The following is a 60948-nucleotide window of genomic DNA, read 5'->3' on the forward strand; positions in this document are numbered from 1 at the left end:
TTTAAAGGCAACGGAACTCAAAAATTAATATTCTGACCGACTTTCTCCCAAGGAACAAAAATAGTTTGTCAAGAACGTTCTTGTGGGGTTTTTTCAATAGAAATGAAAACGAAACAGGATTGGTGCTGTCAAACTCCAAAATTACATAAAGCATAGTAATAGAGATCCACCTGGCTCGTGCACCATACCCAAATCTTCTGAAACCACACAATAAATTTTGTGACAAAAGTCGAAAATTGAGTCATTATTTACTGAAAAATCTTGATATTTACCATAGCTCTACTTGGCCGGTTTATTCATAAGGGAAGTAGCAATAATGTCCATTTTGTAAATGATTTTTTAATGAATCAAAATAATCTTTTAATTAATCTCTTTTGACCCATGTCTTTACTAGTTATTCATGATTTACTGGGTAATAATTAAATATATGATTTAAACATTTTGTACTCGCATTTTCAAATATTTTGGTGTATATATATTTAATATAAGAATGCCCATAGAGTTTCACAACTGAATTAATTTACATAACTTTTCCAGGCCTAGAAATTACACTTTAAAAAAAAGAACTGATTAAAAATGATTTTGTTGTCACTGAGATCAACTCATTGACAGTAAGACTTAAATGTCACTGTTTCTCACTCAGAGCTAATGTGCGTTTCAGATGGTTATAATATATAATGCACAAGTCACATGGACCACATTTATGTTTTTTTTTTTTTGTTGCAGTATTCAAATTTGTCTCCTTTCAGGTTACACAGAAGAAAGCAACATGAGGGCAAGTAAATGATAACTGTATTTTCGCTATTGGCTGAACTAATCCTTTCAGCAATGCTATACTGGTAAAAGTGCAAATCAATTTAACCAAAAGCTAGTGGTCAGGATGCAATCCCCCTGAGGTTAGGAGGTGAGGCAAGTCAGATGAGTGTCATTGATACTTAAGCTCACAGCTAATAGCTTTCTATTGATCTCTCTCCTAAACCATGACTTACTAGATGAACAAAGGAGCATTTCTTGCACAATCCGCAGTGACGCTCGTTTAGAAGTCCATGTTATTAGTGCAGATCCCATCCCACCCTGAGAATCATTTGAAAGCTTATCATACTGTCAATCTCTCAATGACAAGACCACAAAATTAAGGGTTTGAGATGACTTGCTTTCTTCTGCTGTACTAAAAAATGTTTTCTCAGTGTTTTTTGTCCATTTATTAGATGTCGATGGGGTCCAACATTGTTTTTGGACGCTGTTGATTAAATTGGATGGGCGATAACAGTTGAAATAGCTTTTGTGTTCCACCGAAGAAAGAAATGCATACAGAATTGGAACCGTTTGAACAAGGATAAGTAAATGATGACCAATTTTTTTTACCTTTTTGGGTAAACTATCAATTTAAGAGCAGAGAATAAAATAAAATATAAAACGTGTTATTAGTTTTACAAGACTAATTTCTTGATGTCAGGTGTGCTCTAAATGTGTCTGTGGCTTCTCATTCACTGTCAACAAAATCAGTGACGACTCTGTGCAACTGGAAGGCTGCTTTATTGTTAATAAAACGTTTCGTGCTCAAATGACTGACAATCTTTTATATGTTCTTACTAAGAGTTCCAGTGGTTGTGCCATACACACCGTTATATGTCCTCCTACAACACTGTCAAACAAAACAACAGTTTGAAAAGCACTTTTGAAATCTTTTCAGCAAAATGGAAAGCATTTTAATCATGCTAAAAATGGAAGTCCAGTAACTGAATATCGATACAAAAGTGAGTTTCAAAGATGGAAAAAACACAAAAGTCTGAAGGCAAGCTATAGTTTTTTTTTTTTTTTTTACAAGCCAAGTGGATGATACACAAAGTACAGAAAACAGAACATCAGAAGATTTTGTAACATCGAATCTGGAAGAAGTGGGCTTGTTTTCTTGGTTGGTTTCAGTGTTCCTCTGGCAGTACACAGGCGCCTTGTTCATACTATAGTCCCTGATTTGCATTGTGCTCCATTTTGAATTCTCATGTCTTTCCCCCACCATGAACTAAATGTTAAATATGGCACCATCCTCCAAAACTGCAGTGAAATGCAATTCAGAAAATGTAGGAACATGGAGAAAATGCAGAAAAAGGCACACGACAATTAGTGAAGTAGCACTAGAAACAGACCACTGAACACCGAAAACCCGGATACGAAATGCATACAAAACTTGTTCAGGCCCGCAAGTTACTGAAGTGTTCGGGAGGCTTTTAGAGTAAAATAAATGAACTGCTCTGTGACTGTTTTAGACTTTCAGGCTCGGGTGGGTGACCACACAATGTCCATAGGCAGGACGGCGCATATATGTGCATTCACGTGTAAATGTGTGTTTGTATGTGTGTCAATAAAACCTCAAGGTTACAGAGGTGTGCTGGTTAACCCTCTCATCATACAGTATCAGATTTAAATATCCAAGCAGCGCTGATAACAATCGTGCGCGTGTTCAACATTGTTTTGGACATCCACTGGACATGTTGCATATAAATGAAATATTACAGTGCTCATTTGTATATCCTTTCATATATATGTGTGTGTGTATGTATGTATGTATGTGTGTGTATATATATATATATATATATATATATATATATATATACACACACGCATGTATATATTTTTTGTATAATATTATTGATACAGTATATCATTTAATTCCCTTTAATAAAAGTGAAATGTGTTAGAAACAAAACAACAAACATTTTTTTTTTTAAATGTGACAACGGCATCAGCTGGAAGCCATTCTATACCATTGTTATAATTTATTATTAGATTAATAGCAGTAATTCTTTAAAATTCTGTATTTACAAAACCCACAACAAAGCATGCCATTTAAAAGAAAATAATATATTACAATGCTTATAGTTTTCCTCAAAAAGTTCATTCTTTTCAGCAATTGTGCCATGTACATCATAGCCCCCTCCTGTACATTGAATGATACATTAACTTGTCATACAGTCAGTGAGAGTGATTTTTTTCATTTCACATCTGAACTAAAATGGGAGTTAGGGGGGAAAACTACACGGTAGTCTAAGTGTTTCACCAGGCTTCATTGGTTTAAGTCCACAGCACCCACACTGATTTACAGATCTCAGGCAGTAAGCAGACCTACAGGTCTGAGAAGTAGAGGAAGTGGGTTTGTAAACTGGTGTGCTCTCCTGCACTCTGGCTCTCTGGTGGCGTATGTCTGCTGACCCAGTGGTGGAGATGTCCTATGATTTCATAATCCTATACCTATGTATTAGCATTGTATTACGTTATCTGTGGTCCACTGTAACACCTCACACTGGGCTAGCCCACACCAGAATAAGCATTCATCCTTACCAAATAGGAAAGGTAATGAAACATTACTCAAAATACTGTAAACAAAAGAATTACTATTGCAAATCTAAACAATTTCTATTGCACCCAGAGCAAGAAGGGATGGCAGTTTGCTCAAGAGGTAGCAATGAGCCAATTTGTAGTATCACCACCACTGGCTAAAATAAACTGCATGCTATCAGACAACACAAGTACCCATTACTTCATTCTAAAAGTGCCACCTTCCTTGTTTTCCTGCTGTGTAAGGCCAGTTTGCATGTATGATCCAAGCTATACCAAATATACATCAGTCACTTTTTTCATTCAACAGGGAGAAAGCTATTACATGTCTACAGGATGCATTCAAAATGGCTACTCGAGTGCTTTCTTCAACATCTTTAAGACAAAACAAGATGCTAACACAACTGACAACCTCTTTAAATGGTAAACATGAGGATGTGCTGACATGAAGACAAGTACCTCCAGGAAAATCGAAGAGATGACCTCCCACTGAGGCCTGACAAAGCATTGTAAGGGTTTAAATGGCATGGTGGCTGTACCTTTTGAAGATCTATTGAAGGCCCTACCGGAGCCTCAGCTGCACATTGAGGGGCAGTTGAATCATATTGCTGGTGCAAAAAAGCAAATCAAGGTTTATAAAACCAAGATTTGATTCGAGTGAAATCGTTCCTCCAAATTGTCATCCCAAATTCTCTTCAAGTCCAGGGCAGTGAAACACCCCTACGGGTGAGCGAATGTGCAGTTGCCACATTGTATATCCAAATGAAGGACGAAGGAGCTTTGATTGACCACTTTAAAATACGCACATGACACATGGTGTGAGAATCGGTTAATCAGGAAGCAAGCTTTACGAGGGGTAAGTATAAATAAACTTGTCATAGCCAGTAGTTAAATATGTTGCTATTGACCAATCATTTCCCAGCTATATCTATTTAATTTGATAACTAGTGGACAGTATCGAATGTATGGTCAAGCCACTGATGTGGTCTGAGTAGCAGTGTCAAGTGGACTATGATTATACATGCATGATTCCTGATCAAAACATGCCACCATGCAAGTCATTTCTATGCATTGAACGAGCACAATTATTTATTTATTTACCAGGAACTCAGTCTGAGTAAGTCCCTTTCAGCCCAAGTTAAAACCCTGATAAATCCCCCAACCCCATATCGATGTGAAAGCCCATGTATAAAATGTCTTTTTTCTGTAAGTATAACAAAGAAATGATGACGAGATGAATGACATGGGCTGAGCTTTTTTCCCTACTTTTTGTGGGTCAAATAAGGTGAGATATTCATCACAACAACTGAAAACCCTTGCATAATGTTTCTGTTTTGTTTTTTGTTCTTTTTCTTTTTTTACTGCTGACACTCCACATGATTGAGTTAACGTCGTTATTACTGGTTGTCCTATGGTTAAAATGCAACGTCCCAGAATCCTCCTGGGATGAGCGGGAGGTTTCCGTGGGATTTCGGCAGTGTAGTGTTTGAAAGGGATGTCCATAGCAGAGGAATGCTGAACTCCACGCGTGGTGGTGCAAAGGAATGCATCTTATGAGTTTGCTTTGTACTGCTTTGTCCTTTGACAGGTGGTCCCTATCAAACATGTCTGCCAAAGGTCATTATTTTGTTTCTCCTTGTAAGTGCCTTTAGCCTGCAGTTGGAACAGTAAAGTATTGGTCAGTGAGCTCATAGGTTGGTTTGGTCATCATTAAATTTGTAAAAACCAAGCTGCTTTCCTGGTGCATTTGTTGTCTGTAAACAACCTTGTTCCCCAAAGATTTCTGTGTTTTTTGTTGCAAATGATTTTCTATACATTTGTTGGAATAGATAGTTTTAGTTTTGACTCAACAGTTCAGTCTCCATCATTCCTAACACTTGGATTCCTTGACCTCTTTTTGGTTTTTGCCCTTGCTGTCACTCTCCTCTGGGTTCTCCTTCTCGGGTTTGGTCACGCTGTCGTAGGACGGCAGCGAGGCAGTAGAAGGCGTGCCCTCCTTCTTGTCCTGATTGGTCCCGCCATTCTCGAGCCTACTGCTGCTGAGCAAGCGCTTGCAGATGAAGCCTCTCCGAATAAGATAAGCACGGTAAGAACGCTGGATGACTGCGGCAGACATGTGCTCCTGCTTTCGGCGCAGAGTGGTGGTGATGGGCTCAAAAGACACTTTGGAAGGATTGGCAGCAATGAATCGTTCCTCCATCTGTTCCCGCATCATGTCCAGGTCGCCGCTATCACCCAACACGCGTTTGGTGAAGGCAAACAGGATATCTAGGCAGTGAATACGGTCGCCGCTCACCATTGGCAGGTCCATGGCGATCAGCTCGATAGTGTTGGGCTTGGGAACACGCAGCGGGTGCTCCAGAGTGTCAGCGAAGTCACCCAGCTTGGCGAAGGTGATAAACTGGGAAGCAGTGGGGTCAAACTTTTCCCAGATTTCGTAGAAGGACTCAAAGTCATCCTCGCAAAGTGGATCAGCGCTTTCTTCCGTGGCGACACTGAAGTTCTCCAGAATGATGGCGATGTACATGTTAACCACGATAAGGAACGAGACAATGATGTACATGACAAAGAAGAAGATGCCCACTGAAGGGTTTCCGCAGTCACCTTTCACCGAGGTACCTGGATTCTCCTTATTCGGGTCACAATCCGGTGGGTAGTTGAGAATGGGAGCAAGAAGGCCATCCCACCCTGCTGAGGTGGTTATCATGAACAGGCAGATCATGCTATTCCCAAATGTTTCAAAATTATACAAGTCATCTATGCCAGACTCCCGCTTTACGTAGGCAAAGTTTGACATGCCAAAGATAGAAAAGATGAACATGACCAAGAACAGCAGAAGGCCGATATTGAACAGGGCCGGCAGTGACATCATCAGGGCAAACAGTAAAGTCCGAATGCCCTTTGCTCCTTTGATCAGACGCAAGATACGTCCGATTCGAGCCAGACGGATAACCCTGAACAACGTTGGTGACACAAAGTACTTCTCGATCAGGTCAGCCAGGAACATACCTGTAGTTTGGGGAATAGAAAGCAAGGAGAAGAAGAGGACAAATGAGCCAAACATTTGCCCCTATATTTCAAAACCTAAACGAAAAACAAAATGAGAGTTAGTGAAACAATGTTCACTTACCCACGATAGAGAGAATGACCACAACACAGTCAAAGATGTTCCAGCCATTGGTGAAGTAATAATGACGCAGTGCAAAGAGCTTCAGGACAAACTCAGTGGTGAAGGCCACGATGAAGATGAAGTTAACCCAGTACAGAATGTTTTCAGTCTCCTGTGATTGATCGTCTGTCTCAATCATCATGGTGACCATGTTCAAACAGATGAGGATCATGATGGAGATATCAAAGACCTGCTGTGTCACAAAGTCAAACACCATGCCCTGGAGTTTGTTCTAAAGAGGAGAAATTACCATAGATTTGAGATTAGGACTCTATTCAAGTCAATTCAGTGAGCGAAATATCACACTTTTCATCAATGTTATACCTGGGGTCTGGGTATGGGTTTCTGAGGTTTCTTTGAGCCAAGCTTCTTCATAGCATTGTAGTACTTCTTTTGTTCCTCTGTCATGAAGATATCCTGACCTCCAAAGTATAGTCATAAACAATATTTGGTTAAAATCTGCTCTGCTAAAGTCCAATTATGCTGTGAAAATCACTCGTTTAAATGCAAAAGAACAAATAATTTAAAGTGAAGAAAAAAAGTGGAGACTTATCTTTTTCTTCTGCTGGTTGAAGTTATCAATGATGACACCAATGAAGAGGTTGAGTGTGAAGAAAGAGCCAAATATAATGAAGATAACAAAGTAGATATACATGTAGATGTTGTCCTCATACTTTGGTTGGTCTTCCACCTGAGGAGAGAAAGATAGTTTAAACAGGTACTTTGACTCAGGTGGCAGTTAAGATTGCACAAACATCTCACCTTTCGTGAATCAATTGCTGCATACATGATGTCCATCCATCCTTTAAAGGTTGCCTAAGCAGCATAAAGGAAAAGTTAATATCAGTGTTTAACATAATTCTTCAGCTAAAGAACCATTTTACTAGAGGCTAAAAGGTGAACAGGTAGACTTACCACTTGCAGGAGAGCCAAGTAACCAGCACCCACATTGTCAAAGTTGATTTTGACGTTTCTCCAGCGCACCTCAGTGAAGTTCTGCTCTACCAATGCTTGGCACTCTGATTTGTTGTTGACTACATCAGTTTCAAACATTGCCTTTTCAGTCGCATTGTAGCAGTAGTAGTACTTTCCGGCAAACATGTTGACACCCATGATACTGAAAATCAGCCAAAAGATGAGGCAAACCAGCAAGACATTCATAATGGAAGGGATGGCACCCACCAAGGCGTTGACTACCACCTAGAGCAGAGTAGGACAGACAAGGCGGTACAGTGTAAAAGACCTGAAATGGCCCAGCAAATCCTCAAACACTGTCACATTTGTGGCTGCATATTTGCATGGCATATCAAAGAAAGAATGACACTATGAACATTGCTCAGTGTCCAATATTAACAAATTATAAACTATCTTTGATTCATGTTTCAGTCACATGGCCATCCAAGAAAATAGCTTCAAAGCTTATTGTCTACACTGTCTTTAGTTTGTTTCAGCCCTATGTTGAAAATGTTTCCAAGGTTCCTGCTATAATTCTACATTTGACTTTGTTGTTGTTTTTCTGTAGACGGCAGTCTAAGATCAGGGATCTGAGCTAATACTAAAAGTCTTACATTTGGCTGCAAGCAGATTTTCATTGTAATGACGATGTGTTCAGCCTTGTTATACCCAAAGATAGAATTTCTCCCAATTCATTCCAAAGGTATTTTTTCCAAAAAGTATGAATGATGCTTGTCTTCAGTCTAATGTAAAGCAAGATGATGACATCAGTGTACTTTCTGACAAAACTAACAACCAAAGATTATTCATTTGCTCTCTTGCAAATAGTCTCTTTTGGTTGTTCAAGAACTGTCTTATACCTAAAACAGCAGTTCTTATATTACGACTTACAGTGTTGGGGAAAGTTAATTTTAAAAGTAAAACATTACAATATTGCGTTACTCCACAAAAAAGCTACCAATTGCGTTATTTTCTATGGAAAGTAAGGCATTATGTTACTTTTGCATTACTTTTTGTCACCAGGGCTGGGCTTGCTTATTTATTTTTTAATAGCAAGAAACCCAAAAGTTATATTTTTGGCAAATATAAAGGCCCTTTCACACCAAAAATATGCAAATGTGCGTTAATTATTTGAAAAAGTAACTCAGATATTTTGTTGTAAATTAAAAAGTAATACATTGCTTTAGTTACTTGAAAAAGTAACCTGATTATGTAGCTTGTATTACTTGTATTACCCAACGCTCATGACAATTAGAGTACTATTCTGCCTTCAAGTGTGCAAATACTTTGCGTTTCAACTTTAAAGATTTACCTCAAAACTTAAGTGTGAATAGTTGATATTAGTGATATTACCTGTGAGCTATAGAGGAGTAAACTGTCTATCAGATGCGCAATTCAGAATTTTTATTTATTTTTTGCCTAGTGTTTTATGAATACTGTGTATTCAGAAAAGTCCTAAAGTCCTACTCGTCAAATGCACAGTGCTGAGGTCTTCCAGGACTACAGCCCTAAATAGTAGCTCTCTGACTAAGCAGTATGTTTATAAAAATGAATGCAACCCCTTCCATACAAATATGCCACAGACTCACACAACTTCTACATCCCCAAAGCAAAGAGTTGTATCCTTAAAACTACAACCCACCACTCAACTATTTTACATTGCCATGGCAAGCTTGAGTAACTTAAAACCTTTTTTACATCATCCCATCCTCCCCACAACCCATTTGCCTCCACATCCCTCCCCTCCCCCACCGTCCCAGTCAGGACATTGTCCACCAGTGATTAGCGATGAGCAGAGCGTGCCAGGAGACGCTCACTAACTGTGTTAGGCAGCCGAGCCGCAGCTCTCAGGCAGGCAGCTGAGCATGCAGATCTCTCACATACTGAAAAGTGGAGCCATATTCCCCCCTTGAACACACAGAGAGACACAGAGGATGGCAGGATTCTCTCAGCAAGTGCAGGGGACCAGGCTGACTTTAGCGGATGTTTTTGAGTGCTGATTTGCTTTACATTCTCTAAATGAAAAATACAGAAAAACACAGGATGATAGAATAAGTCAAATTCGGAAGAGTGCTGAAGATTGAAAGACCCCCAGGAAGAAGCACTGATCAAGAGAATTACTGTCCATTTTTCAATAGAGACTACATGTTCAAATGTCACATAGACATAACATATCTTTGTGAGAATCGACACAGATATCAAAGTGAGGGAAAATGGCTTTCAAAAGTGCATAATGTGCATTTGCAATTGAACAGGACATGCGTGTTACATGACATCTTTGTGCAATCTCAAGAACCGTTAAAATCAATAAATAAATGGACAGGAGAGGCAGCAGTGTGGAGAGATTTCTGCCGTTTCAAAGCTGGGGTTTGATAAATGATTTGGGGTACAGAAAAACTAGGACAATAATTGAATAAAGTAAATAAAATTTTAGATAACAAAACAATACATCAGTCGAGAATTAATTCCTATACTTAAGTGTGTTTGTATCTGGCCAGAGAATCGGCTATCAAAAATCACAAACATACCATGGTCTAAGCTGGTTTTATCTCTCCACTGTTGCGTCTCCTTATCAAGTCATTTATTCATTTTTAACTCTAATTTCAAACAAAACAGCATATCAGTTGATGAACATTGAAATCGATTATTCACTAGGGTAAGAACTCATTGTTCTCTCTGTACTTATTTGGCTTATATATGCTTCTACAGGTTACATAAAATTGATTTCACACACCTATGAATCATAAGGAAAACACCATTTCGATTCACCCAAAAATGACAGTTTAATCTACGCACAATACTAAAAGTATTAAGTGATAAAAGAAAGACAGAAGACATCAAAATAATTACTAAATCCTATAAAATAAACTGCCATAAAATAGTATAACAGGGCTCCAGAATAAAATAAAAATGACTAGCGAGCCACTGGCTCTTAAAATTAAACATTTAAGAGGCAAATGACTTTGACTATGATCTATAAATTACAAAAAAAAATTGGTAAAATATATTTTTTAATTCATAAGTAACATATCCTGGTTCATTTACAATCGGATCGAAAAATGATCAGTTATTCACCAAGAGACCTCATTGCCTGAACATTTTACTGACTGAGCAAGTCTTATTTAAACAACTAACTCACAAGCACATTCGTTTCTTGAAATATTTACTCAAAGCGGGACAGACATCATGGCTGCCATTATGCTCTTTATGACAACAAGATTATAACCGACAAACTATTTACGGACACAAAGTTGCCCTGACTCCAGTGGTGACTAAATTTTAAATTATTGGTAATTTTTATTTATTTATTTTTTTAATCAAATTTGCAACCATTTTAGTTGAAATCTGGAGCCCTGTTAGCAAATTTATTCATAAGGGCAAACATAACATCAAATATAGCTTTAAATTCGATAACTGAGAAACCTTATCTGTCATTTTTGGGTCCAGGCATACCTTTAGTCATAACAGCAGTGTGAGATCACAGATCTCTTTACTCTGATCCCTTTACGCTTCACTCTGTTTGGAAGTAAAAACTAACACAACTATCACTTCCATGGTCTTGCACATTTCCTAAGCTTCTGTGTTGACTGCTTGTAAACCACTGACTAGTAACTATTATAAATGTCCTAACTAATCAAATCTAAAAGACGTCATCCACTCCACATTGCTAAAGGCTTCAACTGGAAACCAGATGGAAAATACAGAGAGATACAGAAGCTTAGCAAATATCTCCCTCTCACACCCAGTGTTTCTCTTTTTACAGTTCCATGTGCAGATCCTAGACAAGCAAAGAGGGGTGAGGTGAGCCTCCAGCGGCTTGGTTCCTCGACGCTGCTCTGGGCTGGGCAGCGCGGGGCCAAATGGGCTGAAGTGAACAGTGTGAAATGGAGGGAGGGAGGGAGGGAGGGAGGTAGGCAGGGAGGACGCTGCAATGTGCTGCAGATGAGGGGCAAGGAGGTGAGGAGGGGTTGAGAGGACACAGAAGCTCAGGGCAACCAGTCCACTGGTAAGAGAAGAAAGACTGAAAGTGACAACAACCAGGTGCAACTGTTCACAACCATCAAAGGGGTAAAGTACCTATCTTTGCCAAATTTGTTAGGATGGCGACTATGGATGACCTGCATGTGTTCAAACATTCAGCACTGACAGGTGTTTGTTGTTTATAGTGAAACTGTCACATATTTTTGCTCTTTGACTAAAGTAAAATAGCACATTTCTTTCACCTTGACCAATTGACCCTTTGCTAAGCCTTAAAACGTCACTGACCAATTATACTATAGCAATTCATGCTGTATCAAGCTTTGGCTCTTTTGTAATTAAAGTCAATGGTAGATATGCGTCTTTGGATAGTTTTAAGCGGACTTTTAAAGAGATTATACTATTGTTCATAAGTTTGGGGTCGGTAAGATTTTGTAATGTTTTGAGAGAAGTCACTTATTCTCACCAAGGCTGCATTTATCTTGACAACATAAATCAAAAACAGTGATATTGTGAAATATTATTACAATTAAAAAATCTGAATTTTCAGCAACTATTACTCCAGTCTTCAGTGTCACATGCTGATTTGGGGCTTAGGATACATTTCTTATTATTATCAATGCTAAAAACAGTTGCACGAGACTTCTGGTTCATTAGCTGCTGTAGAGAAATAACGAAGAAAAACAAAGTGCAGTAAATGATCAAACTGTTTTCACTACACACCAGTGTGTTCAGAATTAAGATATTACATTAAAATAATATGGTAAGAAAACAGTTTGCAATATCAAGCAGCAAAAAGAGCTAATATAGCACATACAATTTACAAATGGACGCATCCACACACAAGAAATATAAAGTGGATACAAAATGGTCAAATATTTTTGCTATAGGACATACATGCAGTATTTTCCCAATCACAGTATTTGATGTATTTTTGAGCTTTCCTTGATTCAACGTCTCAACAGTTCTCAATTTGAGTATTGCATAATTTAATTTCCTTAAAAAGACAGCATATAAAAGATACTTTTTAATAACACTCACAGAGTGTAACAGTAACCAAGGGGAGTGGAGCTTAGCAAAGTGTCAATTATATTAAATGTGCTCTGAGTCATCAAGAGAATATCTAGTGTGCTGTAGTACTTGTGAAGTGGGGACCTCAGTGGTAAAGTGTTCTGTGCTACTGGTTGTTCTCTGAGAGACAGGATCAGTGTAACAGAGGAGAAATGGAAGGAAGGGGGCTCTCCATCAAAAGCAGAAGTTGAGAATCAGGCCAAATGAACAGCCAATTGCAAATCAAATGCTGTGTGAAATGAGAAGGGATTTGAATGGTGTTGCGTTTGGTTTTGTAAATAATTGTTCATTTTTGTCCTCCAGGGCCAATTGGAAATATTATTTGTAATGAGGCAGCTTTGATACATCTGACAATGACTTAACTAGCAGTCAATCATACACCCGATTTCAGTTAAATCAGGGAAGCTTTTCACATCCTATTTTTCACAGTTATCTCAGCTGCATCATGACTGGATTATTAATGTGGTACAGAAGAGGTGTGCATGAAAAGGTGAGTCCTTTTCATTGGTGGCTGTCTTAAAAAAATCCCCCTGTATGGTTTCGGTGGTCCTTGTTGTTTTTGTTTTTTGTTTTTTGTGATCAGTTCTAGCATGCTGTAACTGCTGAATGGGCATGCAGAGAGATCAGCTCTATAGCTTTGTATCTTACCCTCATCCCTTCAAAACGTGACAATGCTCTGAGGGGTCTCAGGGCCCTTAGTGTCCTGAGTGATTTAATGGGCCCTAGTTCGGAGTAGCCCAGCGCATTAGCTATAAGGCTGACTATAGACACCTACACAGAAACAGAGAAGCAAAAAAGGATCCATACTGTTAGACGGGAGAAAGCTCTTAAGGGAAGAGATGGCCTCTACAGCTGCTGGAACGTTGGTTTACACACATACACAACAGTTCGGATGGGTATATACATATATAACACTGCATTTATACATGTATATATCCCCAAGAAGGAGAGAGAGAGAAAGACTCATTTTTAGTATCGGTTACAGGTACAGATAGGGGGTTTAGAGGCAGAGGATAAACCCAGGATTTTGCACTCTGTTAGTTTTGGGAGGTCACCAACCCTTGTGAGCTTCCTTACACCTGTGGAGAAACTTGTGGTTGAAAGAAAGAGACAGAGAGAAAGAGAAGCATAAGACAGAGAGGCTCACAACACACAGCTGATGAAGTATGTTAGGGGACCTTGGGGATGTGGGGGGTTGAGAAGATAAAGGTGACCCCTGCATATGCATCAAAAAACAACCCAACATACTGCAAGAACCTTACCCTTGCCCTTCTAACATTGTCTCTCCATGTCGCTCTTGGCTGAGGCATTAAATCCCATTTAATTTAAGACAGACAAACTAATGGAACCTGTGAGAAAGAATACAGGTAAACATGTACATGTATGCCAAATTGCAAATTACATTGATTTTACAGTTTAAAGAGCATCACACTGACACAGTGGAGATCGGGGAGATCGGGGAGGGGGGGGGGGAGGGGGGGGGTGCAAATAGTAAATGGACATTAGACAGCACCCAAAGGACAAAAATCACTCTGCGGGAACCCAAGCCATGGTTACTCAAAATGCCATCCACTGTGGAAAAATAAACGCCCTCCATGCTAGCTGGAAGAATAAAGCGAACGTGAGTGTAAAGGGCAGAGAGGTCATATCGGTCAAAATGGCTCTCCAGAGAACCGTATTGATTATATCACATGCATGTCGATGCAAAGGATTGGTGCAAACAAGAACATCAAAAAAGGCTTGTAACTTTTCAGGAAAAAAAACACCAATGGATTGGTGCAATGGCATTGGGACACCAGGCTTGAGCACCCCTATAAAAAGGTATACAACAGACCTGCACACCTCCAACCAACCACTGACGAAGACTTGGTAAAAACACAGCAAAATTTCACAACACCGAAAGCTAACCAACTCACAGAGGGGGTTCTATTAAAGGTGAAAGCTTTATTCTGAATGGCTATCATATTCCTTTACTGAAGAAACCATGCTAGCTAACATTTTAGAAACCACAAGCCAAGAATTATTGGCGGTTTTCAATAGGTATGACCCACAAGGTCACCAGTATTCATCAATAATCTCTGCACAGAAATATACACTGTTAAATTCCCCTGAAATTTTTTTTATTGATTTTGGTGGCATCAATTAAAATGGACTACATTTTTTGTTTCACATATTTAAAAATAATAATAATTAAAAAAAGAACTTTTTCTCTCAAAATAGACAGAATATTACTCTTCACAAAATTAGTACATTTTAGAAGCTACTGTGTAATAAAGCTTTCTCCTTCATCTACAGATCGTGTGATCTTTGGGGGTAATTGTCACCTTTAGCCTCAGTCGGAACCCACAAGCGCCCCTTTATGGAGGGCCCCGGGGCCCCCTGAGCCGGCTGAGATGGCCCCTCAGTGTAAGCTTTCTTCATCTGCCAGCACGCTTGCTCTGCAAGGCAAGGTCAATGAGATGTGTGGCTGTGACCAAATGAAGACAGGAAAATAAAAAAAAAAGTCAACTAAAATAGAATAGATTCAAAACAATCAAAAATGGCTGATGTTTTTCACTCAAACCATTTTGGTTATTAAATGAATTAAGATAATAAAGCATATTCAAATAATATTTTATATATTATTAAATAATTTATTTTGGAATGGATCATAATTCACACACACCCTTAATATAAAAAATAAATAAAAATATGAGCATAGTCAAATAATAGTCTGTATGGCTGATGGCACAGATATATAGCATGACAGACTATAGGAAATAATGGAACATATACAGTACATAAACATACATGAACACACAAACACATGCTAGATATGACGCCGGCCCCTTGTGGAAGCCCTCTGAGGATCACACCCATAAAAGCAAATAACAGTGGAGGAACAAAGCATAGACTAGTCATGAGGACAACTCACCATCTGCTGCACGTCCTCAACATCAACACATCTCAGCAATACCTCACGGAAGGGAAGAGGGAGGAATGAACTTTTGATCCATCTTGGGATATGGAGTTCTTCCCAACTAGCACAAGTGTTAGTCCAGCACCCCGGGAATAGTCAAGAAGGACTATAGCTCCCATCAGCCTCGATTAGGGCTGAGGAGTAGGGGTTGATGGACAGAGGGTGGGTATGGACTGTAGTCAGAGCAAACTCACAAATTTGATTTATTTTTAGCTGTGGGATGACTCCTTAGTCAGTTGCTGGTCAGACTATGTGCTATGCTGCATTCCATTCAAAGTCAGATGTGGAATATTTCTACATGATATCTTAAAATTCCTGAACAAAAACCATTCCATTCCCCGACAGTGAGACGATATATAAATAAGATGTTTGAAAGATTAATTTAGGCATTTGGTAGATGCTTTTATCAAAAGCAACTTGCGTTCAAGGAATGCATTTTATCAGTTTATCAGCATTCCATGTGAATCAAACCCATGACTTTAACATTGCTCGTCATGCTCCAGCATTTGAATCACAGGAACTAACCAAATTGTGGAGGATAAACAATGATACATGTAAAAAATATTAGATACCGAAACAGTACCATGGTTCGTTCTATGTGTAAACAACTTCTACCCTCATTTAATACATCTGACTTATTTATGCATTTAATTTGCTAAAAAATAAAAAATGTAAATTATCATAAACTATTCAAAAGTTTGTGGTGGTTTTTCAATGTTTTCAAATTAAGTGTCTTATGACTATGCATTTATTTGATCAAAAATACAGTATAAACAGTAATATTGTGACATATTATTACAATTTAAATTTCAGTTAACTATTTGTTTTAAATTTTAATATAAATCTAATTGTTAAAGTGATGGCAAAGATGAATTTTCAACAGCCATTACTCCAGTCCTCCAAAAAAAAAAATCCTAATATGCTGATTTGGTGCATAAGAAACATTTCTCAGTATTATCACAGTTGAAAACAGTTGTGCTACTTTATATTTTTGTGGAAATCATGATACATATTTTTTTCCAGGATTCTTTGATGAATACAGAATTTATTTCAAATGGAAATCTTTTGTTACATCACAAATGTCTTTACCGACACTTTTGATCAATTTAATGTGCCTTTGTTGAAAAACAGTATTCATTTATTTAAAAACAAAAATAATAAAAATAATCTTCCTAAAACCAAACTTTTGAACGGTGTTTGCATGCTGTCATACACCAGTATCTCATCAAGGTTCTGCATGGATTCCGAGCTGGAAGTCTGGAAATAAAGTCAAGTGAAGTTCTTTTGAACTTTTTCAGGCAGGAAATTCATAGTTTCAGAGTTGGAATGGAATACAGCATCAGCTATGAAAGAGGGATCAGGCTTTGTGTGTAAATAAATAAATTTGATATTTAATTAATTGTCAATGTATAAAATTTCTCTTTATATAGTGCTAAACAATATATTTCAGAATAAAATTTTGGGGAGCTTTTATATGCTTTTGGATCAGTTTCAGGTGGATAAAACCATAGGTAAAAGGAGATTAACTTCTGATAACATTTAAGGAAATATATAACACGAAAGAACATCAAATAGACTGTATGCATCTAATAATGCCCTACAGCACCTCATTATACAGTATTGGGTGTACGAGTTCTGCTAAAAGGTGGTTAGTTCAGGAACAAGGTCAGAACACACATACAATCAAATTGTATCTTGACATGGTCACTGCAATTGTAACATGTCCTCCACATATCATGAGAAAAGCACATCCACATGACATTCCTCTGAATCCCTTAGTTTGGAGTCCAAGTGTGAGCATTTTAGTCACATAAACAGCTTAACATATTTTCATCATATACTTTGAATCATAATTTAAAACTACATAAGCGTCACTTATTTGTTGTGTAAATACTCTTTGTTTTTGGAACAACTGATTGCAATCATAACTTGTAATGGACTCTAAATGCATTTTACACTTGGTGAGTCTCTCACAATAAGGGCAGGGCAGAAAATAAAACCAGTCAGAGGCCACACATATCTTATTGTTCACACAGTACAGACATCATACACATGTACAAGATTTAGAAACAAGGTTAATTTAGAATGAGATATGCTTGAATATCTTAGATCAATAAGCACTGTTATTGATAGACTTATTCTGGCTAGTAATTTCCATTTCAACACGTAAGCCATATAATGATGGATATGGCTCTGTCATTTTACTTAAGGAAATTGCATACAAAGGGGGAAGACAAAAAAGTACGATTATTTGCACAATATTGGTGATTTTCAAAGCCAGTTTATCATTCTTGATAGCAGATATTCAAGCATCTCAGGGTCACGTAGAAATCTAGCAGTTTAGCACAGCTATGCATGGGTGATAGATCTTAAAGAGATGATGCAATCTTATGAAATAACACAATTTAGACACAAAGAATATATATTACATAAGCATTTATATTCAAGATAAGCACAACGTTTTTCCTTCAAGCGTCACCCCTGCATACCAACACACAGCTTCACTCTTCATGTAAAAGATCACATTTGACTCTTCTTTGCCCAAAATATTAACATCTTGTTGAAACGGGAACCATCCTGTTGTTGGCCTTGACTATCGCATAAAACATCTGCATAGATACAGGACGGCGAGTAGATATTTGTCTTTTAATCTCCTCTGCTACACCATTTTCCTTTTTAACTGACAGCTCAAAGAAACTGCTCCACCCGTTTTCAGCTATTTTTAAGTCATCTTCAAAACTTACTTTGCTGTGACTGGCAACCAGTATTGTCAGGTCTATGAACATGCAGTTTTTACTGTCTCTGATGTCTGAAATGCCAACGAATTTATTTGATCAGTTTAAACAAAGCTTGTAAAGTCCCTGACTTGGTCAGGTCACTTGGCGGCCATCATGGTAACACCCTTTTGCAGCTAATTTCTATGTAGGTAAAAGATATAATGCTCCTATCTACTTGAATGGGAAAACAGAGAAATTTCCAAAGCCGTTTATCAAGAAAATTGAACTTAGCACTACTTAGTTTTGTTAGTTAAAACCATGTTAGGCAAATCAAGTATTTCTTCAGGCTGGTTCTAGAGTTTGTTCTAGAGTAATCTAACTCTATCAAAGGGCAACTGGCTCTTTTACCTGACTTTCTGCTATGATGTTGAACATTAGAGTTTCCACCAATTCATTGTCATGGTCTGGCTTACGCTTTCACTTATACTGTTTTTGTCCTGGGCCATGATAATTCTACTTCTCTTCTTTGCTATAATGCTTGAATTGCAATTTTCATTCAATTAATATGTTCAAATGTATTGACTGGTATGAGAACCATACAACATAATCTTATCATCATAAAGTGTTATATTCTTACAAAATAACAAAAGTTCAAATCCCTTTCATGTTTTTGTCCAAAGCAGCCATACGTGTATCACGTCATGCTGCTTGGCCCCACACATACACACTGATGCATCATTGGTGCAAAATCTTGTTCCACATAGCTTCATATTAGAAATGAAATGTCTTCTGATTCAGGTTATGATGCAATGTAACACTAGTCAGATTTTGCTTTTGGCAGGATGGAACCCATCAACAAAATGTGTATGTTAAGGGCATTTATCAAACTGACAACAAACATAGCACAAATTAAATTGCAGACTTACGTCAACAATGAAGAAGTCCAGCCAGCACCAGGCGTTGGTGAAGTACTTGACAAAACCGTAGGCCACCCACTTTAACAACATCTCCAATATGAAGATGTAGGTAAAGACCTTGTCAGCATACTCCAGAATAATACGGATTGTCTTCCTCTGTTCAATGTACACATCCTCAAAAGCCTGCAGCAGATAACATACAGCTGCATTAATAAAACAAGTACTATCTGCTGCTCATAATACCTCTCAGTGGTTTTCATTTCAATTAAAAAACTAAAGAGAATGCAGTAATATTTAAGTTCAATTATTAATTCAAGAAATGATCATTAGAAATAATACAAAAACAGATTAATAAAATAATGATATTATTAATATTATTATTATTATTTATTCACAACAACAACTGGGAAAATAACTGAACAGAAGGCTACTTCTTTGTGCAATAATTCAGTTAAAAACATCTTTCAAAAGCAATTGTATAAAGCAAGAACCCTGATACTATTACATTCCTTTTTCGGCAACATTAGCAGTGCTAAAGACAGGAACATTTCCAGTGCCAGAAATAGATCCAATTGGATGAATAGTACAGTCCATTAATCACATCACCCAGCAGTGCAGCTCTGGCACCAGGCTTGAACCTCACATTATATATACTGTACCTCACATGAACATTAATGCAGAATCCAAGTCAGACAGAATCCAAAATGTAATGGAAATTATTTGCCATAATATACATTTTTTGCGAAGTACAAAAAATAAAAAAGTTAAAAACACAATATAATAATTGAATCCCAAGCAATATTTAAGCAGCATTTTTCTACTTAAGGAGTTAAATACAGAACAAAGTGCTTGTGCACATCCCTATAAGAAATTTGTGTGTGTTTGTGTACATTCTCACCAATGCTCCACTACTGAGGAGGATCATGAAGATGATGAGGGTTTCAAACCAGTTGTGCTCCACAATGAGATAGCAGGTCTTCCGGAGGAACCACCAATTCTTACCCCATCCCTCCGTGATGGGCACATCACAACACTTGTAGCGTGCCACACAACCTGCAAAATGGCACATATTATACTTCTGTTCTCACAATCCATTACAGTTTCTGTATAAAAATTTAATCATCTGCAAAGAGAAATCTATAAGCCCTTTTACCTTCAGTCCAACAAGCTTCTGGGTCAACATATTCCTCTACTGCCTCCACCACCACCGCTTCCTCTACCTCTGGTTTAATATCTATGGTGCTGCCCTCTGAAGAGCTGATTTCATCCAACTAATTAAGAAGAGTTCACAAGTGCCGTTTTTTGTTGTTAAAAAATTAAAATAGCAAAGCAAAACAAATGTTAAATGCAAATTGTAACTGCATTATTAAAACACTTAAACTCAAGGTGCTCAAACAGAATAATAAATAGCGTGAGTTTAGGACTGTTTGCCTGACCAGAGGCAGACAAGAAAAGGTTTTTGTAAACTGTTCTGTTTTACTATGCTAGAGATCCAGAACTAACACACTTTAGCTCTAAGAATTAAATGACATGTATTCATGTTTCACAAAACAGTGTTCTCAATGGCCTACACGCGTTTGAACATCATTTTGAAACAATACACTGCATTTTACTCCATATATATCAATATCATGGACAAAAATTTGCAAATACCTCAGTTTAGAATCACTGCGCATTTACTCCTGAGGCCAAATCAATAACCACAGGGTATTACATTTCACCCACTAGCAACTAGGTCAACTAGCATCACAATTTCAGCTCTGTTGCATACTCACTTCTTTGCTGCCCTCTGCTTCAGACTCGCTGCTGAAATCTTCTGTGTTGAGATTCTCAAAGTCTGACTCGCCCACAGCGATGGGCACGCATACAGTCAGGTTGGGGTTGTGGATGAAGGACATGTGGTCATCATCAATCATGTACTTGCCTACGCTACTGCCTATACCACTGGTGGTTCCGTTGCCATTTTTCTGATAATCCAGGTCACGGCTGATGTCCACGCCTGTGTGATTGGTAATGCAGTTTAGCTTCCGGTCATACATGTCATCTAGCGGCTTGGCCTCGTCGGTGGCCTTCCTCCTGAGAATGATGTTGACCAGTTCTCGAACTTTGATCTTCATCCAGGCAATTCCCTTCTTCATGCGAATAACTGCAATCTGCAGGTTGTTCATCTCGCCGTCTTCTTCAGGAGCTGCCAAGTTGTCTGCACTGAATGAGCTCAGCAGCAAGGCAAGGAACAGATTCAAGACCTGATGAATGTGAGAAAAAAGTAATAACTTAGCCTCAAATTACCAAGACAGCTGCTTTTGGAGGCCTTTTATGCATCATATACTCAGGCATAATGATACAATTTTTAAAGTGTTTACCTCAAAATGAAAACATAATTTACTCACTTTCACGAGGTCCCAAACCCAAAAGACTTCAAATTAATATATTTTTTAATGAAACCTGAGAGGTTCCTCCCTCCATTGAAAGTTCAAGTAACCAAAGCTTAAAAGACCCAAAAAGGTTATAAAGGCATCATAAAGAGTGTTTTTTTGCTTTTATACGTGGTCAGAATTGTTGGTACCCATGGTAAATATGATCAAAGCTGGCTGTGAAAATAAATCTGCATTGTTAATCCTTTTGATCTTTTATTTAAAAAATTCACAAAAATCTAAACTTTCATTGGAGAGTAAGAATTTAAAATGGAGGGAAATATCATAATGAAAGAAATGTTTTTCTCTAATACACATTGGACACAATTAACAGAACCCTTTTATTAAATACTTTTGAAACCTCCATTTGCCAAAATAACAGCTCTGAGTTTTCTCCTGTAATGCCTGATGAGGTTAGAAAACACCTGACAAGAGATCAGAGACCATTCCTTCATCCAGAATCACTCCAGAACCTTCAGATTCCCAGCTCCATGATGGTGCTTCTCCTCTTCAGTTCACCCCATTGCTTTTCTATAGGGTTCAGGTCAGGGAACCATTTTTGTGTTGTTTTTAAGGTTTGTTTTTGGATTATTGTCCGGTTGGAAGATCCAAACATGGCCCATTATAAGATTTCTTACAGAGTCAGTCACTTTTAGATTTTTATCTGTTGGTATTTGATCGAATCAAAGATGCCATGTATCTAAACAAGATGTACAAGACCTCCAGCAAAATATAGGCCAACACCATGAAAAATACATCAGTATACAGGTGCATCTCAAAAAATGTGAATATCGTGGAAAAAGTTCTTCTTTCTTTTTTGTAACTTATTTTTAAAAAATGAAACTTTCATATATTCTAGATTAATTACACGAAAAGTAAAACATCTCAAAAGTTTTTTTGTTTTAATTTTGAGGATTAGAGGTCATGAAAGTCATCCAGTATCTCAAAATATTAGAATATTTCCTAAAATCAATCAAAAAAAGGATTTGCAAAACAGAAAATGTTCATTTGTGCACTCAATACATGGTCCTTTAGCACAAATTACAGCATCAGTGAGGTGTGGCATGTAAGCGATCAGCCTCTGGCACTGCTGAGGCACTATTGAGCCTTCAGCTCATCTGTATTGTTGGATCGACTGTTTCTCATCTTTCTCTTGAACATATCCCATAGATTCCATAATATCATGGTCAGCAAACCACTAGGAAGTAGTTTTGGCACCGTGGACAGGTGCTAAAGTCCTGAATAAGAAATCCGCATCTCCATAAAGCTTTTCAGCAGATGGAAGCATAAAGTGATCCAAAATCTCCTGGTAAACAGCTGCGTTGACTTTGGACTTGATAAAACACAATGGACCAACACCAGGAGACGTAACGGCACCTCAAATCATCCCTGACTTCTGAAACTTCAAATTGGACTTCAAGCAGCTTGGATTCTGTGCCTCTCCAGTCTTCCTCCAAACTCCAGACCTTGATGTCCAAAAGAAATGCAAAATTTACTTGAAAAGAGGACTTTGGACCACTGAGCAACAGTCCAGTTGTTTTTCTCCTTAGCCCAGGTAAGATGCTTCTGACGATGTTTCTGTTTCAGAAGTGGCTTGGTAGCACTTTTCCTGGAGACGTCTGAGCTGGTGACTCTCGATGCATTGACTCCAGCTTCAGTCCACTCCTTTTGAAGCTCTTCCAAGTGTTTGAATTGGCTTTGCTTGACCGTATTCTCAAGCTTGCAGTCATCCCTGTTGCTTGTGCACCTTTTCCTACCCAAATTCTTCCTTCCAGTCAACTTTGCATTTAATATGCTTTGATACAGCACTCTATAAACAGCCACACCTTTCAGTAATGACCCTCTGTGACTTACCCTCTATGTGGAGGGTGTCAATGATTGTCTTCTGGATCATTAACAAGTCAGCAGTCTTCCCCATTATTGTGGTTTCAAAGAACAAGAGATACCTGGAATTTATACTGTAGGGATGGTCATTTAATGAAACTCAAATGTAAATATTCCAATGTCTTGAGATACTGGATTTTTTGACTTTCATGAGCTGTAAGCTCTAATCAACAAAATAAAATGCACCTGTATGTCATTGTACACATGGGGTACTTTTTATCCCTGTGTTCACTAAACCCATATTGAGTGTTATCTGCTAAAAAGCTAATATTTTGTAGTTACATCTGACCATAGATACCAGTCCCATTTGAAGTTCCATTCATGTCTGACAACTGAATATGCTGGGGATTATTTTTGGATGAGAGCATTTTCTTTGCTTGATTTTTTTCTTGAAACCCTCCCAAACAACATGTGGTTTAGGTGCTGTTTGATATTTTTTTAAGGTTTTAAAACCTGAGACTCAACTATTTTCTGAAATTCTCCAGCTGTGGTCCTTGGAGAGTCTTTAGCCACTCAAACTCTCCTCCTCACCGTGCATTAGGACTATATAGACACACATCCTCTTCCAGGCAGATTTGTAACATTTTCGATTGATTGGAAATTCTTAAAGAGTTACTACACCCCAAAATGAAAATTTTGCCATTAATCACTTCATTAATGTCCGTGTCGTTCCAAACCCGTAAAAGCTTAGTTCGTCTTCGGAACACAAATTAAGATCTTTTGGATGAAAACCGGGAGGTTTGTGACTGTCCCATTGACTGTCAAGTAATTACCACTGTCAAGGCCCAGAAAAGTGTGAAAAGCATCGTCAGGATAGTCCATCTGTCATCAGTGGTTCAATCTGAATTTTATGAAGCGACAAGAATATTTTTTTTACGCAAAGAAAATAAAAATAACGATACATCTTCTACATTTGTTTATGCTTTGATTTGAACGAAAATAGCGCATCCTTGTGTTGCGGAGTTTGCGTTCAGTTGACGAACAAAGCTCTTACGGGTTTGGAACGACACGGGGGTAAGTGATTAATGACAAAATTTTAAGTTTTGGGTGGAGTAACCCTTTAATTATTGCCCTGATGGTGGAAATGGGAATTTTCACTGCTCTAGCTCTTTTCTTAAAGTCACTTTCAAATTTGTGAAGCTCAATTATCTTTTGCTGCACTTCAGAAATATATTCTTTGGTTTTTCTCATTGTGATGGATGATTAAGGGAATTTAGCCTTTGTTTTCCCTCCTATTTATATTCCTGTGAAACAGGAAGCCATGGCTGGATAACTTCATGTTTATAATCACCCTGGGGTGCTCAAAATTGTAAATATGAATGGGAATATACTTCACAGATATTTTACTCATAAGAATTTCTAGGGGTATCAATAATTGTTTTCAACGTGTATTTGACAAAAACATATATTTCATAATGCGATTTACCCCCATTTTCAATTGTTTTAGTTGAATGAAAGGTTAGATTTTTGTGAATAATTTTTTAAAATAAAAGATCAAAAATATTAATGATTCAGGTTTATTTTCACAACCTTCTTTCATATTCACCAAGGGTACCAACAATTCTGACCACGTGTGTATTTGGTTCATCTAGGTCAGACAGAATAACATAAATATAGTAATGTAATATAAATAATATAGATATACACATCTACATGTATGTTAACATAATATACATCTACAATATGTTAACATAATCCAATAACTTTGATTAAACTGTTTGATTCATATGGATTAATATAACACACCTTTATAACCTGTTTCGATATTTTAAGTTTTGGTTACCTGGACTTTCAACAGAGGAATAGAAACCTCTAAGGTTTAATTAAAAATGGTCATCTTTTGGGTTTTGAAACAGCATAAGGTTGAGTAAATGATGACATAATTTTGGGTGGGTTTTTCTGTATTATATATTCGGTGCTGTGAAAAAGTTTTTGCCCCCTTCCTGTTTTTTTTTATTTTTTGCATATTTGTCACACTTGAATGATTCAGATTATCAAACTAATTTTAATATTACACAAAGATAACCCAAGTAAATACAAAATGCAGCTTTGAAATAATGATTTCACTTATTAAGGGAAAAAAAACTGTCCAAACTTGCCTGGCATCACGTGAAAAAGTAATTGCCCCCTAAATGTAATGACTGGTTGTACCATCAAGCGTTTGCGATGACTGGCAATGAGTCTTTCACATAGCTGTGGAGGAATTTTGGCCCACTCTTCTTTACAGAATTATTTTAATTCAGCCACATTGGAGGGTTTTCGAGGATGAATGGACTGTTTAAGGTCAGGCCACAGCTAGGGATGTGACAATAACCGCTTTAATGAGTTGCCGACCGCGGTGTTGAGGTCATCACCGCAATTTTTTGCAAGGTATTTGCCGGAGGAAGCTGGAGGTCCACGCACGGACCAGTGCTTTCTGTGTCATGTATTTTATTGCGGTGTCTGTGCGCGCAGCATGTGCATAACAGCCCTCAGACAGAGCAGGCAGGTTGTCGATGAGTGACAGAGCAGAATAAGGATGGCAAAGCAAAGTGTGGATGCGCTGTCCTTGAAGGACGTTCAACTTGGACTGGTAAATGGTCAGTTTACTGCTAAGAAACCAACGTCAGGCAAGTCTGCTTCGGGACATTCTTCTCAGGGATGTTAAATTGTTCGGTTAAAAAGTTATTTCATTTCGCAATGTCTACAAGCCAACGGTTTGTTCATATTTTGCTTATAAATTTAAATGACAGATGTTGTTGTTTTTTTTCTCTGCGACACTTTTTCCTATTGTGTTGACAGCTAAATGTAAAACTAATTTGATTCTGGACAAGACAAATAAAATAAATAGCCTACAATAAAATAAATTTTGTGCAGACTGCATTTTTATTTGTTATCTTTCTCTCTTTCAGTAGTGAAAATTTAAATATGAGATTCTGGATACGAGATATATATTTAGCGGGAACGGTCCGGTCAGGAAGAAAATTATTCTAAGCGGACAGCGGGTGAACAAAGAGTGAATTTATAGCGGGAGCGGGTGGGTGCAGATGCGGAATATAACCTCGCGGGAGCAGGACTAAAACAGTTTCACTTAAGTGGCCCAGTAGTTGTACAACAGCCGAACACTTGTACAGACAGACTAGTCTGATGTTCCCTTTTTATGTTGCACTTTGAAAAAACCCAAATTAGAAAAAAAACCTCTTTTATGTTGCACTTTTAAAAAGTTGTTATTATAATGTAGCCTAATTAATAGTTAAATAATATTAATGACATCCTAATTTGCTGTTACAAACGATGCGTTTCAACAAACAAAATTTTCAACAAGTTTCGTTTGGACGAGTGTGCTTATTGTAAAACAATGTCTAAAGAAATAGGAATCGAAGTTTAGCACAACTCACCAGAGCTAAGCAATGGGGCATGTTAAACTTGCTCAAGTTGTTATTCTTTTAATAATTTATTGTACAAAGAATGGGTTACAAACGAGACTGTTCCATAATTCCTATTAAACTCAAAAGATATGGGGAAAAAAAACTAAGTTATAGAAATAAATATTATTTTGTTATTATTGTTAATATAATTTGCTGTTTTAATAATAAAGAAGAGTACTTTATTACTCCGCGATATATGTTGCTTCTTCACCGTGGTAAAAAAAAAATCCCATACCGTCACAGCCCTAGCCACAGCATCTCAATCGGATTTAAGTCTGGACTTTGATTTGGCCACTTCAAAACCTTAATTTTGTTGTTCTTGAGCCATTCAGAGGTGGACTGTGTTTGGGATCACTGTCCTGCTGCATAACCCAAGTGCGCTTTATGTATTTATCATTTGAAAGCAAACAAATAGCCCTGTTTAGGAAAGAGACATCATACCTTTCAGAAAATATAATTTGCATCTTAATATTGCAATGAAAACGTATTTAACAGTAATATATATGTCCATGACAGGGTGGACATATCTTTTGGTTTATGCTTCAAATAATGGCCCATAATTATCTAAAAAAAAAATGCGTGGGGGTAGCTAATATGTTTCTATAGTGCTTAATATGACAAAACGAATGGGACATTAAGACCAAAATGTGTGAGTATTGTGAGAGCTGAAAGGCACTCTATGGTGATATTGACCCATATACTGTATACATATATATGGCAATATGAATATAAATATTGCGTTTATCTCCATTTAAGCAGTTTTCAGTACAACTTAGTGCAAATTTCATGACAAAAATGCATTTTCTGCATCTAAAGAACACTTACCACCAAGTTCCCTATGACCATGACCATCATGAAGACGATGAGACACATTCCCTGTCCAGCCACCTCCATACAGTCCCACATGGTCTCGATCCACTCTCCACATAACACCCGGAATACGATTAAGAATGAGTGAAAGAAGTCATTCATGTGCCAGCGGGGCAGCTCACAATCAGCAGCGATCTTACACACACAGTCCTTGTAGCTCTTCCCAAACAACTGCATGCCCACCACAGCGAAGATGAAGACTATGATGGCCAACACCAGAGTCAGGTTCCCCAAAGCTCCCACTGAGTTGCCGATGATCTTTATTAGCATGTTAAGGGTGGGCCATGATTTAGCCAGTTTAAAAACTCGCAGCTGTTAAAAGAGAGCACAAGTAGAATTAACATGTTAAATTTTATTCTTTGAATGTGTGCTATTGAAAACAAAGTGCAAATTCATTAAAGAGTTGTGCCACTTATTCATTATGTCTTATTCACTAACCACCCACAATCCTGTTTAACCAGACACTACTTTAAAATAATGTTGCTCTGTATTTAAATAAAATAATTGTCATTCTTTTCAGCACAAACACACCTCCTTTCTATGTAAATTAGGCTTATTATACTCACGATCTGCCTGATGCAATTAACATTGTGCTATTACCTCCCACAGAAAAAAAGGTGCTAAACAGAATTTTATTTAAGAGAGATCTGTGTTTATGCTTTTTATTTGCATTGGAAGCAGAAAATCATTAAACGATGACCATGGAATTGTCATAATTGGCATACTGTGCAGACCTGCCAACCTTGGAAATTTTTTTTAAGTATCATCAGTGTGCCGGGGAGGGGGACAAGATTTAATGTTAGGGTCTGCACTCAGCCTGTGATTTTCCTCTTATACAGTATTTTATAGTAAACAGTAGGGATGCAACAATACAGTTAGCCCACGGTTTTTTTTAACCACAGTTTTCAGTTTGGTTCTGTTGGTTTGGCACATCAGAGTTCTTTTTGCGATATTTAAATGCTATTTAAAGGAGTCACCGGATGAAAAATTCCCTTTTACATGTTGTTTGAACATAAATATGTGTTGGCAGTGTGTACACAACCACCCTATAATAAGAAAAAACACCCAGTGCTTTTTTTTTTAAGACTACAGAAATAAAAAGACAGTTCACTCCTACAATTGAGCTGGGGGATGTAAACTTTTGAATGGGATGATGATGTGTAAATTCTTCTCATTTTGTTTAAAGATCATATTTTCTTTTCATTTATTACTAGACTTCAGAAGCTAGATAAATACTTACATGTTTCCCAGAAGACAAAATAAGTACAATGTACTCTGATCATCCAATTTAAAACGTTTACACCCCCATCTCTTAATGCATTGTGTGACCTTCTTGAGCATCAGTATGTTTTCACCTTTTGTAATAGTTATGCATGAGTCCCTCAATTGTCCTTAGTGTTAAAAGATGGATTTCAAAATCATACAGTCAATGTTGGAAAGGGTTCAAATATGCAGAAGATGCTGGAAAACCGAAGAATGTGCAGGAGCTGGAGGATTTTTCTGAAGAACAGCAAGCAGTTGAACTTTGACTAAAAATTCAGTTATTATTTTGTCTTGTGGAGTATATGTAAACATCTGTTATGTGAAATAGCTTATTCAGGACAGTACTAAATAAAAAAATAACATGCAATTTTCATGATCCCTCTTATTTTGATTCAATTATTAATATTTTGCACATTCTGCAAGGGGTATGTAAACTTATGAGCACAACTGTATATTTATGAATGGGAGAAACTGCAACGCGCAATATAGCGGAATAGTCCAGCCTTCTAAATGAAAGAGCCATTCGCTGATTGGTAAAGTCATTGCATCACTGCAGTGGCCGTTATAAGCTCCGGTTCTCATAGAAACCTGAGGCTGGACCAGCCGATTTTTTGTAACTGCGCATGCGCATCGGCTGGTCTAGCCTGAAAAATAAGCCTTTTTAGAGCTATTTGAGCATATGAAACAACATTCATGGGGCAGTTCATTTTTGCTGATTTGAAATACGTAATTTAATTGTTAGTTAATTGGGCAGTTTTTGATGTTTCAGGATTCCCCCATTCATTTAGATAGGACTTAGTCTTGTTTAAGCTACCCGAAGAAGGCATTGCAAATATGGCCACCGAGTGAACAGACTTTCCTTGAAAGGGACTTTGATAATAATCACTTTCTCAGATCAGGCTGTTCTGAGATTCTTGGCAGAGTGATGTAGTTCTGCACAGGCCCCTCCCACAACTATTGACTGACATGGCCATTTTAGCATAGACCCTCCCTTAGTGAGCTGGGGTAGACAAGAACTTCTCCTAAGCGATTGAGGTGTTTTGTTTTTGGATGAACATTGCAGTCGTTATTTACTCCAAAAATCTGAGCCGCTGAAGACGCAGTTGATTATGTTTGTTTTTGAAGGGAATGCACCCCCCAATCTAAATGCTTCTATGTTCGCACAAATTATTCGTGATCCAGCTTCACCTACATGAATCTTTTGAAATTGCCTTTCCTAATAATGTGCTAGTAAGCAAGTTCCGCGTCTGAATGCAGCAAAAGTTGACAGTCTCTCAGAGAACAGCTCATCTCCCCAAGGAAGAGAGGGGCAGGTTGAAAAGAGCTCATTAGCATTTAAAGGCACATGCCTCAAAACTGGTCACTGTGAACAGAGATGTTTTTGACAAGGTAAAAAGAATGTTGTTTTACACTACCACTGAGAAATTTTAACTAAAGTATGTAATAAACTTTTCATTAAGAACCTAAAGAATCATATCAACTTGTGGAAAATGAGCATCCGATGACCCCTTTGAAAAAAATTCCAGTACACTTTTGTACACTACAAAACATGGATTATCAAATATCTATTTCAAATTTCTTTTTAGAGAAGTATTATTTTTATGGATTGGCCATTATTTAGTGCTATAAACACATGTAATGCCTGTTTCATTTATACTGGACGCCTGAAGGCGCCCTCGCGCAGAAAATCCACATATGGGTCACAGAAGTAATAGAGCTGATGACGCTCCAGATAATCGCTAATATGGACAAAAGCATCCAGCTATCTCTATAACTGAATAAAAGAACACAGAAAAGCTTTGAATGATGACATTCAAAGAGAACATTACAACAATAAACAGTCGTACAACAATGTATGGTTTATATGTGCTCTTAAAACCACCTTGGGTATTTTCATAATAATTAAGTATATTTATAATCCATTGCTAATCGACATAGCCTTTATTACAGTATAGAATATATTTCTGCGACATTATGTGATAAGAAGCTACATCAGATTAGGACGTTAATTCTAACAGATTAAAAGTTATTTCTAACATTTGTCTGATGTTGTGGGGTATGTTATAATATTGTCTTTTGTTGGACAATAGGTTTAGAGCCATTACAAGGGAAGATGTTCGGCGTGTGTTGCCTTTTCAGATGCACGTTTTAAGCGGGGGAGGCGCTTCCTCATCTCAGCGCGCACACCCACAGACACAAATAGAGCCGGTTTGGAGAGAAATAAAATGCATGGAAATTATTTAAATGCAAAACCGAAAAACAAAATGCTCTGATTGGTTGAACTCTTTATCTTTTTCTGTTGCTTGTTTTGAGTTTTGCGTGTGGACAGAGGCGTCACCAGGTGTTTGCGTACTTCAGAGTGACAAATCATACTAGCATACTTTAAGGTCAAAATGCTATAATGCAAAATGCATACAGGTTGGCAGGTCTGTACTGTATATGCAGACATACAGACAACACTAAGAGCATGGTACTCAAAATTTGTTTAAATAAGTATTAATGTTGCACTGTAACGGAAGTAGCAAAAAATATTTTTCTCTGTATTGTGATGTACATCCGAGTGAACCATATTATTCAGAAAACAAAAATGTAGAGCAGGAATCAGTTGTTGACTGAATAAAACATATGCATGGATGAATTGTTCATATTAAGATGCAATTAAAAATAGGGTGATTTTGCATTTCATGCCAACTTAACCACTGATACTGTTCTCTGATTCATATATTTTCTTAATGCAATAGCACATGCACACATCAAAGATCTGAAGCAATAAAAATGTTTACCAATCGGAATGATCTCAGCACAGAAAGACCTTCTACATCGGCCAAGCCCAACTCCATTAAACTCAAGCTCACGATAAAGCCATCAAAAATATTCCAGCCTTCCTGGAAATAGTAGTATGGATCCATTGCAACCAGTTTGGCAAACATTTCGGCAGTGAAGATACCAGTAAACACCTGGAAAAAAGAAAACTATAATTACAAGGATTGATGACAAACAGTTCACTTTGAGACAGACTTATTTGTTTTTTTCTCTTCATAACATTACAAGAAAAATATATCTATGTATTTTTGTAGTCCTAGTTTTTCTTTTTCTTTTGTACGTCTACATATATGTGTCATTGATTCGTTCCTTATAAGCTACTGTGTGCTTTGCTCACTAAAAAAACCCCTCAATTTAATGACCTAAACTAATTTATAAAAGAAATCCCATATCATCAAACTGATTACAGACAAATAAGCAATGCAGTTGTGAGAGTCATCAGCTCTTTCGTGACCTAGCAGCAACCACATCCTGGCCTACACATTCACAATAACTGACCAATCGCTACAAGACTCTGTGACGTTCAGTGTCAAACGGATCATCCTGCTGTCACAGCTGAAGGGTGCAGTTAATCACCCTGCAGGTGGGTGAATAGGGGGAGGGTACAAGGTGGCCTTGACTCCAGCAGGCCTGCCGCGTGTCTGCACAGCCAGCGAATGTGAGTCACGCTGCCACCTGCACAGCCACGACCTGCTCCGTCCCACAGGTGTACTGAAGAAGTTTGAATACTTGCGTTATTATATCACCATGTCAACTGAAATTTGTCGAAATTTCATTGAGAGAGGCCTGGCTATTGCACGCACGTGATTTACTCCACATCGCAGGTCACGTGCCTTAGAAAATCATGATTTGTGGTAGGTGCATGGTGCACTGCACTGACAGTTGATTTATGACCCCTAACAGTCTCTGTATCATTTGGCAACGTAATATAAAAAGCAATTTGGTTCATAAGTGGAAAACATAATCTGTACTTCCCTGCAATGTTGACAATTTTATAAGCACTTTTACACTCATTCAGATGCAGGAACCAAATTGCACAGGTTCAAGCTCCTAGAACTGTGAAAACGCCACCATTTTAGAGCTGCTCATCGATTAGGCTACATGAAATATTTATGCTGGCTCTGCACCACCACACTCAGCCAGTAGCTTAGCAGTCTCTATGCCAGGCAAAAAAAATGGCTTTGAGTGTTCCAACAACATCCCTGCAGAGACTACAAAAATAAAAGCCGTGGGGGAAGGGCACAGTTTCATCAAGCAACGAAAGAATTATTTATATTTGAATTCAAAGACTCTTGAAAAAATTAGCTACGTAGAATCCTCACCAGGTTTCCGACAGACAGCACATGCTCAAAATTCTCCGTCATAGGGTAATGCTCCATGGCCATGAAGAGAGTATTCAGCACAATACAAATGGTGATAGCCAAGTCTACAAAAGGGTCCATCACGATCAGGTTCACAATCTCCTTAACCTTCATCCAAACAGGGCCGCACTCCCAGATAAGAAACGTATTGGCAAATTTGTACCAGCATGGTGGACACTTCCTCTGAGACTCTTCCAATTCTGGAAGTGAAGAATGAGAAGTATTAACCATAGTAACAGATTTCCTCCTTTTTTTTTAAGCAGTACATTCCTTAGGTTACAAGATATGGACATACCTTCAACCAATGTGTTGGTCAGTGCACTCATGACACTGTTGGCTCGCTCCTTGCGCCCAAACGATGTGTTAAGCTGCTCTACAGAAACCATTAAAGAGCCTGACAGTTTCTTCTTGATTTCAAGATCAGTGGTTGGCTGTCAGGAGAAAAACAATGAGGTTAAACAGTAGCACCACAACATTATACAGTGCAGCCAATGGGTGGGGGAAAAATCTGCATCACAGGGCTAGTTAAAGAAAGGCTGGTTAGGAGAAGAATTTTTGTCAACCCATTTTGTCCAAAGGAGCCATTTTTCATTTGAATGCATTAAGCAGAGACATGCTGGGCTCTCACAAGAGAGAAGGTAGAGTGGAAATTCATGGGTATGTGTCATTAACATTCCTGCGATACATATTCCTAACATAAGCATGTGATTAACACGCTATAAGTTATCAAAATGCTCACTCATATGGCCATTTGAAACAGTCAGCCATGTTTTATAAACTGTTTATTTTTCAAAAAATATCCAGAATGCTGGAAATGCTATGAATAAGTAATTTAAGTTTATCATATTTTAAATCTACCATTGTTCTTCGCTCCCTTCCTCCTCTCATTTGAAGCCCCTGCATCTCCAGATTTTAGGAGATCCAGTCAGCATGCATCAGCATGCATTCAGTTTAATAAGTCAAGAGAAGAAAAGAATAAATATCATGATCAATAAACCTTATGCTGAAGATCTGAAGCTATACCAGACCTCTGTATGATTCATAAAGCTAGCAGACTACCATGCTAACTACAATGCTTCCATTATAATTACAGTATGAAGAAATGGTGCTGATCATTAAAATGTATACACAAAAGACACATGGTATACAAAAAAACATATGTAGATTAAGAGAAAATAAGAAAAGAGAATTGAAGGCTAGAGGGTGGAAATGGAAGTATGTCATGGTTAATTCACCTTTGCGTGAATATAAAATGAAATACAATTACAAAGGACATTGAGCTGACATGTATGTTAAAATAAATAAATAAATATGGAAATATGAAGAAAGATTTTGCTTGTGGGGTGGATGTGTACTGAGATGATGCAATGAAACTGGAAATACATTACCATTAAAAATGTTGAGGTCAGCAAGATTTGTTTTAAAGAAATTAATACTTTTATTTAGCAAGGATGGATTAAAATTGATCAAAAGGGAAAATTAATGTTTAAATTAAACAATGCTACAAAAGATCTATTTCAAATAAATGCTGTTCTATTGAACTTTCTAGTCATCAAAGAATCCTCAAAAAAACATGAATTCCATGAAAATATTAAGCAGCATAACCATTTTCAACATTGATAATAAAAAATGTTTTTAGTGCACCAAATCAGCAAATTAGACTGATTTCTGAAGGTTCACGTGACACTGAAGACGGCTGAAAATTCATCTTTGCCATTACAGGAATAAATTACATAAAATATATTAAAATCCAAACAAGTATTAAAAATGTAATAATATTTCACATTACTGTCTGACTTCTTTCAAAAACATTAAAAAGAATTTCTAACCCCAAATGTTTGAATGGTAGTATATGAAAAGCCAGTTTTATAAATCTTAGTGGTTCATTTAGTGAGAACTAGATATAGTTAGCAGCTTGTTCACTCATTTCAAACTGGCATAGGAGGGCAGCATATCAGACAGGCTTTGAGTGCAGTCCTCAACTGAAAGAGAGCTAATTTTAAAGCAAAGTCAAAATAACCATTACACAAATGCATCAGAAAGAGAAAGAGCCAAACAGAGAGAGCCAAGGTTCAGAGAAAGATAATGCCCATGCCTAGACTGATCTATTCTTAGACTTCCTTACGCTGTCGTCAGTGGCTGCCTTATCTATTATCACCTCAGGCAGTAGGCGTCCGCCAGGCCCCGGCCCGATGAGAGAGACCACTCCATTGCAATCCACAGTGCTGTTGCGCTTGCCGTAGTAACCCGTGTAGCTGCTGCGACGTTGTGGGCTTAAGAACGAATCGCGCCGCTCGTCGTACTCCTCAACTGTGCTGTGTTCATCATCTGCAAACTCGTTCTCCGAGCCTCCATCCTTACAGCGGCTGAAGATGCTGCTCTTGCTGTTGCGTCTTGAAGGGAATGGTGAGCCTGGGATGCTGAGCAGAGACTGAAGGCAGGAAAGACAGAGACAGATCAAAAAGCTGACATCTTTGGTTTTACACACTTGCTCTCGACAGTCGAATGTTGAACATTAGTCACAGACATTAGGAACTTTTCAAGTTATTTCTTAAAGGGGTCATCGAATGCCCAATTTCCACAACTTGATATAATTCTTTAGGGTCTTAATGAAAAGTCTATATCATACATTAAAATTTCTCCGTGGTAGTGTAAAACAATACCCATTTTACCTTGTCAAAAACAGCTCTGCAAACAGCAAGCCATTTTAGTGCATGTCCCTTTAAATGCTAATGAGCTCTGCTCACCCCACCCCTCTCTTCCGTGGGGTGATGAGCAGTTCTCATGAGACTGTAAACTTTAGCCGCGGAACTTGCTAACTAGCACATTATCAGGAAAGGCGATTTGCAAAGGTTCAAAAAAGAACCTAATACACACTTCTTCTGTAGGTGAAGCTGGATCACGAATGAATCGCGTGAAAATAGACGCATTTAGATAGACCGGGCGAGCACTCCCTTCAAAAACAAACGTAATCCACTGCATCTTCAGCGGATCAGATGCCAGGAGTAAATGATGGCTGCTATGTTCATTACATCCAACAACAAAACACCTGAATCGCTTAGGAGACATTCTTGTCTACCCCTGCTCTGGGGTCGAAACAATGGCGGACTGTTTACAGCTTACTAAGGGAGGGTCTATGCTAAAATGGCCATGTCAGTCAATAGTCGTGGGAGGGGCCTGTGCAGAACTACATCACTCTGCCAAGAATCTGAGAACAGCTTGATCTGAGACACCGCTTATGATTTATAGAAATTAAAAAAAAAAACACTGGGTGGATTTTTTTATCATTATAGGATGCTAGTACACAGTCTGCCAAGACACATTTCAGTTCAAAAAGTGAATTTTGCATCCGATGACCCCTTTAACAGAACAAAACAACAACAAAAACAGAAGTCATTCTTTACCTGGTTCATTATAGAACTCCTACGTCCTAAACGGTTGTCAGGGAAACGGAATCTGCTCCTCCTGCTTCCATCATCCGATTCGGATTTGACAAACTTCTCACTGTCCCCTTTCTCCTTGTCCTGCTCTTTCTGCCGCCACTTCTTCTTGCGGTTGCGTCGCTCTTTGGCACTCTTGGAACTAAGTTTAGACATCTCAGATGAGCTGCAGGACAAGTTCCCACCTCCATCACCATCATCCTCAACCACGTCCTCAGACACCGTCCCCGCCGATGTCGCCATTGCATTAGCCTGCAGTCACAAAATGTATCAATCATTCATCTAAATTACTCTGCGTTTAATTCGTTTTGATTGTAGTCACAAAATCAAATGTAAAATATAAAAAGTCCACAATTAGAAACCAGCAGCCAAACACTGCACTAAAACACATTTAAGTATTACGAAGAGGACCCTTATTATAAGCATTAAAACATTGCCTGACCTGTACGTCCTCCTGATGTTTCCTCAGCTGTTCCAGCATGGCTTTAAACTCCACCTCCTTTCGCTCCGCCTCTTCCATAGTGGCCTGGTTCTGTTCTTCATATGCCATGGCCACCACAGCCAGGATCAGATTCACAAGGTAGAATGAGCCAACAAAGATCACCAGCACAAAGAAAATCATGTAGGTCTTCCCCGCTGCTCTCAGGGTCTGTGGATGAGGGGCAGATCATCTTATTATATTACAGAGCTTCATACATCAGAATAGAACATGGTTTGTTTTTTAACACGCACACAAACGTCTCGGTTACGTACGTAATCTCCGTTCCCTGATGGAGGGAACGGAGACGTTATGTCGTGACGACATAGGGGATTTACTTGGAAGCCCCAAACATCTCTGACTTAAGAGAAAACGCCAATGAAAATTGGCTAGTGGATTTTGCATACCTGAGCCACTCCCCGTACATATGGGTATAAAAGGGCAACAGGTGCATCCACTCATCAGGTTTTACCTGCTGAGGAGCCAAGAACGAGTCCTCGGCAACCAGCGATGGTTCAAGATTGTGGCATGGGGACATAACTAATATAATATTTATATAATTTTCACTAATATAAAAGTGGCAGAGATATACTCGCTGGAAAAATGCAAATGTCAGTTCATTATTCTGAGCCTTGGCCGTTTCTATTTGACCTACTTGTGCAAAGAATGCAAATAATGTATACATACATTTAAGCATACATTCATATATGTGTTCTTTTAAATAGACTTGCTCAAGGCAGCCACTGGCACCCTGAGATGCTGCTGTGCAAAGAAAGTGAGGAAACGGAAACCCTGAGATGCTGCTGTGTTTGGAGTGAGAAAATTAAAAAGAGAAGAACAAAAAGATAACCAGTAATTTCATGGTTTTTAATAGTACAGTTGGTTTGCCTGACAAAATAATGAGAAAATACAAAGCCTAACTTATGAAGAGTGATACTCCTTATAAGCTTTAAAAGAACTGCAATTATCTGTCTTCTAGGAACAAATGCATTCGATTGTTGAATACAGGGTCTATAACATTCAGTTCATTCAACTGTATTAAAACTACTTAAGAGACAACTATACCATTTTTATTACATTTAATCAATACAAATTTAAAGTCGTATAATAATTCTTATTTAATAATTGAATTACTTTTCATGTTTCTTGACAACAGATGCTTGTATCTACATGTAAGAGTACAGAACCAACTAGAGCTCAGGCTATATTTAGCGTTTTACTATTTATTCTTCTAGCTGTCCATTACTGCTCCTGATCCCAAAGGGTCAGTGTGTTTGTGTGCATCCTGCACAATGCGGGCTGTCTGCAGCAGCATAAATATTGTGGCTCACCCTAAACACTTTTTCATGAGTGAGAAACTTACACTTAAAGCATTTTGAACTAATGAAAATACAACAACATTTTGAGAATTTTGACAGATCCAGATCATCACAATTGCTAATTACATATCATTTTCTGTTCTTTACAAATGTAGCATTAAGTATAAAATGCATGAGGGTACCTCAAGCACTTGAGTTTGTTTAATGTGCATGCTAAATGCAAATAATGAAATGCGACTATTTAATTGTGCAAAGTTAGACCAGTATAATTTAACCATTTTAATTTTTATTTACATACACATTTGATTTGATTTCAAAAAGATTAATTTGCTCAGGAACAAAATTCAGATTACTGAGAAAAAAAATCTTTAAATGGGAAAAAGTGATGAAAGAAGAAAAAAGGCCACGCCCTTACCAGCTGGTACAAGTTCTCCCAAAAATCCTGCGTCATGAGGCGGAATAGAGCCAGGAAAGCCCAGCCAAAACTGTCAAAGCTGGTGTACCCATAGTTTGGATTGCGACCAGCCTTCATGCATGTGTAGCCTTCAGGACAGCGACTGAGAGGGGAAAAGAGCACACAACCCAATAATGACTTGGCACCGGTCTATGGATTAACATACGCTTGTCAGAGAAGAGTCTCAGTAAGCTCTTGCATGTTTTGTCTTTTTTAACAAGTAAGTGTTGTTTATTATTTTTAATGTCTGTGTTATGTCATTTATAGTTTTGTAATTATGTTGTGAAGGAGAAGGCCAGACACTCACCCTGAATCAGAGCTGTTTCCACACAGAAGAGCATCCAGCTGGTCCGGCAGGAAGTAGAAATTGGCTAATGACAAAATGAGACAGAGAATGTTAACTAGACTATTTTGTACTTTTCAAGCAATTCAATTTATGGCCAAAGATAAACAGCCAATATTAAAATTATTATCATATAAATGCTACAAGTAAATTTAGGCATTAAAACATCATAATGTACATGCATATATATATATGTATATATAAATTTAACAGTGTGAAATTATTAATTTATAAATATTAAATATAAACAAAATCAAAATATATGCAGTCATTATATTATAGTTATTTTAGATGTAGTTAATTCTTTGTTTTTATTAAAGATTAACTTTAAATGAGTGTTACATGGCAGTTAAAGCAATGCACAATAAACAGAAACTAATATATTGTCTTAACTATTTTTGTAATTTGTGTGACAAACTAAACATAAGCTCACTGTCATTCATGATGTACTCTTCCCATTTGAATGCATGGGTGCCATTGGCCTGGTATAATTCTGTGATGTTGATGGGCCAGATGACACACTTTTGCCGCAGATTTCCCATGAAGAGCTGCAGACCAATGAGGGCAAAGACACTGAGGCAGAAAACGGTGAGGATCATCACATCTGACAGCTTCTTCACCGACTGGATCAAAGCGCCAACAATGGTCTTCAGACCTTTGAGATATTGAATATGCACACACATACACGCACAAATACGCACACAAACACACACACACACACACAAAAAGGCACAGACAGTTGTATGTGTGTTCAAGTCCGAGAAGTGTATAAAAGGAGTCTCAAGGCATGATGTGAGGAATTCACATTTTTAGATGTGAGGCCATCTACATTTCATGTATATGTCTTGTTTACATATTATGTAGATCTGTGGTTCTCGGCTGGTGGTGTGCAGGTATTTTCTGATTGAAGGGAATAACGCAATTATTATGCAATACATTTCTTTATTTCTAGCTATCTGTCTATCTATCTATCCGTCCGTCCGTCTGTCTATCTATCTATCTATCTATCTATCTATCTATCTATCTATCTATCTATCTATCTATCTATCTATCTATTCAAAAGAGGGAGAAAACATTATGATATCAACAACATTTTGTTGTTGATATCATAGGTCAGGCGTCCAATAAAACTCAAAAATCATCTGTTACTTGGTAGAATCATGAACATGACGCTTGATAATCATAAACATGGTTTTTGGCCTAATGAGTTTTGTACGATTTGTATGATTACTGGCTGCCAAGAGTATGAAACTGCTTGTAAATGTAAATCTGGCTCCTGAAACAAAACCAGTTGAGAACCACTGATATGTATGCTTAAGGGTGCCCTTCAGCATAAATTAATGTTTTTAATTATTAATTATTATTTTTTCATAATATCATACCTTGAATCCTTATTTTAATTCACAATGACAATGTACAGTATAAATAACAGAACCACAAAAAACACTTTAAGTGTCTTTACACGTACTGTTTGGGAGCCATCCCAGCATTTGCTCTATTCAGATGAATAATTCACTATTCTGCTTAAACATGGTTTAATAAACGCCTACAACAGTTATTATATTATTTCAGGAGATTCAAAAATTTGTCCTGAAACCTTTTTTAATTCCAGCATTCCAGAATAGAAGTTGTTGAACGATAACTTTCAAAGAATTCTCTTGACAATAAAGGGAGGGCTCCCTGAAACAGTGAGAACAGCCTGACATCCAGTTGTCTATAAATACTGCAGCACAACCAGAGGGCCATAACATGGGGAGATTAAAGCAAGCAGGGACTAGGGGGGTGAAGTATGCATGCAGGTCATTTCAGCTCGAAGGCTGAAACAGAAACAAGTCCAGTGTAAAAATCTTCCAAGGCTCCATCAGACATGCTGAGCTAAACATCATCAGAACTGCACTGACCCCTCCATAACTCCCTCCTAAATATAAGAGCTGCTTTACCTTCAGGACAGTAGACACTCAAATTATTGATATGCTACAATCCTCTTGCCCATAAACCCCACAAAAACATCAAAAAATCTCGCAGGGTTCAGAGATTTGATGAGTAGGCTTTAGTTCACAGATTTACTGAAAATAACACAGGATGACAAATATGACTTGCAGTAAAAACCTAGTCAGCTAAATAAATCCTGTTATTTCACTCAAAATTACTTGCATATGACACTAATGTGTCAAGACGTTAAGCTAAAGATCTGGCATTTTTGCAAAGCCTCTGAATAAAATAAAAACAACTGTACAGATAAATGAAAAAAGAAATTACTCATCTGAAACAGATACAAAAAAAAAATAATTCTTCCTTGACCATCTGCACTATTCTTATTTTATTTCCAGGTGTAATTTGTGAGTTTCATACAAAATAAAGGAAAAAAGTGAAGAAAAATGAATTGTCAAAAAAATAAAAGGCAGCCAAGCACTTAGTAGGTTAATACTATAAAAGCAAGTGACTTCCAAAGCATCATGCAGCATAAAATATGTACACAAACTAGGCTTGGCAGTCTTCATAAATAAGTAACAAGTATATTCTTTGGGAACTCACTGAGAGCTATGCAATTTTAATTTTGGGGAACAAAACATAGCTTGTTAAAAATATCTACTCTAGTGCTCTGAGGCCAGGGGGATAGTTTGAAAAGGTCTACTTGTTTCCTAATATATATTAATCAGCAAAATTAATGTGTTCATACCTTTATAGTATGATTTTTGAGAAACATACAAGCTCACAAACTAGTGAATTCTACAATTAGCTTTTAACTAAAGTCCTTACTGTTAAAATCTGAAATAAAACATGCCTTATTTAACACAAAGATCTGCTTTAGCAAGAGCTCAACAACAAACCTACTAATAATACAGTAGCTTGAGTTCAACCCAGATCAGGGATTGTTCACAGATACGTTTTTTGCCTACATGAAAGAGATTAAAGAGGTTTGGTCGCTAAAGCTTTCTAATTTGCTCTAATCTGCTCTGAAGTTTCTAAAGGGGCAAAAGGGTGTCGAAACCAAGGACTCTGGAGATTGATAGTAGACTGCAAAGCCTATCAAAAATGTATAAGTACCATTTTTGATCATTTTGGAGATTGTAAAAAAGCAAATTAAATGGTCCTCTCCAAATTAATTTCTGCTTTAAAAAACGAAGATTTCAAATTGAATAGTAATAGGGGATCATACTGAACGTTAACCTCAGCATCAAAACTGCAGCTCACCTGGAATGACAGAGATAGTTTTCAATGCTCGGAGAACTCTGAATGTTCTCAGCGCAGATACATTCCCCAGGTCCACAAACTCTGTTACATATCTGAAATAAGGGAGGATCACACACAGACACCAATGACAACCACAAACACACCAAGAACACCACCACGCCAATGAACCACCAGGAGGTACGCCACTCACAGAGCCTGTTCACTACGGGGGGAAAGGAAGGAAAAGAAAACCGAGATACACACAGACACACCAAGAGAACACAGACCCGACCCCTCCCGCCCACACACTCTCTTACCTGGGATTACAGAAATTGTTTTCAATGCCCTCAGAACTCTGAACGTGCGCAGAGCTGAGACATTGCCTAGGTTTACAAACTCTGTTATATACCTGCAATGATCAGATCAAAGTTACATGGAGACATGGTCATGACTTAGTACTTGATGACTTCCATATGCAGACTAAGATGATCTTTTTCTTCTTTTTCGTCACAATACAAAGTAGAAGTGCCAAATATTCCAATATTTTGATGAAAAATATACAAATTTAAACAAAAAAAGAAAATACATTTAATAATAACAATCGTAATTATTATTATTATTAAGTTAATACAATTAATATTTTCTATGTTGAAAAATACAATATACATTAAAGATACACTTTCAGATAGAATATGTGGGCTAATCATGATTTTTATAATATATTATAATTATTATATTATAAAATATATCATTTATAATAATAAAAATATTTGGCACAACAACACGAAACCTAATGTCTGTCTCCCATCCCAATAGCTTTTATAAACAAACATGATCATATGGTGACATACAATATATCTGATGAATATGTCTGGTATGGTTTGTATGCAGATAAATAACAGATAAAATGGAGAATGAGAACTAGAGTCAGTGAGTGAGCGAGAAAGAGAGGAAGAGAAAGAGTTTTCTGTGTGGGCTGCTAGGAGTCATGTTGTTGGTGAATGGCTCTAAACACTGATAGGTAGGAACATCTGAACGATGAAAATTCTCAGAAGAAAAGAATAGAGTGAGTATTCTGGATAAGTGCAAGAACCAGGTATATCCACAGAACAGCAGAGAGATGAGGAGAAAAACAGTCACAAGGACAAATACAGAGCTGTGAGGAACTGGACACGACATGAGCAGAGCTGCCACATCCATAAAGATGCTACCTAAAAATGTTCATTTGGTTAAAGACCGAATATAACAGCTGAACATGTGTAGTCTGCATCCCCCACATACAGTAAGAGCTCAGTTCTTTTCATCATCCATTATAAACAAGAATGAGGCAGAAAATTGTTTCAGGCGAATGTAATAATCCTGACCAGTTAAATTACTTATTTTTCATGATTTGATATTAACCGAATGATAGTTCACAAATCAGACTAGGTTCATAATTACAATAATGACAGAATACTTACGCCATTGAGATGACCATGAAATCCAGCCAGTTCCATGGATCTCTAAGGAATGTGAAGTCATCTATACAGAATCCACGGGCAATGATTTTTACAGTTGATTCAAACGTATAAATTCCAGTGAAGGTATACCTGAAAGAAAAAGTAGCGGTAACTGGATTAAGAAAAAGGAACGAAAATCTGCTTTGAATTTTGAATGTGTATATTTATGATTTTGTGATGTGAATGGCAAGCTGTGGTTAGGATAAATACTTACTCTACTTGTTTGGACCACTCGGGAGGATTACTAAAAGTCATGAACACACAGTTGGTCAAAATCGTACACATAATGAACATGCTGAATACTGTGGGTATCAGTTAAGGAAATTCTGAGATATTACAGAACACAGGCTTTTTACTTTATAAATATACATATCAGGACATTCATCAATAACAAAATACAAAATACAAACAGAAAATTGTGAATTTTGGCTAGTTGTAAAGAACTGCTAGGGCTAAGCAATATTTATATTTCAATATTTTTTAGCTTATTATTTGATATTTGATATATATTTATGTATTCAACTAAACAGCCATTGTTGCAAAGTAGATTAAAATGTTTAATGCAAGAGGTATAATTTTGCATACAGTATCAGACAAACACTTATTTAACTAAATTTAATATTAACAAATTAAATATGTAATACCTTGAAAAAACTACTTAAAGAAAAAAAATCAAGACATGTTTTCCATGTTTGCCACTAAATGAACAGAGATTGATGTTTAATCATGTTCATTTACAGCATATGACTAGTTATAAATAAAATATTCAAAAAACATTAATGAATTGGGAATATTTACCGTAATATATCACCCAGCCCTAGTGCTTCTGTCGTAACAGGGAGTTTTCAGCTCATTTGTGTCATTTATGTAGGCCTTTAAAATGTTTAAAATCCCACTATATTGTGAGAAAGAAAGCTAATTTTTAAATTGTGCTGTATTGGCCAATAGGGAGACTGCTTCTGCATGGCATATGACCACTCAACTAGATATCCTGGGTAATTCTGGGTGGTGGTGGTGCAGTGGATAAGACACATGCCTTTGGTGTGAGAGACCAGGGTTCGAATCCACTGTGAGACACCAATGTGTCCCTGAGCAAGACACTTAACCCCTAGTTGCTCCAGAGGCGTGCGACCTCTGACAATATATATATATATATATATATATATATATATATATATATATATAGCAATTGTAAGTCGCTTTGGATAAAAGCATCAGCTAAATGAATAAATGTAAATATATATATATATCTATCCTTAGCCTTGGGTTCCAGCATCAAAACAGGGCACAATGTGCTAAAAACAGGCGACAGAGCTCCACCGTTTTCTCTCTCTATTTAGCATCTCTACTGTCAAACAAAACAGTTGCCTAAAATTCACACCTACATCCACACCCACTGATATGCTGTTACAGTCCCACACTAGAACACACTGCTTAACTACAACATATTAGTCTGCATCTATAGCGTTATTCCTGACCATCACATGAACTCTAGCAATAAGCAGACATGTTACATATTTGATGTAGAGAGAGAGACAACATAAACATTCATCACATGCATTTTAATAGCTGAAAAAGGATATGAATGTATCAAAATTTTAATCGCTATTCGCCTAGCGAGATTAAAAGGGCTTATCATGTACAAGGAAGGTGTGGCACTAAAGCGGAAGATTGTTTTCCCTTTATTTAGGACTATAAATGTCTGTGGAGAGGAAAAAGAGAACAAGCCAGAGAGAAGACAAAGACAGAACAACAAAGAGAAAGAGAAAAAACAGATTAGTTGCAAGCAGAGAGAAACATCATCCCTTATTCAACTGGACTTTAAGAAGTAATAATCGCATACTGAAAGCCTACATCTGTTTCAAGAGGACAAGGCATCATAATGAAGACATACTGCTTTATATACAACTAAATAATTAAAATCACATTCTTTGGCAAGAAGAAAGTAAACCCACAAGTCTGTTTGCAAAACATCCATACTGTCTCCAGAGTGCAATAAAGTTTAAAGATTATATAACAATCTTTATACAACAGTTAGTTCTGGTTCTCGAATTTGATTGGTTGAGAGTGCTATTTAGTCCAACACAGTGATCTAAATACCAGCACGGTTGTAATTTGAACATAAGAAAGAGGCTACAGGATGCATGAAGGAAAAATTCACCCAACAATGAATAATAATAATAAACTATTTTATATAGCACCTTTAAAATAAAATCTCAAAGAGGTTTACTAGAAATAAAACAAATACATTGAAATAATGAAAAAGCTGTCATAAAATTCTGCGTTTCTAAACAGCAATGTAAGAGTTGCATTTCTGCCACCTACTGGACTGGAGTGTGGTATACAGAAGCCTAATGGTATCCACTAGGGGTGTAACGGTTCTCAGTAAAAAAAAAAATATATATATATGTATTAATAAATTCTAACTGGACCGTTCTCCGGCGTGCACTTGCACAGAGGTTCAACTTAAATCTGACTATGCATCTGTAATATGGTTTGTTATAAATAATTCATTTGTAAGTCGCTTTGGATAGAAGCGTCTGCTAAATGACTAAATAAATAAATAAATAAATAAAAATAACAAGTACAACAGACAGAGTTCGCATTCTGGCTTCCAATGCACTTCAAAAACAGTGATGAAAAGAAAAAACGTGGACAAACCAGTTACTCTTTGTTCAGTGCAAGTGGTGTATGCTCGAATACCAGTCATTTATGCTCACTGTAACATTTTTTTACAGAATATTACTGTTTAAACATTTTACAAGATGTAGCAGTAATTTGCAGTGCATTATGGGTCAAAAAAGGTTTTACAGTTGTTAACAGTATATTTCCTTGTCAACTGTAATTAATTTACAAGAAGCAGGTGCTGTCACTGTAGCTTTTTACACTCATTTACTGTAGTGTGGCATTATGGGATTGCACGTGCATCATTCAAATCTGAAATCCAGCTGACTGGAGCAGTGCCAGAACGATTGAGGATTAGAGGCTTTATTCATAATTCCTGGTAAATTCACTTAATTTTCCTTAAGAAATATATCCTTTTGTATTTATTTAAGTTGACGTATAAGCGATATCATGTCACAATAGCCTCCTATCATGACATTTTGACAAGCGGCCTTGGTAACTTATGTGCAGTAAGCTGGAAATTGCTATCATAGCATAGTTAGGCTAAATGCTGTATTTTTCTCATTTTGGCAGTTACATTTTTTTACTGAGAGCATTTAAAGTAGTGTTTACCTAACTTTTACAGTTTTTCTCAGTCGCTTTGCATTTCTCAGATCAGAAATGAAATTTTCAAAACTACTTGTTCAACATCCACATCATTGTGTCACTTCTGCACATCATAAAAGCAGTTTCTCATTCTTTTGAACAAGTTGCGATTGCTTTGGTACATTCATGCAATTGATTATGTACATTTGTCTGCGGTTTCCTACATTTTCAGTTGCTAATATCATGTTGCTCAAAACGTATTATATAGTTCTCTGTGGAATAGTCTTTCCCCTCAAAACATCTAGTCATTAGTTCATCGTGTAAGTCAGTAGATGCAAAATGGTTGATCTAGTTGTCATAAACTGTCAAGCATATTTTCTACACATCTCTATTAGACTTTTTGTAAATTTGCCATGAATTGTGCAAGTGAATCTTGACTTTCACTAATAAAGAGAATATAGATCAATCAATTATAAACCAATTCTCTGAAATAGCTCAAAGGTGCATTTCATGACCATTCAATTGGATATATAGCATATAAGATATAAGGAAGCATATATAGACAGAGGACAACACAAAAGTTACAAATTCTGAGGATGGATGAACATCCAGAAAACGATCAGGGACAACAGCCGAGAGGAAGAAGAGGAGTAAGGATGCATGGAAGTGTACAGAGGCAAAACAGAGGAAGAGGAAGAAGAGGCCAAGGACAGAGGTGCATATCAGATGAAATAATGTTGTCAGTCATGGCCTTACAATGGCTGAAGGGTGCAGCTAAATATTGGGAGAACAACCACATCCTCAATAATCCAAACATTTTGAAACAGTCTCTTTCAATCAATATCCCACATACAGTAATGTGTAAATTTGTACTTTTGAAAGGAAATATGCCATACATAGGAAGTGCAGCCTTCTGCATTACATTACAGTAACTGTCACCCAAACTGTTGCTATAGTTTACATCAGAACATCCCTCCAGAGTACACTGTTATATTGACAACATGACTAAGCAATTTGACTGTCTTATCCGTACACAATGACACAAGGACTTGTCATTCTGATGGCACTGACATGTTCATTGACACAGATATTTATTTTTGAGAGATGAATTAAGTATTTTGAGCAAGAGACTGGCTTTTGCAGGTAATCCATGGTGTTTTGCTATTTGTACGAATTGTTTTGAGAAATGCACTTACTGTTTTGCAAATGTCAAGGATGATTCGAGAAATGTACCAAAGCGACTGTAAAAACTGTAAAAGCTTATTTCTCAGGCTAGATCAGCCAGTGCGCATGCGCAGTCCTGAGCGCGCATCTCAGAGCGCTGACTGTTTCTATAGCAACTGGGATTTCTAACGGCAGCTGCAGTAACGCACTGACTTTACCGGTTAGCGATTGGCTCTTTCATTCAGAAGGCGGGGCTTCCTGCGATTGAGCGGCCATATTGAGCGTTGCATTTTTCCCATTCCCCATTCAAAACTATACGAGTGACACGTCTTGGGTATTCTATAGTCTTTGCTATAGCTTAATGAGAAACTACATGTAAATATATATATATATATGACAAATTGTGTCTATTGCCACTGTAGTTGTACTTGACATTAAAGCTCGTCCGGGCCATTTTTTAAGTGAAAGACATCTTTACATGCCCGACTGGACAAGTTAGTGAAAAACATAACTAAGGAAGCATCAAAACGCGAGACTAATTCTGATTATATTACATTCAACATCAAAACAAATCAGCTTAACGGCACACATAAACTCACGGAAGAAACATGAGATAAATGTTCAAACTGTTGAGTTTATTATATGAAATCGTTAAGTAGCATAACAAGTGAGTTGTTTTACTGATTATCACGATTGCAAATACATAGTTCAATAAACAAATAGTTAACATTAAGTTACTTATTATTACTAAGTATTGACTGTTGTTCTATTTCACCATCAAACACAGTTCCAAACAAAGATCAAAGCAAAGCTATTTTGCGCATCCTCAAAGCAAAGCTCAGCGGTGTTTTTACGGAAAGATTCAGCATTCTGAACGGATCGGTACAATGAATGACTCAATTAACTCACTCTGCTGCCACCTAATGGCAATTTAGTTTCACGTTTAAAAAATATCATTGCATTTTTCCAACATTTCTTATTTGTAATTTCAAAAATTATTGTAAAACATTAGTCATAAAACAGTTGTAATTTTGCATTGTAAATTATTTAATTTGATTGGTGGTAGCCTACAGTTCTACAATGTATTATTATAATTTAATTTATTGATAAAATGTAAGAGTTTGTTTATTTTAAAATATATGCCTTTTTGGGTGTTCATTTTGGTCTCATTTATGTAAAAGGATTTAAAGAACATAATTTTCTTTCTTTCTTGTAGGTGCAAAGAATAGCTGCTGATGTGGAGAAATGTTTGATGCTTCAAGACTCCCTGAAGCTGATTATATTAGGTAATGTATTAAATCTTATTAATTCTGTAAATCATTTGATAAACTTGTATTTTACATTACATTATATATTGAAATATTGCATTGTAGGTTACAGTATTGCTTATATTTATTCATTTCAGGTGCACCCAGTGGCTTTTGACTATTTGAGGGTCAGATTGTTGTGAATTCATACCTCATACCTTCTGGCATCCCGGGAGTAGGCATCTTTTGCACACTTGAATATTTTCAAAGGTAACATATTTTACTTGAGTAATTTAATTTGCTAAAAGAGGTTACTTATTTAGTTTAAAGGGTTACTCCACCCCAAAATGAAAATTGTGTCATTAATCATGTCGTTCCAAACCCGTAAAAGCTTCGTTCATCTTCGGAACACAATTGAAAGATATTTTGGATGAGAACCGGGAGGTTTGTGACTGTCCCATTAACTAGCAAACAATTAATACTGTCTAAGCCTGGAAAAGTATGAAAGACATCATCAAAATAGTCCATCTGCCATCAGTGGTTCAATCTGACTGCTATGAAGCGACGAGAATACTTTTACCAAAATTATACAAATTCTGTTGATTGACCTTCATTTTTATAGAAAGTTAATGTTCTACTCAGAATATGGCTTATTTTTTAAACAGGTATTTGTAGTTATTTTGTGTTGCTATGCTTATTTTTATGATAAGATTTTATGATAACTGTTGAAAGACTGAAAATGTTATTTTACCATTAAAAGCCTTGAAATGTCTTGAAACATCTTTGACTTGGTTTTTATTCATTTGTAAATGTATTAAGATAATGCTCATGATAATGCATTTATATCAGTATTTTACTGTGTACAGTTTACTGTTAAAATTATTCTTTACAGGATTTTCATTGTTAAATTATTACAACATCATCTTGGATTTAGGGGTATTTACTGGATTTTATAGGTAAATACTGTAATTTAGTCAAATTACAAAAAAATGCTGTAAAATATATTTACATGGTTTTTTTGGCAACTTTTGTTGCCAGGTAAATACTGTACTTTAGAGAAATTACAAAATATTGCTGTAAAATAAACTACAAGTTTAATTCAATGTTACTGTAAAAAATACTACAAATGTCTGTATTTCACATACAGCAATTCACTAATTTGCTTTGCAGTATTATACTGTAATCCATTTTACAGCAATTAACATCCTTTTTACAGGATTTTATTGGCAACGTTTTTGCCAGTAACATCCTATAAATTCTACAGTATATTTTTTACATCTCCCAGGTGTTAATAGCGTGAATGCGCAGGTGAGATCTGAAGAGCACACATTGCTATCTGTGTTTAAACTAAACTTATTTCAGCCTTGCCAGTTTAAACATTGAAAAGCCAGAAAGACACGAATGAGAACTTGTGTGAGCTCATCCAAAGCGTGCAAACCCGTCTCAGAATGCACACAAATTTAGAGTTTTCAAAATGTTCATGTTTTGTGCTTAAATGGACACGAAAATTATGTAAAAATGCCTGTCTTGATAGCAGACATAGCCCGCTGAACATGTAGTATCAGTGCACTGGATCCATGCATTCTCCTAAAGTGAGAGCACTTTCTTAAATATTAACCAAACAACAAGGAAATCACTCACTGCTCTTGACTAAATAGCTGTTGTAACTTTAATGAAGATTAATCTTTAATTTATACAGTCAAATATCCATTGTTATTTCACATTTGAGTTCTTTATTCAATTTCTGTACCTAAAAACTAATGTTAGACCTACCTAAAAAAACTGTTTATTAGGGGTTCAAGCATGAAGTGCATTGAAACCCTATTGTAATTGTTAGGATTTTTATTTTTATCATTATTCCGTGCTAAAACTCATCGTGCAGAACAAACCGTAAGGCCTAGAGAGCTGAAACTCAGGCGCAAGGACCCGCCCAATCGGCCTATAGGTGGCGCTACAGCAAACAAAGACGTGAAACTGCTCATAACTCCTAGACTGTTTGTCATAGGCTGAAGTGTCTTATATCATTTGAATCCATGGCTAAATCAGAACAAAATGGCTATCTCTGATTTAATTTCCGGTATGCAAATTTTCCCGCCATTTTGAAATTTGTCCAAAACCTACTTTTGCGAACTAGTCCAAGGTTTTTCACCCGATCGGAACCAAACCAGTACAGAAATGTTCTCTGGACAGTGAATCAATCACTAATTATTGAAAAAAATATGAAATTTCAACTCACCTTCGCATAGAGACGCCAAAACGTTCATCAGGGGCGGGGCCACTTTTACTAAAATGGCTATAACTCCTGAATGGAATGAGATATCTTCACCAAATTCGTAATGTATGAGTACGAGCTCAATCTTTGGTCAAATAAAAAAAAATTGTGCAGCTCTGCCAACCTAAAATCAGGTATAACTACGTGACCGTTGGTCCGATCGTCATGACAATTGGTATGCAGTGTCTTTGTCCGATGTGGCACAAGTGACTATGAGGACATTTGCGTATCTCAAAAAACATGGCACCTACTTGACAAGGTTAACGGTGGTCGATCGGAACAAAACTCGATGGGCATGTTCGACTCATGGCCCTAAAGGTCTGTAAGAATTTTGAAAGAAATCGGCCACTAGTTGGCACTAACAAGTCTTTTTGTCTCTGTAATCACGTGGTATTTCATAAATCCACACAATATACATATCATTCAATAGATCTCCTCATATGGAGCAACTTTACCCAAGTAATTATTGCTGTCAATCAAACAGTTCATTAAATATTAAAAATCTACTTTTGTGAACTAGTCCTAGGTTTTTCGCTCAATCTCGAACAAACCACTGCAGCGTAATTCTCTGGACTTTCTAGATCAATAATTATCAAAAAAAAATAGAATTTTGTCCTTTCGTTAGCTATAACGAGGTCATTTGGCAAAGGGGCGTGGCCAAACATATCCAAAAGCCTATAAAACCTAAATGAAAACTCAAAACTTGGTGAAAACGTGTCTCTTAACAAGCATAAAAAGTTTCATGGAGATCGGACCATAGGTGGCGCTATAAAAGTTAAAAAGGCCTCAAAAACATAGTATTTCTGTAGTAAATGACCTCAAATAGCAATAAAATGTTCATAATATTCACTTATACACTATATCTTCATATCATATGATAGATCTCCTAATTCTGAACAACTTTGCCTCTAGGATCACTGCTGTCAATCAAATTTTAGATTATTTAAAAAAAAAAAATACTTTTGTCAACTAGCCCTCAGTTTTTAACTCAAAATCAATAAAATCAGTGCAGTACTATTCTCTAGACTCTCTAGGCCAATAATTATCCAAAAACTGTTGAACATTTGCATTTCGACAAGTATAAACCGGCCATTTTATTACACATTCATAGCATAGTGTACCCAAAGGCCTATGAATCCTAAAACAAAGCCCACAAATTCTCAACACGGAGTAAAATTATGAATTATTTCATTCTAAACAAGAATGCTAAATTTAAGAGCGATTGGCAGAAAATAACACTATAATAGTTATAAAGGTTAAAAAACAGTGTTGTATGAGAAATTGCAATTTATAACCACTAGATGGCAGCGGAAGACCACTAATATGCTCATTAAATGCATTAAAACAGTACTGTTTATATTCTACTAATGGAGATGTTATAAAATCACTGTTATAATAATAATAATAATAATTCATTACATTTATATAGCGCTTTTCTGCTTTTCTAAGCACTCAAAGCGCTCTACATTGTGAGGGGTGGTGAGGGAATGTTTATAACATTTAAAATCACATTTAGTTAAAGTTTACCATTTTGTTCATACAGATATGCCAGTTTTTACAATTTTGCTATATTATGATCACAGAGAAACCCGAAAATTACATATAAACTCTTCAAAAGAGAAGTCATGCAAAAAGTATTGTAACAATTTATTTCAAATATCTATATCGGCAACAAAAACTGTGTGCATGCATGTCTGTGTTAGTGTGTGTGTGTGTGTGTGTGTAAGCACGCTTAGTGATTATTAATATGAAAGTTTTACCATTTTCATTTCTGTGTTTGTGTGTTTCTGTGAGCCTATTGTACATTTTCAATGTGTTTCACTGTCAGCTATACATCCAGGTTGGCCTAGACCCTAAAAGCATACCACCTTAGGCCTTAAAATGCTTGAACCCCGGTAATCGCTGCTTGCAGCTATATTTTTATTTGTATTTTTGCTCTATTGTATTTATTTGTGCTGTTGCTTGTAGTTAGATGATTTGTTCTTATTTTCTTTCATTTTTATTTGACAGCATATTTTTTCCCTAAACATAGCACACACTGAACCGTACCGAAACCATGACTCTTACACCGAACTGTAAGTAAGTTGAATAATTGCACCTCTAACGTCCACCACAATATTTACTGTTAAGACTGCTTAAATATGGGGTTATTTTTAACCAAAACCAAATTATCAGTAAGCCGTTTGTACTTGTTTGCTGACACTCCTGCTTGCTTTAGTAAATCACAATGTACTGCTATTGTAATGAAATCACCCGACCAGATATTCATTCAATTAAATCTTTTTGTTTTCTGTCAAAAGTTGGAAAAAGACACGAGGGTGAGTAAGTGTTGACATTTTCACTTCATCATTGACCCTTGAAGTACCCATATAATGATGGAAAGAGTAAACAATATTAAAGTCACATATAGGATTGGGGATAAAGAAACAGTACTGAATTCTGTTTTGTAACTACATAGATATATAACAATAGAATTTACCTCATAAGTAGAAAATGATCTTCCCTGAGCTGTGACTAAACAACTGAAAATAGCAGAGCACACCAGAGAATTTGGAGAAGCATTAGTGACTCATTAGTTCATTTTGCCACATTCCAGCAAAGAAATACCCATACAGGCTTATTGACCTTACAAAGCCTACTGAATATTTGATACATACATTTCTAAGGCCTCTAAATTATCAGCATGCCTTTTTTGAAGTTTGATATTTCAAACTTTTAAAATTTTAGCAGAATTCTAGAAGGTTTGCACACATCTGTTTGCTGTTAAAATAAACATAAGAGAATAACTTTTTGTTAGTAATATTTCAATAAGCTGGTCTGAAGCAACTTAAGTTTACTTGATTATCCATGCATAATTATTTGGTGTTAAAATGTTATCATAATTAAAGCTTTTGGAGAATATGTATTTGCATATCTCTCAATCATCATTGTTTTGCCCCCACAATTAAAACTACAGAGGCTTGATATTAAAACTAAGCATTAAAATGCCATCTTACTAATATTATTGAGAGAATAAGCATGACAGCTGATATTTCTATGCATTTTAATATGCATATTTATGTAAGTCTGCTATATTGTTATAAAAATGTCACTGATTTACATTACAAGCTGTAGGAAATTCACCTTACTTATTCATCATTTAAATAACAACATGTGCAACAATTTGTATATTTTTGTTCAGTTTGGGCCTATGAAATAATTAAAGATTTTTTTCCTCCTGGAATGTGAGTTCTGTATTCTCACTACATCATACAATAATAGCAATAAAAAAAAAACTTAAAAAAATATATATTTTGTCGAAAGGTTCAATAAACTGTTTGTTTATATATATATATATATATATATATATATATATCCTGGTTTTACCCGGATACCTCACTTCTCATTACTAACTGAGTCTGAAAAGTCTGAATTTATGTGAGCCTGTGAACGAGTCAGCGTAGGCTCACCAATCTTTCAGTAGATAACCTCATAATTGTTTAAATAAAATATGTTCACTACCATCAAAGTTTCATGGGAGGTCGCGTACATTTGCAGGGATGGGATGCACCCTGCACTTCCTTTTACATGCTTGAGTTTAGTGGAACACTAAGAACCTCTTCAGCACCATGGAGAGTGCCAGTCTTTGCAGCACCATATCATCATTATCTGCAGTTTACATACAGAAACTCCTCAGAAGAATATATAAACATAATATGATCCACAATGACAAATTAGGTTAAAGAAGCACAGCTCAGTAAATAACACTTTGTATAAGTAACTAAAGATGGAAAAGAGCTGGATCTATTTGGGTCAGACTGAATCAGGCCACCATGTAAACTACATACTGGGACCTGCTTAATCAAACAAAAAAAAAAAGATCTGCTCAAAGCTCAGCACCATCAACAGCGTGTGTCTCATCAGGGTTCAAAAGCTGCATGACAAAACAGAAGAAGACTCATTCAAACCAGCAGCCCATACTCAAACGAATATGAAACATGAGATGAAAAAATAATGCAGAAGTGGTGCATATATGAACAAAAATACATTTGCCCTTTCTCAGAATTTGCTTGCTATAGTACAGGCGCACACACAAGAGAAGTGCATGTGGGTTTCCTCTTTTTAATGCATGACAGGCTGCACAACTACTGAAAATTTCATAATCCAGAATGGAGAAGCAAAAAGACATAGAGAGATAAAGAGCCAGAGAAAGAGCCCAGAGAGGAATGAGTAAGCAGTGAGAGGAAGGGAGGAAGATGGAGAACGAATGGGGCAACAAGACAATTAAAATGGGAATGGGAAATGGGAAAAAGAGCAGAAGCTATAAAAAAGCTGTAAAACTGGACACAGCTTCGAGCACTGAATAAAAACCCCTCGGACGAATGTCCTTCAAATCAGCAGCTAAGGTAATAAAGAAACAAGGGGGGAAATGCACCACAAAATAGCATTAGTTCATAAAAATAAGAAATTATATTAATACAAACTCAATTAAATTAATAAAAAATATAGGAAGTTGTTACAGAATTTTGGAAAATGAAGGATGGCCAATGCCTGATATACTTGCCAACATATTTCCATACAAGTGATGTCTCTAACTAGAAATTGCAATATGTTCAGTTAAAAATGTACATTTAAATTGATAAAATAAATGAAAGTCAAGATAAAATGTACAGATGTTTTGCTAAATAATGCTGTTAACTAGACACTGCAATATGTTAGGTTAAAAATATTATTCACAAACTAAAATTATTACATTTATTTATTTTAATATTCCAACTGAGGCTTCATAACATCAGGGAGAATGACAACATACAAAAATAAGAGAGAGAGAGAGAGAGAGAGAGAGAGAGAAAGAGAGAGATCATGTTACAGAATGATGCCAAGTGAATAGCAAAGAGTAAGTGATGTAAAAAAAAAAAAAGATGCAGGTGAAGCACAGACCACACCTGTGGCAGGACACATGGGGAGGAGAGAAACATGAAGAAACATAAATGACAGAGACGGTGACTAATGTAAAAGAGCGTGACAAGCAGAGCAGCAACTGACGAATGAAAAGCTTCAGTGAGAAGATTCAGAGACAATCAGAACCACATCAATAGAAACTTATATCAAAGTTATATACTTATATAATCCAAGGCCAAGCACTCTTCATTCTATAACATTTAATTTCATACATTATAAAATATTTTCAAATAGCCTTATTTATTCAGCTTTCAGATGATGTATAAATTCTAATTTAAAAGAATTGACCCTTATGACTGGTTTTGTGGTCCAGGGTCACATTTATCTTTTAATTCACGAGTTCACACTTGCATATTATAACAGAGTAAAGGTTATGCGTATTTGGCGTGCTGTCCGAGGGGAGGGCTCTGAGCTCTGAATTTTGGCCCGAACCCAAAGTATGCCCCCTACAGGTTAGGACAGGAATAGTTGTAAGTGCGGAAAAAAGGTGGCAGAGGGATGCTGGAAAACTGTCAAGGAACAGAGGTAGGTCTGCTGTGTATATATACACACACATCTTATCTTCTTAACTGGGTTGATTACTGAATGTGAATGTGCTCCTCCCGAACTTTGTTAATAAAACATCATTAAAGCACAGAGAAAAATGTACAGGCTTGTTCCTGCATGTGGCCATTTACAGCATATGCACTGAGGCTTGTAGCTAACAGAAACAAATGAGATGCCTACATTATAAGATGAGTATTTATAAGAGCTGTTGAGAGTACTGAGGCTGTGAACAGATGTGAGGGAGAAGAAGTGAGACGACCATTATACTGAAGCAGTGCATCACCCTGTCTTCCCCAGCCCCCCAACCAACCCAGACAAGCCCACTCTGAGTGCTGCGTCATCACAGGGGGAAGCAATGGTCCTACATGGCACATTTTGAAGAGCCCCTTCTAAGATTTATGACCCCATATGGAGCTTGGCCTCTCTGTCTTTCTTCTTCTGTCTCCACTTTCTGCAAACCATTTACTCAAGCAGAACATGTTCCTGGATCAACAACAATCCTATCAAACAGTCAGAGCACAAACCTGATTCCCAGGGATCACACTTACTAATTAACTGCATACCTTGCATACACCGTAAATCACACTGGAAAAATTTTCTAAATGCATAAATATGAATCAATGTTGTTCAAGAACCAGAAGGATATAGATCCAGCGTGTCCTACTTGGGTAAATCCTGTTAAGCCTCTCTATCTCACAACTGATTTGTTTTCAACATACTGTACTGCATAACCATCTCCTTGAATCATCTGTGCTGGAGGACTCGGGGTTCATCAGCTGCTCCTGTAGCAAAGCTTCCTAGGCTAATTGCTTCTGATAGTGTCATGGGTCTGGATTTAAAAGCTGCCAGCTCCCATTTCTCAGCTGGTTTTACACTATGAAGAGAGCGGCCCTGAGCCTCAAGAATCAGGTTTCACTACTGCTGCAGGCTGCAAGTCGAGCCTAGCGTGTGGAAACAAAAGGACAATGGGATGCGGGGAGATCTGATCCCAATGCTGGCCAATTAAATCCTCGAGATTGCAGGATAGTTCGACATTAAGTATATGGCATGTGCATATAAACGTGATGCAGAGATGCATCTAAATATTTTAAAAACATCTTATATATGGTCTAACGTGAGCGATGTTTACAATAAAAATGAATTCGGTTCAGAACACAATTCCGTTCCTTAGCACCACTTTTCACATACGCTCCTCCATGAGGTTTTCATCAGGAGACTGAAATCTCCTTCCTGTGCATGCATGGAGCAGGCGGTTACATAACAGACAGTGTGTGCTGCATGAGAGGGAGGCAGAGGAATGAGACGGAGGGAGTGAGCAAGAGAGGGAGGCAGGAAAACGCTTCAACACATGCACACATTAACAGGCATTAACACACAAACGAGTCTGTGCATTATTTAGTAAAGTCCAGTGTGGCAGACACGGCTAAGGTCTCACCACTGCACTTAGCGCTGAGCCAAACAGGAATGCAGATCTGAGTCTGCTGGGCTCCATTACGACTCAGACAGAAAAGATGACCTCATCTTCCACCCGTAGGCTACATCTCATAACAACAACTCGCTCCTGAAAATCTGTTTGAGGACTAGCTTGAATCTGATATTGCTTATTTTTTAACATCATTGCTTACTGGTAACATATCAAGAAACTGTGCATTCATTGAAAAGTCTTAGAGCACAAAATGCTGCACTTTTGTTATATTTACATATTAACTGCACAATATTTTAAATGAAAGACTGTGTAGTTCCTTTAGCATGATTTATGAATGATCCAAAGAGCGAAATTATATATTGTAAATATATTATAAATTATATATTCATGTTACATCATGACAATTACTACTTGTTTTAAATTTCAAACACCTAAAACATTTCCAGTTTTAAATTTTGAGCTCCAGATTTTTATGTGGTCTCATACTTTTGGCTTGGAGGCTTCACTCATAAATGATAAAAGCCAGTTCTTGGAAATCAAAATAGTCAAAGGTCAGCATACAGTTCAGAAATACTAGTAAACACACAGCATGATGTTATATATTAGGCAAAATGTAAGAGATTAACCATTAATTGTGAGCTCTGCACATAGGACCCAGCACATTCTGTCATGAATCAACACTTTTCAACATTTAAATAATTTTGCTGAATAAAAACAATTATTTTAAGTGACAGTAAAAACATTTATAATGTTACATAATATTTTGAACATTTGAAGTTTCTATTCAACAAACAAACTCCTGAAAAGGGGTATTAAGGGGGGTGGGAGGGTGGGGGTGAAAAATATTTTTTCACGATTCTCCTGTATCTGTATCTTGTTATTATTATGAAAGTTCAATAAACAGATTAAAAAAAAAAAAAGGGTATTAGGGTCTTACAGCACAACTGTTTTTTAATAAATCAGCTTATTAAATAGAATCATGTTACTCAAAATTTAGCTTTGCTATCACAGGAATAAATTACATTTTAAATTACATTAAAACAGAACAGTGTTATTTTAAATTGTAATAAAAATTCTAAATACTAAGACCAAACTTTGAAAGGCAGTCTACATTTTGGTTAAATGTGTAATATCCTTCAGAGAAGTAGTTCTCACTTTTGTTCTCATAATTTTTCTATCTTGACATCCACATGGCAAAACTAAAGACTACCAAATACTGATTTCACCAAAACCTTACAGATCTTTAAATAGCCTAACTATCCTTGTCCCACTACTCAGAGAGCTGTTCTAATATGCTGCACGGTTCCTTTAATGCACTGGAGCGTTTCTTTTGGCTGTTCATTTCTAAAGGATTATTACTGGAACAATTAAAACAAGTCTGTCAGCTGGAACTGAACAGCTTCAGCAGACCACTACAGACCTCCTTCACTAACCTTTTTAAGCATCATCTCATACACAATATACAACATAAGCCACAAACAAATTCTTCTGCACAGTAGTGGATTACTGAAGGATCTTATTCACATTGTCATATGTTTACCAAGTAAATCCAACAGCTGCGTGTCACCATCAGAGGTTTCAAATATAAGAGAATAACAATAAATGACCTGGAAAAGTTGGGGGAAAACACATAAGCTTCTCCACTTCTATAATGATCCATAGTGCACTGCTTAGAAGATAACGTGTGAAGGGCAGCTTTGCAGGACTTATGAATAGACATGATGACACACTCACTTTCTTATTCACGTAGAAGGGATCGATATCCTCCAATGGTGTTGCCACCATTCCACGAGGGATGTCCCCATAGATGAAGGGCAGACTCTTGCCCACCTCCAGGTCACCGTTAGGCCTGGGCTTGTTCTCATCGTCATCGTCGCGGTAGCTGCTGTCTGGTTTAGGTGGCGGCTTGGCTTTCTCCTCAGCAATGCGCTTCTCGATTTCACACAGAGATTCCCTGGTAAAGTATTTGAAGCTGTCAGGTCCTGGCGGTGCAAGAAGGGGTGCAGCCATGTTTTCATCCTGCAGCAACTTCTTCTCCTGTTATGTACCCTCCACAGCAGCCAGTTCTATATCGGAAAGAGAAAAGGACATTATTGGACAACTGGGGTCAGAATCATACAGTAGTCTTGTCCACACTGCAACTTAATGCATACTTGTAAATTTGTGTTGTATTTCAGAGTGCACTTAAAACACATTTTTTTGCATTAGCATTTGAAAATGTTCTGTAATTTGTTCTTTGTTGTTGTTATGGTATATGTTTATGATGTTTTATGCTTGTTTTTATTCTTATATTTTTATTTAGTCTTCCTGTA

The 60948-nt window shown here is 37.0% G+C and overlaps 1 protein-coding gene across 7 annotated transcripts; it reads right to left on the reverse strand.

Annotated features, from left to right (window-relative positions):
- Positions 1–4696: 4696 nt before the first annotated feature.
- On the reverse strand, positions 4697–60646 carry LOC306860369 (sodium channel protein type 8 subunit alpha-like; the record flags this gene model as incomplete). 7 transcript variants are annotated; one of them, XM_079402037.1, is made up of 26 exons in its annotated part: positions 4697–6345; positions 6467–6737; positions 6830–6934; positions 7059–7196; positions 7268–7321; positions 7421–7705; positions 13157–13279; positions 19111–19284; positions 20000–20154; positions 20255–20372; positions 20877–21347; positions 27632–27988; positions 31723–31896; positions 33085–33323; positions 33419–33554; positions 35282–35554; positions 36528–36815; positions 37012–37212; positions 38776–38917; positions 39122–39185; positions 39591–39812; positions 42649–42740; positions 43792–43920; positions 44045–44132; positions 45412–45532; positions 60371–60646. In XM_079402037.1, the coding sequence occupies 26 exons, from the start codon at positions 60644–60646 to the stop codon at positions 5207–5209; spliced, it is 5835 nt and encodes a 1944-aa protein (XP_079258163.1). In that variant the 3' UTR covers positions 4697–5206. The 7 variants fall into 7 exon arrangements, with proteins under 7 accessions (XP_079258163.1, XP_079258160.1, XP_079258162.1 ...); XM_079402034.1 differs by having other exon boundaries at positions 35249–35554; XM_079402036.1 differs by having other exon boundaries at positions 33419–33551; positions 37006–37212.
- Positions 60647–60948: the final 302 nt, after the last annotated feature.

This window comes from Barbus barbus (assembly GCF_936440315.1).
Source record: "Barbus barbus genome assembly, chromosome: 41".
Taxonomy (NCBI): domain Eukaryota; kingdom Metazoa; phylum Chordata; class Actinopteri; order Cypriniformes; family Cyprinidae; genus Barbus; species Barbus barbus.